A 68632-nucleotide genomic window follows, 5' to 3' on the forward strand; every position below is an offset into this window, starting at 1 on the left:
ACTATTATTTACCCTGATCTTGAAGCCATACTAACCTTACTTTGCAATCAAAATAAGACAAGAGGTAAGACAAATACCTACAAGCTGGAGGACCCAGGAAACCCAAAAGGCTTATGTGGAGGCAGTAGGAATGAATTTTAGAATGTCCAGGAAATAGGATTTCAAGTATAACTATAAATGAATACGCACTGACATTAGTGTCATATTTTGTGGGTAGGACTAAGTGTCAAGGATGTTTAACCAAACATTAAGCTGTGTTATAGGCCTGTGTAAAACTGAACTATAACCCCATATAAAAGACGGTGTTAACTAGACTGGAACCAAAAGTGAGAAAAATAGCCATATTTTGGTTGGCCTAACAGTAGAGTTACCTCATTTTCTGTTTATTTTCACACTTACAACCTGTTTTCTCGAGCGTAATTAGTTCAACAAACCTCCGAGAAAAATCTTGTAGTGTTTTTCCACCCTGAGGGAAATCTATATTACTGGAAATAGCCTGTGTGCATTCCTATTATCTTTAATGGTGAGGCGGTGAATTCCCAGAATGTAGGCTCGGCCAGAGCCGCCCGGGTGGGCGGAGACAAACCCTGCAATTATTCTTGGAAAGCGGATAGGGGGAAGCTGCAGCGCGATTCCTGGGAGCCTCGGTTCAGCGAAGGCAGGAGCAGGGACACGGGCTGGAGATTAGCCTCAACCTGTGCAAAACACTGTCTGAAAACTAACACAGACTGTTTACTACCGACGATTTCTTTGATTAAAACAGACCTTTTCTCACCTGAACCTTTTTTCTCTCCGAGTTGTTATCAGACCGACAACAAGCGGCGGTTGAACAGGAGTCGGTGCGGCTGGTGTGACGTCAGAGCCGCTGGTGTTCTGAAGAGTTCTCAGAATAGAATTCTAGGAAATGGTGAATTTTAAAAGCCAAGCCTTACACTGTGTCCTTCACACATTAGGATCCCATTCTGGAGGCAACACACTCCATACTGCTGCTACATTTTTTCATATTCATAGTGTTGATTTTTTTCCTCCCATTTACTGCTATATCTGTAGGTAATTCAGTATTATTACAATCGAGTAGACCAGACCCTATTTGGGCACGCACCGCACTCTTCGTGTCTTTACACCGCTTATAATATTCAAATTAAACCGATGTAAAGATTTTTTTCTTGTAGCGGTGTTTTCGTTTGATCGCGTATATATTTCATTTGGGATTTTTTTCTTTGCTGGAACAAATAGTAACTGGATTTAACCTACAGGACAACAGCATGATTCTTTGTGTTCAAGGGTGAGTTGACATTCTTTTGTTCCCCCTGTTTTCCCTTTTGTTCAAAACATATTAGGGGTTAAGTATATATGTAAAATTAGTGTATCAAATTAAAGTTATTTTTTAAGTCGTTCAGTGAAGAGCAGGCTATACGGTCTCATAAATGTAAGGCTGAGATCAATAGTCCATACTTTGAGGATCGTCAATTCAAAATGTAGCCTATTATAAATATATATATATGAAAATAAAACATCCTTTAACATAAACTTGTCAATATACTGAATATTAATACGATTTGTCAGGTTTTTGGTTGTGTAGAAGATACGGGTCCCGACACGACAGTGAATTGAATCGAGTGAACTTGAAAATGTTTCCATTATATCTCTATCATGGCCTACTTTTACTGAACCTCTCTTTACACAAGGAGTCAAAAGTTTGGCACCTGTTAATAAGAATCTAAAATAATCCAAATTATGATTATCATTATGAATATATTTAGTAATGCACACCGGACTAAAAACGATACTCGGTGTTGATTCCTTAACTCCATAAGTAAAAAGGTCTTCTACGACCTTTTTTTTTGTTTTTTTTTGTTATTTATCCCAATTAAATCACAACTATCCCCTTATTTCCAGTCCTAGAGCCCTTCTGCCCACTGGCCCATCCACTGAAGCCCCACTGGGCATGCGGGCAGGAACAGTATCTCCACCCCACTGCCTTGAAAGCACCCCTTCGCTATGGGACCCCACAAAGGACCTGCTAGCAATTGCCAGCAACTTCTGCTACCTAGAAAATTCAGGTAAAATATATATATAAGTGTTTTGCATTTACACCTGCTGAGCTGTAATAACAGAGCCGATCAGTCAGTGAACCTAACAAATGAGCAACCTTTCCCTGGCATTGTGTTTGTCATATTTTATTTTCTGCAATAACAGCTTTAATAAAACGACTTAATTGTCAACTGTTAAATACATATTAGAAATTACATATCAAGCAACATATAGTACAATACAGTGAAAAGAACAATATTGAATGTTCAGAGTAAATAATAGTCTGGGATCTGTGTGTGCAGGATGGTACTGGGGAGCTATAACAGCAGCTCAGGCCCACGCTGCTCTTCAAGAGGCGTCCGAAGGGGCTTTCTTGGTGCGGGACAGCAGCCACCCTCTGTACATGCTGACCCTCTCGGTCAGGACGGCGCGAGGTCCCACCAGTATACGGATCCAATACAGCGGCGCCCAATTTCTGCTGGACTCCAGCTCCCCGGCCCGACCCAGCCTCTTGTCTTTCCCCAACGTACCCAGCCTGGTGCAGCACTACATGGGGCCGGGGAGGAAAGTAGAGGAGGGGAAGGTGGAGGAGGCCCCTTCCAAACCCTCTCAGCAGACGGTCCAGGAGACCTCTGTGGTACTAAAACTAAAGAGGGCCGTGTACAAACCGCAAGGCTTCCCTTCCCTACAGCACCTCACTCGCCTCGTCATTAACCGGCACTCTGACTGCCCCGACCAGCTACCACTCCCCAGGCCTCTGCTGCGCTTCTTACAGGACTACCCCTTCAAGGTATGAGATGTCCCCCGCGGCCCGCTAAGTCTCAGCTGACCTGAAGGAAAAAAAACTGTCAAACAGGTCCATGGTGCCCATAAATGACACTGCTGCTCCAGCTGCGAGAGGCCAGTCACAGAGACACTGGACACAAGGTCGTGTTTTTGGTGAACAAGAGATGCACAAAGACTGATGTGTCTGGTTTTGGACTTGATTTGTGAAGGACTGGGTCGTCACACAGCCTCGAAAAAGATGAATTTGCGAGCAAACCTCGGTACTGTAATCTATACTTATTTTATGACGGATGTGGAAATTGTCCACATCTACCTTAGCCTCATCGGTTCTGGATGTACATACTCTATACTGCTCCTGAGCAGTGAATTGTTTTCAGTGAGACGTATTTTCACCATTTTATTTTTGTCACAGTAAGCATCTGACTTTTTTCTACCTTTTAAATCTGTACATTTTTCTATTAAAAGAACCTACTGGAGTCGAATTGCTGTCTTTAATGTCTTTTTGTCTCGTAATGGTTAAAATGCCATTATTACTCACAGGGCAATGAGAAATATCATCATCATCATCATTATTAATATTATTATGATTAAAGAGGACATGACGACCATTCTTGTGACACTTGTTACGAAATATTTGCGCCTGCAATCACCTTTGGAACACAAAGACTTGGCGGCCTTTGAGCTCTAAGTAAGTGAGAAGCAGACAGTGTGACAAAGTGAAAGCCAAATTGTATGTGTTTTTGCTTAACAATGCGCACAGCCTGCGTCTGAGTCAGCGAGTGGATAGGCGGAGGGGAGGACCATTCATCAGCGGATTCGTAGAACTACTGAATGCTTTCTGGGAGGGTGAGATTCTGAGAGGGAGGCTTCTAAGAAAAGCCTCGGTAATTACCTTCAGCCTTGAGAACGCTTTTTTTTTTTTTTTTCTATCTCTCACACATTTATACAATGATACAGGGCACAATCATAAATGTTGCCAGATAAAAAAAAAAATCCACTAGCAACACGAATGTGATGTAAGCTTCTTTGAATTTCGCAGACCAATGAGTGCGAACGTGTGCTTGGCGGCTCGGTGGGGGCAGAGGAGCTGAGGCTGTGGCCACCTGGCCAAAAGCCAGTGTAATAGGATCTCACAGTTTCTCAATCCAGATCCTTCTCGTGTTCCGTGGTTCACTTCTCTGTCCCAAGGATGCAGAATCGCGGCCTGAGAAACAAAGGACAAATCGGTGCGGTGTGCTCAGTGGCATGATTTATTGACCGCTATAGGGCTAGAGTGAAGTGTGTGTGTGTGTGTGTGTGTGTGTGTGTAGAGAGTGAATCTGGACGTGTGACACAAAGAAACCAGCAAGTTTGGCCTGAGCTCAACTGTATGATGTCATCTCTTCATCTCTTGTTTTATCAGTGCAGCCTGTTACTCAAGTGAATGCAAATTGACAGTGATGGACCTAAAAAAAAAATCACACCAGGTCAAATGATGACTCGATGACTAAATGATAAATTAATGATGAATTAATGATAACCTAATGATGAATTAACGATGACTGGGCGGCAGACGTGACACCGACCTGCCAGTGACGTCGTGTTGCGTCTCTACATAATGCAGCTCCTCCACATGCGCCTCCACCCACCGCTGGATGAGTGGGGGGTGTCTGGGGTCAACCTCCAAGTAAACACGACTGTTGGTAACGGGAAGAGAACACACGGAACGGATTAACATCTCATTAATTCATGGATTATCAAAATTACAGTGAGATGGAAGCGGTGGCACATGCCTGGAACTGAATTAACTGGAAGTCCCTCTAGAAGCTTAACTCATTAAACGAGGCAACATGATACATGTGTTTTTTAGCACATGCCTTTCTTGTGACAAGCTGCAGCTTTTAGGAATTAAACCCAGGTGGGGAGTGTGTGTATGTGTATGTGTGTGTGTGTGTGTGGGTGTGGGTGGGGGGGCAGTCCTTTACCCATGGTTTGATAGAATCTGTGGAGCCAGAGTCAAAATCTGTTTGATCACTCTCAGGCCATCCTTGCCTCCGTCTAGTGCAGCGTGGTCTTCAAACCTGCGAGTTCAAAGAGTTCCCATACTCAAATACATCTTTAGTCTCACGTATACATTTACATTTTCAAGGAACTGAGGACCCCTAATGGATTTCCTAGCTGATGCAAATTCATTTTAGAAATTTTATGCATTTGTAAAGGTTTGATTTAGTCTCTGACCATGAAATATTTCCCATGAGTGGGAACACACCAACTGTCAATTACATTAAAACAAACGTAAAAAAAATTGGTACGTACAAAGTTTTGGCAGCACAGTGTCAAGATGATTCAGTTATAATCGACAGGGGATGGATGTGTATTTGTCGAGCAGTTTTTCACCTCAGAATTTCAGGCTCCAGTGATGTCATATCCTCTGAGAACAGGTACGGAGGGTTGCTGACCAGCGTTGAGACTGGGCTGCACAGGCTCACAACAGCATCTGCATCTTAAATGTAAATTGCAAATTATAGTCATCGATGTGTTACAGTGTGTTATTTAATAATATTGCACTGCTATCATTTGCCTTACCTTTAATGACATCTATATGATGAACCTGTAGTCTGTCGTGAAGCCCTAAACTGTAGAGTAAAATCCATCATCACACTGTATGCATACATGCCCCACTTTCCTCTATATCAATTTAGTTCATCTGATGTCTCTCATCACTATAAAACTAATAAACAAAATAAAACTAAGTCAATAAGAGCACTTAGAACTTTTTTCATGCTATATGATTTGATTACCGGAATGCGTTCTCTCTCGTTAGATCCACTGCATCCTGGCTTTGATCCAAGGCAACTGCTTTGAGCTGAGAGAGACAAATATTAGCTGCTGTTTGGCAAAGCTCTGGAAAAGGCCATTTGGACACTTCAGAAGCACAGCTAGCTCGGTATAATATATATATATATATATATATATATATATATATATATGTTATAGTGTTTACAGAATCTGCAAATTTGTAATTGTCCCATACTTGATGTATCTCTGTTCTCCTGTTCTTTATGAAAAAAAAAAAAAAAAAGAGCAATGCCATTAGTCTGTCTTTATTGCTGTTAGCAGGTTTGGGGTCAATTCTTGAATGAACTCAGCAATTCCAACTGAGGAATTGGAATCGGAATTTGAAAAAAAAAAAAAAAACCTACAGGAGACAGAACTGGAATTGAATTGGAATTTCAGGAAGTTGAATTTAATTCAATGAAATTCTGTGAAATTCCATGTTTTAGTTTTAGTTTTAGTTTTTTCTTACCACATATCTGAGATTACACATAGTGTTATCAATACTGAATGTCATAAAATGTTAAAGGTATGTTTCAGATGGGACTTGATGCATAACATGTAATTGTAATACATACATTATGATTGAATGTATTTAATTTGTTTAACTGTCTTTTATTTGATTCATAATGTTTGATTTATAATGTTTAGCAAGTCAAGACAACCTCTCTTAGAAGTGGAATTTCACAGAATTTAATGGAATTCAATTCTTGGCATTCCAATTCAATTCCAATTCTGTTTCCTTAGAGGTGGTTAACATTCCAATTCCAATTGGAATTGGAATTTTACCATGCATTCCCAATTCAATTCATGAATGGCCCCAACCCTGGCTGTTAGCATTACAAAGTTATGAATTCTAACCATTTTACAGTCTGTTGACATTGGAGACAGACAAGTATGATACGATATGAAGAAGTCAACATGGCTAACATTATGACAGGATAACAAAAAAACATGTTTAGCTTTGGTTTACCGGTGAACTACAATGTGTGGGTTTGAATAGTGGGGAGAAAGCTGTATTCCACTGCTATGCTTTGTTTGCTTATCCATGTGTATTTACTGTACACAAGAAACAGAAACCTCACCTGTGGAAGACTCTTCAGCAGACTGAGGGAAATGGCACCAGAGCCGCATCCCACTTCCAAGCAGGTATACTGAGCCTCTGCACCCACTGCAGCCCCGGGCTTCCTCTGGAGATCTGCAAGCACCAGTTCAACCAACTCCTGCGCAAAGTTCAGAGAACACTGCTGCAGTTATGAGATCATTGGGGTTTCACAGTACATTGTATGTGCGGCCTGCTATCCTGCTCTCCGACCTCGGTTTCAGGTCTTGGTATGAACACAGGAGGTCTCATCTTCAGCGTCAGATCTCTGAAGTCCCACTCCTCAATCACATACTGCACAGGCATCCTGAACCAAACACAAATACTGACGTTATGGCACTGAATAGTCCGGCTGAAAACATGTTTACTGCAGTATTACATTGAAACTCCGTACCTGGACAGGCGTCTAGTGCAGAGCTCCCACATCCGCTCTGCTTTTTCATGGCTCAGAAACTCGGTTAACTTCTCCAGCCCAAGACTCTCTATCTGTAAGGGGAAACAGCATGCGAGAGCCTGCATCCATGTGGCTGTCGAGACACTTCAGTGAGTAATTTATAATGCGCTTGGCAGATTTTGCAACTCACAGTTTTAGCCCCAAGCAGGTGAGCAATGATGTGCTGACTGGAGTGCTCGGGCTCTGTCACACCTCTCTCCTCAAAGTGCCTCTTCCACACGGCCACTGCTTGGAGTGCAGTGATGCTGGCTGCAGGAAAGGCTGGAGCACTGTATGTGTGCACTGCATGGGAACCACAAATCCCCTAAAAGCATTGGATTTAAGAGAACATTAAAGTTATTATTATTAAACATATCTGTTTCTACACTGCAAGCCGTGGTTTTCATTTGCCCTTTATGTAAACGAAACACCTCTAAACCAAGTGCAGTTAATTAGCACTGCTACTATTAAACTACCAAAATAATTTATTGAAGATAAAAATACAGTTAGTTACCTTTAGTCCACCACTCCTCGCTCTGCAGCACATCAGTGGTACTCTCCACATGGTAGCACGTGCAGTTCAGCTAGTGTCAAAAGATACCCTAAATTAACATTTCTTTAGTAAGCATGGATATTGTATAGGGACCAGCTATACTGTAGTCGGCCAAACTAGCTTGCTGCCAAACTATTTATTGTCCGACTCGCGTAGTTTCGCTGCATCCCTACGGTCTGTACACTTTCTAGCTTTCTTTTATTGTTCTACATTAAAGCTGATAACGACACTAACTGTCTGTAGCTGATGTGATATCTTAAAACGGGTGATGTTTTCTACACATGGCGCGCCGACCCCCTCGGACTGTCAAGTTCGGGCGGTTGTTGATGTGATCCGGAACAACCCCACATGCGCAGCAGCACACGCAGCACTGACTATGGCGAATGATGCAGCCTTCAGGTGCGGTCGTAATTATGAGTGGAGTTCACGCGAAAGCCTCAACCAAGTGGCGTGGAACTGGAAGAGTGGGTAATACCGAAGTTGCCGAGATTTTATTTGACGTTTAGATGGCGGACAGCATGGACGCCAGTGTCAACGACTGATTAAAACTGATGTATAACTGTTGGTTACTAAAACAATTAAAACCTCCATTAAATACCTGAAACGCATTTTGTCCTCCTCATTATGCCATTATAGGCCAGATTCAGCATAGTCCCCAAAAACTACTTTTGTTACAGGGCCCATGTTATGGCCAAATTATGTTATTAGCCTATTTTGGACCAAAGGCACGAATGGGCGTATTTCTGACTTCCCGTGTTAGAAAAACTAGGTTACGAGGAGTACGTGAAGGCACCAATATTGCTATCCACAATATAATGTGCTTGGATGTTTTGGGTAGGCGAGAGTTGTTTTGCAAATGGACAGAAATTTTGTAAAGTAGGCTGATAACAAATTTGTTAGGGAGTTGTTCAGACACCAAAATTGTAAATTTATTTCACAGGACGGTCGCTTAAGTTAAAGTTAATGCTAAAGCTAAAGCTAAAGCTAGTTGCCGTTAGCTCTCAGTTGTGACAGGGAAGGCAGAAAGAAGAGGAACACATAAAGAGTGGTTATTTACGTTTTAGTCATGTTATCATGACATTATTCTCATACTAGCAGGTCTGGCCAGGTCAGAAATTCACTGGTGTAAGGTTTAGAGAAGTCTAGACAAGAGATTATGATGGGCATGACCAGTCGAATTGAGTGTATATTCTTCAGTGAGTTTCACCCTACTCTGGGCCCAAAGATTACTTACCAGGTAAGCGTACAATACATAAGCCTTTCTTAGCCGTCTGTTTTACATCATGTATTTGGTCCTACAGTGTCCCCTCTGTCCTCCTAACAGGTGCCAGAGGAGTACATTTCCCGTGAGCTCTTTGATACAGTGCAAGTTTACATCATCACCAAGCCAGAACTGCAAAACAAACTCATCACTGTGTATGTGCACCCAAGCCCTCTCTCCTGTTTGCCACAATTCATTGAAATATTATGTTTTGCTGGGGAATGGTACGTTTGTTTCCTGTCACTGTCAAACTTACATCCTCCGTGTTTTTTCTGACTGTTTCAGCACTGCCATGGGGAAGAAGCTAATCGGGTGTCCTGTGTGCATTGAGCATAAGAAGTACAGTCGCAATGCCCTGCTCTTTAACCTTGGCCTTGTGTGTGACGCACAAACCAAAACCTGTGCCCTTGAGCCAATTGTCAAGAAGCTATCTGGGTACCTCACTACTCTGGAGGTGGGGGGAGCATGCATCCTGTCACATGTGATCACTTTAATGTTTGTATTGGTGCCACTATCCAAACTGCCCCCAGACAGGATAAAAGTCTGCCTGCTTTGTTGTATTGCAGCTGGAGAGTGGCTTCATATCCAACGAGGAGAGCAAGCAGAAACTTTTACCCATAATGTCGACCTTGTTGGAGGAGCTGAATGCCACAGGAGCTTGCACTTTACCCATAGGTATTGGTTTTGTCTTACATTATGCATGCCTCCACAGGTTATTAGAGAATGATTTTAAACCTTTCATCATTCTCACTCTCTCTATTTCTGTGTCTCTGTTTCAGATGAGTCGAACACCATCCACCTGAAGCTCATCGAGCAGCGGAAGGACCCCCTGATTGTGCAGGAGTATGATGTGCCTGTCTTCACTCAGTGCAAAGACCATTTTACCAAATCGCAGTGGGATCTCACCACTCAACAGGTAGGTCTTTTGTGGTTGGTGTCACTTTGTAACTGACAGCTTACCCATGTACCAATATAAAGCAGCAGGAGAAGGGTTAGTGGAAAGAACCAGTCAACTGTGCATGAAGTGACATAAACTCCGCCTCTCTCTCATCCATATTTTATGGATGGTGAGGTAGCATTAATATAGAAGTTTGATTGTACATTTAAGTTGCTAATTATTGGTGAAATAATGGTGTAATTACTGTAATACGTTCACCAGAATTACAGGATTTTAATGCAGTGAGTGACATATAGTGCAGCTCATCAATCTGACTGACTACTCAGGTCATAGTGCATCATATAAACTGGTAATGTTAGATATTGTATTGTAGATCCTGGCCTATATTGATGGATTTAGACACATCCAGAAAATCTCTGCAGAGGCGGATGTAGAGCTGAATCTCGTCCGTATTGCTGTGCAGAATCTTCTGTGAGTACATTTTAGTAAATAAATATCTCTACAGTTGTTTTTCCTAATAAAGCCAAAAAGATATTCTGAAAGCTTCCTTCCCTCCCCTCTCCTACAGGTATTACGGTGCTGTAACCTTGGTGTCAATATTTCAGGTACAAAACTAAACTCCACAGCACATTGGGCCTTACTGCACTACATGTGTGCACCCATAGTGTGGTGTTACTGTTTGAGAATACGTTCTGTTTAGTCATGGTTGTTGTTTTGTGCCTTGTTGCCTCCCCCTAGTACTCTAATGTGTACTGCACAACCCCTAAAGTCCAGAGCCTCATAGATGACAAGTCCATCCAGGCGGAGTGCCTCAGCTATGTTACTAAGCAAGGTAAACAAGAGCCATGAGTGGTGAACCCGAGTATTTGTTTTTTGTCACGTCCATTTCACTGTATTTTGACCGTCTGTGTCTGTCAGGTCAGAAGCGGGCCAGTCTGAGAGATGTGTTCCAGCTGTACTGTGGTCTGACTCCAGGAACCACAGTCCGGGACCTTTGTTCTCGCTACTCGCAGCAGCTTCAAAGGGTTGATGAGAGGTCAGCATCTTACCTTATCAGTTCCTGAAAACACAAAGATCAGGTCAGGCTGACTCTTGCTTGCACTGCCACACGTACAGTATGTCTTTTTCTATAAAGTTTACTGTGCGTTATGTCATGTGTTGCCGTTCAGGAGGCTGATCCAGTTTGGCTTAATGAAGTCTCTGATTCGCCGGCTGCAGAAGTATCCTGTGAAGGTGATCCGGGATGAGAGGAGCAGGCCACCTCGCCTCTACACCGGCTGCCATAGTTACGATGAAATCTGCTGCAAAACAGGCAAGTTTTGAAGGTCGCTCTGATTGCTTTGCATAATAACGTCTTGAAAAGACTGGGTCGATGTTGATGTATTAAATAAGTCTGCTTCTAATAAAACTGCCTCTTTGTAAACTAGACAAGCATTTTCCTTGATTTCACAGGAATGAGCTACAAAGAACTGGACGAGCGACTGGAAAATGACCCGAACATCATTGTGTGCTGGAAGTAATGTGAGGCAAACCGATGGCAATTTCAACAGAGACAGTAAAACATAGCACGAGCCATATGGTACGACCATAGCTGACTGTTGTGAAAAGTGAAAGATACAGAATTGCCTCAACCAAAGATGCCTATTGCCCTGTCCACAATGCCCCAAGCCTTCAATGAGAGTAAAGATTTTTGTGGAATAATAGTCAAACATTGAATGAAGTATTTTGTAGATTTTATTGTTAGGTTGGTATTTTCTTTTTTATTATAATTTTATCTGTCTCATCATCTTGAAATGTTGCAATGGTATTACATGTTGAAGTCAAGTGAGAAAGGTCATATTTATTTAATAATATTGTTCAGATTGAAATAATACGTGACTAATAAAAGAGACAGTTCCTCGACCCCATCTATCTAGCTGTATCTCAGTAAATGGTAAAAAAATTCATATGGCCTGGTTATTTTAACAACCCATATTGTTGAGATTGCAGGAATAACACCATTCAATGGCAAACTAATGACCGTTATATATATTATATCCCAAATCCAGACTGCAGGGAATCCCCATCTACTGCCCAATACAACAACCCAGATTAGAGCTGAAAATCAAACACATCATCATTCATTATGCTGTCATATTGTATACAGCCATCCACCTGGACTCGTCCATTCAGAAAAAGCTGATTCATATCCTGAAATTATATATACTTCACTGAATGGCTAAATGCTGTTGCCTTGTCATGTACATCAATATCTTATTGATGTGGGTATTGAATGGGTTGCAATCTTTGTAGCCAAAGCAGTGAATGGATGATCTGATTGATTCTCGGCAGTCTTGGTTGGAGATTTATTGGATTTATTAGTTGGAGCCATTTAATGTTTAAACAGAAATTGTTGCTTTAATCCTGTTTGTTGTGTTTGGCAGTGGATGGGGACTCCCTGCAGTATGGGTAATCTGGATTGGAATATTATTGTATGTGTTATTCCCCCAATTTTAGCAATACAGGTTATTAAAATGGCCAAGCCATGCCAAATCATAAGTGCCAAATGCATGAGCATCTTTTGCAGTCTTCTCTCTCTCTACACCCGGACAGATGGGCTGCTTCGGCCCACATTTACCTGGGCTCCTACCGCCCCCGACTGGTAGCAAAGAGCAAGTGTGCTTTGTCTGCGTTTGGTTTATAGTTTACAGTAACTATGACAACCACGGGAAATCAAGTGTAACTCCTAACGACACTTCAACAATAACTTGGGTTGAATGATAGCCTACTTGATTGATTTTTTACCCTTGCTAGCTTGCTGATCTGTCTCCTAAATGGATACGTCGGTCGTGTTGCCTGTTGAGGCAGAAGGTTTTGTTCAAAGTCTGGAAACTTTCTCCCTCCGGGAGATCGGCTCTCCAAGGTAAGACTGCCGAGCTAGCAGATTAGCAAACTAGCCGGGGTGACATCAGGATTTGGATCAGATCGTCAGGATCAGATTTATTTGATAAAACCTCCACATTGTAAGGTGTGAAAGGCTATTTTTTCCATTGGAGAGAATCAATTAAGCATGCCTTCTAATGGTAACGTCTCCTTTTAGAAATGAATAGCACTGTCGAAACTAAATTGCCTATCAAATACAGTAACGTTAGTTTATGGAAGCCAATTCCATGAAGATAACATAAGATACGATAAACTTTATTGTTCCTGCAGGGGAAACATCAAGGACATTAAAACAAAATGGAAACAGCAACCAACAGCAGCGTAGAATAACTTAACATCATACACACCTCAGTGTGGGGTAAAAACACATCATACAATCAGGCCATTAGATAACTCATCAACATACTTTGCAGGGAAAATGCATCAAACAATCATACAATCAGTATGCACTATGAGACACAGTATGGTCTACCTGATGGAGGAGTTAGTTGTTCAGGATGTGAGTGGGGTCTGCTCTGATTTTCATGGCCTGTCTATCCAAGTATAGGCTGCCAATTCAAAAACTTCCTGGAGATAGGCAGCTCTGGTGTTGGCACCAGTATGTGCTGTGCATGGCAAGTTGCCCTCTGTTAACATAAAGCATGCAGACAAGCAACGAATACACAAAAACAGCATCTAGCCTATGCAAATAATCCAAACATAGTGTTAAGTTAGGTTAACAGTAAGGGTAGAGTGTTTTTTAGTTGCTGTGGCTGTTAAATTTGTCTACTCTAGCAGGTAACCAAGCATCGTTCGGAAGTCCTACTCTCATTATGTACCCTTGACTGGTAAAATAAGTGAGTGGCTGGTGAATTTTGAGATTTTCCAGCCTCCGTGGCCTGTCCTGTAGACACAAGAGTTATTTTTCTGTCATGAATACAAGACATGTCTTGAATTGAAAATGGGGTTGCAAGAGTATTAGTATTCCAAAGACTGTGAGTCATAACTCTGCTTCTTGATTTTGGTCTCTGTGTGTTGACAGGTGGTTCAGACAGCATGAGTATATAGAGAAACTCAACATGCAGGCAATACTGAACGCTTCTGCTACGCACGACGAGTTCATCAAGGAGCTCCTTGTGTCACATGGAAAGGTGATTGCCACCACTATACAGCCCTGTGATGTTAAATGTCAATGGCATTCAGCCCAGCCCTGCAACAGTGTAATAAAAAGCCTATTTAGGGGCTGGTCCTCTTGTTCCTATTGCTTAGAATGATGATAGCACAGTAGAGACATTAAAAACAGGCAATCATTCATCTTGTTCTTTTCCTTTCCCTCTCTAGATCCCCACTTTGGTCCACGAGATGATTCTTGTCGAGCTGTGGAAACAGAAAGTGTTCCCCATTCTTTGCCAGTTGCAGGACTTCAGTCCCAAGAGTACATTTCATCTGTACATGGTGGTGAGTGGGACTAGTTGTAAAACGATGGTCAGTTTGCACTGCAGTGGTCATAACTGCTGCCATTTCCTCTTCTGCTTTTCTGACCCCTTAGATTCACCATGAGGCCACAGTCATAAACCTGCTTGAAACGATAATGTTTCATAAGGTGAGTGTGTACACAAATGCATATCCCTAAGTTATGAGCTATGTGTATTTAACATGGACTATATTAAAACATGGATGTGATCACACAGTGAGTTCATGTACATTCCTGCTTCATTCTTTTAGACAGGTTGTTATTTATTTGTAAATAAGTGCTTTGTGTGTGGTGTAGGATTCATGCGAGGCAGCTGATGACTCTGTTCTTGACTTGGTGGATTACTGCCACCGCAAACTCACCCTGCTGGTCAGTAAAACCTCTAGGGAGGGCGCCCCGACTCAGGACCGACACAGCCTGACAGCAAGAGCAGATGCATCCTCCATACAGGTAAAGAGAGTTTCTTTTTAACATGGATTGGTTTCAGGTGTACTTCAGACTATTGCAGCGTAGTCTTTCTTTAACTAATCAAATCTTTCTCTTGTCCTGGTGAAGGAGTTGCAGATTCAGAGTGCTGCGCTGGAGTTTGAGATCTCCCTCAAGGCTTTGTCTGTGCTGCGCTACATCACTGACCATACTGACAGGTATGAGAACCTCCTGGCCACCAGTGAGGTTTAGGGATTAGAAACTTACATGAAAGAATCTGCAAGAATTCATCCCACATTTTCAGGCATTTACAGTTCACAGTAAAGCACTGCATTGTTTTTTTATAGACTGAGAGAGAAACACAATGCTGCTGGTGAAAATTGAGTGGGTTTTTTTTTGTGTGTGTGTTTTTTTTTTTACAGTATCAGTGTCATCAATCGGATGTTGTGCACCCATAACATGCCTTGCGTATTGGTCCAGCTGATCGACTGCTGCCCTTGGAGTCGCTACAGTTCAGGTATATATCGCATCACATGCATTAAGATTTAACTCAAATATGTCCTCATATTTTCACATCTGTTAAAAATTGCCATTTTTGCCTCACAAGTGATCCTCCATTCAATTGCACTCCTGTCTCCCACTATAGGTGAGGTAGAAAAGTACATAAATGGCAAATGGCAGAAGATCCCACTAGAGGACCAGTTAAAGATGACAAAACTAGACGGCCAGGTCTGGATTGCTCTTTACAACCTGCTACTAAAGGAAGACTGTCAAAGGAAATATGACTTCAACAATTTCAACAAGAATCAGCTTCTGAAGGTATATTATAAATAAAACAGATTTTTCTCAGACACTGCAACGAGAATTTGGGTCCCCAAACTTGTTCCTTACATTTGTGGTTGTGTGCTGTGCCACTGGTATTTTAGTTTGTTAATCAGCGTATATGATATGATAAATCATATCAATCATCGGCTCCTCCTCCATCCAAGTGGCTACTGGATGTTAGCGCCAAACTGAAGCTCAGGAAGTGTGTGAGTGCCAGATCATTGTCTTCCAACATCATATCTGATCTCCTCACTCGTCAGAACACAGATTCAGTTTCCAGGGGTTGTTTTGACTGAGGTGTTTCCTGCTATTATTAGTTTTCTGTCCCTCTTCCTGCTACATTAATTATGTAACACGAGAGCCTTGTGCATCATCCTGTCATCACAATGCTTTTTTTTTTTCTTCTTATACAGTCTTCATAAGACGTTAGATAATTTAGGTCTAAATTATATTGGAAAATGTCCATTATTATTCCTTTTATACTTGTTGTTCTTGTCATTCATGTGCCATAGCTGCGGGGTTTCTTGACAGAGGTTTTGATGGACCAGCTGCCAAACCTGGTGGCACTCCAGCGTTTCCTCGCTCATCTTGCTGTTACAGACCCTGCCCCTCCAAAAAAAGAACTCATTCTGGAACAGGTACACACACACACACACACACACACACACACACACACACACACACACATCTTTATATCTATGTCCCTCTGCATTTACCTTTGACTTATATTTAAAAGCTTTTCTCTACCTATAGCTCCCAGAGATGTGGAACCGCATCATGCATGAGAATTCTGGCAAGTGGAAGGCTGTTGCTAAGTATCAAGTCAAAGAAACTTTCAACCCCTCTGAGAATGACCTGAGGCAACAAGCACAGAGGTAAATACTGGAAGCATGTGACCAGCTGAGCACTGAAGGGACTTAGAAACTGTACTCAAACAGGCACTCTGGTCTCTGTGTAAGCCAAGGTTATTTGTTTCCAACAAGGCTGGCCCAGACGTACAGCTTGGATGTGATGGAGAGTTTAATCCCTGAGAAGCCCAAGTGTGGCTGCTGTGGGAAGGAGGCTGCAAAGAGATGCTCTCGCTGCCAGGGAGAGTGGTACTGTCACAGGTAAGACACAGAATTAACTCTGTTTCTAAATGCAAACATATATCCAAGATGATCAGACAGTACACTTTTCTGTAATGATGTATGTCTTCAATAAGTGTTTTTGTTTTATTGATATATTCTAAATATGTCTGTGTAGATTCATTTCAGTCATCCAGGTAGTAAGATGTCCAAGAAAATAGAAACAAAATCCACTGGACAACTGATGAAGCCTTCTTGGATGAGTGGCGAAACTTCTTCGACTCCAGTCCAGTGGATTTTGTTTCTATTTTCTTGGACATACTCTAAATATTTTACTTGTTTGGATGATATAGATAAGGGTCTAAAGTCTTGTTTGCCTGCCTGTTGTTTGCAGAGAATGCCAGGTGAAGCACTGGCCTAAACACAAGACGGCCTGCCAGCTGATGACAGAGGCTACAGAGAAGATTCAGAGGGATTTGAATATCAAAACCTGAGACAGACTGCTGAGGCAAATACTTGGACTGAGGGCGGATGGAAATCTTGGATTATGAGAGGATGAGAACAGATCTACGTCTATGCATTTAGACTCAGGATTCCTATACATTTCAAGAGATTAGATTTGGGTTTATGAGCAACATTTTTCTAATAATCCTGTTAGTAATGCCAGTGAAGTCAGTCATGTATCAACTGAGGAATTTGATCTATATATATATTTTTTTTTTAGAAAATGAAGCTGTAAACCTATCTGTTGTTGTTGTTGTGTGTTAACTTTTTTGTCATACTGTTTTAACCAAAAGTTCATTTCTTTAATGACCGTGTGGTCTGATCGTTTGAACCTCATGATTAGAGGCTTCCTCCAGCTCCTGTGTGCATGCCTTCTCTGTCAATGAGATTTTACATTCCTTTGATCTTGGATTTGACAGCGGGGAAATGAGTGCACTTCACTGCACCAGAAGCAAATTAAATTGTCTTAATGAGTTCCCTTTGATTTGTCTTTTTGCACATTGGTATTAGCCACCACAGCATTTAGATCTTTTAAAACTACACGTATCTGTGAGAAATCCAAACTTTCTTCTGCATATAGACGGATTAAAAAAAAGTTAGAACATCTCTCATCAATAGTCACTCAGTTAATGGCTAGAAATGTCTGTCCCTCTTCTTGGTTAATATTTCTGCTGGATATGTTCAGACTTTGCCCTCAGTGATTGTTTACTTTAAATACAGTTGGTCTGAGTTGTCACTAAAGACAAGATAAAAAAAGATTAAAAGCAACATCAAATGAGATGATTGTCTTTAGTACTGAGTGTTATAATCATAAGTATTAGGTTTAACAGGTCATTTTAGATAGATTTTCACTGCTGTCCTGAGCGACTGTTTACTTTAAATACAGTTGGTCTGAGTTGTCACTAAAGACAAGATAAAAAAAGATTAAAAGCAACATCAAATGAGATGATTGTCTTTAGTAGTGAGTGTTATAATCATAAGTATTAGGTTTAACGGGTCATTTTAGAAAGATTTTAACTGCTGTCCAGAGTGAAACCCAAATCCATCACACAGTCACTGCATGTCTGGAGAGGTGGGGGCCTGAACACGCCCACTGCTGCGCTCCGGACTCAGAAGCACCCCCTATGTGAAAATATTCCGGATGTCAGTCTCATCTCACTTTCTCTTCTTTTATGATAAGCTGTTTTCCTCCTACAGCACAATAAAGCTGACAAAACTAAAAGATGGGTGCCTCGAGGACCGCTGTTACGGTGTAATAGGCTACTTCTCCGGGGAGCGGGGGCTCCGCGGCTCGCGCCGGTGACAGATAATTTCCAGAGATGAACCCGAGGCTGCTGCTGCACACCTCCGTTACTTGGAAACCGACAAATTCTTGCGGAAACTTTTCGCGTTGGCTGGAAGAAGTTTTGAGACAAAGCGGCTGCCGCGGGGGTGCTGCTTCCCCCTCCCCTGTTTTGGTAAGTTAGACGGAAGATAAAATGAAATTGTTTTGCATCTCTTCATAGTTTTATCAACCAAGCAGACTGTTTGAGTCTGGTCTGAATTTTCATCATCCGAGTTCCCCAAAATGCACCTCTCGTTGTTTTATGGAGGGAGGTATGGTTTATGAAGGCAGGCAGTCAAGTTTACCGCTCAGCTGATTTAATTGAAGTAATATTTGGGTTTTAAATTGGGCTTTTAGTCCCCCGGTACTAAGGGCAAGCCCGACATGTCCCGTTAGAAGATGGCAACATCCAAGGTATTACGCAAGAGCATGTGTAATGACTTGGAAAATGTTTTACGCTTCCACCGAGTTACCAAATTGTTGTTTTGCTTGGTGGTGTATCAACTAGTTTATTGTTATTTGTCCCTGTCAGTGATAATGGAGGCCAGGCTGTGAGTGGCAGCATGTCTTGGGGGGAGTTCATCGAGCTCCGTGACCTGAGGCTGGACACGGAGCAGATAGAGCTGACCGGCACGCAGCTGCCCCGTCTGCCTCCCCGCCTGGAGAGGACCAACGCCTTGAGGATCAGCCCGGGGAAGGTGCCGGAGCTGCTGAGCCGCGTGGGCATCATCAGACTGCTGACTGACACCAACGATCACCGGCTCAGAGAGGAGAAGGGCGAGGGACACAACTTCCAGCCCTGCAGCCATGCTCAGCCCACATGGTGTGACCTGTGCGGAGACTTCATCTGGGGGCTTTACAAGCAGAGCCTGCGGTGTGCCAGTGAGTTATAGGGGTGTGTGGGTGTGTGCATAATGCGTGTGTGCACCGCAGACATGCTTGTTTCTGCGCAGATGCATGATCAGCACTGGGATCAAGAGGAGATGATTTGGTGATTACAGATGTAGATATAACCAGAAGAAACTCCACCAGTGTAGCCACAGACCCAAACCATTCTATAGGCTATACTGTTGTGTATATCATGGCTGCTTACTGCTTTATTTGCCGAGCTATACTGTATAGTTCCAGCTCGTTGTGTTTCAGCAGAAGTAAATGTGTTGTTTGTTAGAGAGGCTTCATTCGAGGACTGCACTGTTCACTGGGCCTCAAAAGGTTTTGATTAGCAGTTTCTATAAAGCCAAACATTACCATTCCCACCAGCATGTCAGTGCCTCACACACATGCAGTAGCCTAGTTTAACTGGTTTTATGTGGTTTGGTCATTACGTAAGGTCTGGATTGGCGGACAACCTGCATGCTTTTCTCACTTTTAAGACTCATCTTCAGAGTTGCAACTTCCTTTTCATCAACTGAAACCTACTGAAACATAGCTGCTGTTTGTGTAAAGCATGTAGCGTGCAATAAAAATGCATTTTCTTTAACAATAATCCGAACTTGAAAAACCAGTCAAATAATTATGAGACAGAGACACTAATGTAGAGCTTATAATAATAATAATAATAATAATAATGAGAATGAGAATAATACATTACATTAGCACTTTTCTCAGTGCTCAAAGACGCTTTACAAACACAGGATAAAACAATTTTAATAGAGATATATATAAAAGATAAAAATAGATGAGAAAAGGAAATATATAAAAAAAAGTATGAGTCATGAGATGAGAGGGAGGTAAGGGGGAGAGGGGAGGATTAGAAGATTAGAGGTCAAAAGCAAGAGTGAATAGGTGGGTTTTGAGGGCTTTTTTGAAAGATGACAGAGTGTTGTCCTTTCGGATGTGGCTGGTGAGGGCTTCCAGAGGGAGGGGGCGGCTTACACTAATGATCCAAGCAACCACTAGCTTTGTGAACACCATGAACACCTAGTAAATTAATTTAGTTTAGCCTCCATTCTACATCTGTATGACTCATGATAGTTTGTCATGACCTCAATATGTCTCTGTTTTCAACTCTATTTCACAGACAGCTGCACTCAACAGATGAAATATTACTGTTTGCGCATGATGCATCTGAAGACAAGTCTACTGTTTTGTTTTTCGAAAGAGAGAGAGAGAGAGAGAGACCATGATAACAGCATGGGATAGCGAACCTAATTGTAATTACCCTAAATGGCCAGTGGAGGACATCACCTATTTACAATTACAAACTGTCTAAAGTCAAATGTGTGGTAAATGTTGCCAAAATTGTTTTTATATGTATTTATATATCCGTCTATATATGTGTCTGTTTAAATTCAATCAATTTCTATCAACTTTGGTGAAAGCACATGATTTGATGCGATCTGTCCTTTCTATCCCCGTCTCATTGTTACTCCCACTCTTGCAGACTGCAGATTCACATGCCACTACCGCTGCCGTGCCCTCATCCAGCTAGACTGCAGCTGGGACCGAGGCTCTACGGTCGACCACACGTGTGTTGTGGAGCACACCATAGAAACGGACACAAATGTGGTAAGGACCTTAGTAGCTGATAAGGAAAATATCTATTTAATTCGTTCATTCGCTCATATGCAGCGGTGCATACAATCAAAAGTGGAAGTGCTCACTGTCACATTTGTGTAGCCTACATGTAACATTTTAACATAAGTAACTTATAATCACAAAATTACTACCATTTTGAGACAGTGGTATAATTACTGTAATCACTGCATGTTATGTTGTGTGCTACCTGGTCATATTTAATGGGAAATCTGACGAATTGCTTTATGCAACAAAACTGGAACCATTTTACATTGCAAAAATAAACTTGATTTCAGTTCCACTATTCTAACTGCATAGCCTCTACCTCACATTACCTCCTCTGAACGCATATTTGCTGTTATCAAGGGCTGTTAAAAGCTCATTCTTCTTCTTCTTGTTCCTCAAAACGCATGCAGAGTGATGCCAGGGAGGGGGGGCAAGCAGCAACATCCTCTTTGTGACAGGAAGCAAAGGGGTTTAGGGAAGTGTCTTCATTTTGAGAAACACAACATGCTACACAACGTCGCACCTGTAACACTGTCCCAAGTTTAAGTTCAAATTATTTGTTCCCATAGTGAAATTCTGTTTGCCGAGTCAGTGAGCATGGTGCTGCACACACACACACACACACACACACACACACACACACACGTGCATACACATACATAAAAACACACACAGTACCAACAAATAAGAAGCATAAAAATCGGATGACATTTCAGTATGACATGTATAGTAAAACACCTTCATTTGAACACTTGTATGGAATAATCAGAATTCGGTGGAGGCATGAACCATCCTGCTGGTCTTTATAAGCAAGGAAGCAGTTTTATGTTTTAGCCCAGTCTTCCCTTGTTTAATCCGGACATGACACAAACGGCACAAATGATTTAATAGTCCTGTTTTTTCCTGTAGGCTGGCGGACTTCATCCCCTTCTGATGGAAAGGGATGAAGTCTGCCAGCCTACCGGAAAAAATGGATATAATGAATTTAATGGGTGGCTAGGGTCAGAGACCGCACACGCTACACAGCATGCAGATGGGATAGGATCATCGTGTTTGTAATCATTGGAAGCTAAAATGTTTTCCCTTTGGTCCAGCCTAGTTGTAAAGCCTGATCTAAACACAGAGTGTTGTATGGAGATATTGATACTTGAGCACAGGAACAGACAGGAGTCGATCTGATCAATTAGTACAGTGGTTCACAACGTGGGGCCCGGGGGACCACCAGGGGTCCTTGAGGGGGTTCCAGGGGGTCCCCAGCAAATTGATGAATTGTTAAACTTTAGCATTATTTAATTTAAAAGAAGTTAACACAATTAGAGAATGTAGAAGACTGACTGTTTTGATCATGGTTTCACTGTTATCTCTCTACCTACAATACAGATAGTCATAGAATTCTGAATAAAATCATATCTGACAATAAAAATATTCTCAGATTTGGGTCGGAGAGAAAAAATATGTCATCAAATGGGGGTCCATGGCCCTAATGTGGACTAATTTAGGGGTCCTTGATATGAAAAAGGTTGAGAATCACTGAATTAGTAGACATAGAAGTTTAATGATGTATGATTGGAGCGGAACACCATGAACAGAGTCAGTGATGTTAAGTCTCTTTGTACTGAGAGAGACCTGTGATCTCTATAGTAGTCAGGGAGAGTAATGACAGATAGTATGTCCTTCAAGTGACAAGATATGGCTTCCACATGTCTCCCCATGTCTGATAGCTGACCTAGACGACTGATGCCCCAAGGCGAACGGCCTTGTAGCAGGAACATCAGGCACACCATGAGACTTACGTCAGCTTGGTCAGTCATATACAATTGGTTCACACAATCTGACTCCTTTGGGGTTGTAACAAATGTAACTACGTTCTGTTTCGGTATCTAAACAAATAATTTATCCTGATTGCAGATGCTTGTGAAAAATTAGGGGATTACTTATGGTAATACTTTGAAAGTGAAATCAAGAATCTCAGAAAGCCATTTAAATAGTGTCAGGCGTTATACTTCTTCACAAAAAGTGGCACAAAACAAAATTTGTTTGTATGAACTTTGTAATTTTTCACCTTTTCTTATCTGTACCATGCCTTTATACCTCAAATATGGTGAAAGCATGAGCTCCTCTAGACCTTTTTCCTTTTTTTAGCTGATGCACTTACACCTTTAAGTTTGTCACTATGCATTTGTGTTAATAAACTGATTATTTTGCTTAGATTTTTGTCCAGCTAATATTTGGCAGTGTGTAGAATATGTCTTTGACCTCATCACCTTTTTTTTTTTTACCTCATCTGAGGTTTGTTCTGTGCACCTGCAACAAAAGTGAGTCATCAGAGCCCATCCCCTTCTACATTTTATTTTACCTCAAATACGGCAAAGTAAAACCGAAAGGCCTACTGAGTTTGTGAATAATCCCCTTGAATTACATTATTACAACTTTGATGGGGTTAACCAGCAACTGTGGTGGGATATGATTGGGATTTTCAGTCCAAAAAGAAATGTTAACTTTGACTGCAACCATAGGCGGCGTAGATTTGAATGGGGACAGAGGGGCAATATCAGGGGAAGGAAGAATCGTTCCGCCTGACTATTTCTGCATATATTTCTGCAAACATATAGGTTACTTGTATTTTTACTCACTCTGTTTTTAGGAGCACAGCTGAGTTTCACTGAAGCACACTTTTTGATTGGCTTTTACCCTGTTACCTTTTACAAAAAAAATGAAGCCCTTCTACTAGTTGTTTGAAACACTTTTTAATGCATGCGTTTAGGCATTTTGACAACAAATTTGACTGCTGTGTTTCATATTTTGAGTAATGTTTGCCCTTGAGTTTAGCATTGTCTTACTGTATTTCACATTGACCAATATGTCTTTGCACTGTATCAGACCTGCAGACTTTTCTTGTGTAAATCTATAAATCTTTTGTTTCAATCTTGCCAATGAAGTGAGGGAAAAAGGAGTTGCATTTAGACCCCTACTATGGAGTAGCCTGTCAGTGTAATTTGCTGCCCAGAATTCATAGTTTGATACAGTGTGTGTCCCCCAAAAGCTGAAATGAATCCTGTGCTGTTTGGCTGGAAGTGTAGGCTGTCTTAATTTGTGCTGGGTGTCTTTTTGTATCTCTCCTCACATGTTGGCCCCTGGCTGAGCGACCCGACTGGCCCCTCACATGATTCCCTAGCATGTCGCTCTCACGCTGCCATTATTGTGTTGACACACAGGAAGAGGGGGGTTAGGAGGGCGGTGATGTCACCAGGGAGTTGGTATTTCCTGTCGGCGTCCAATCGGGACCGGTCGCGCTGGTTTTGTGTATTTTCCAAACTCAAGTCAACGGACCTGGGTGGGGCCACGGCGGGGGGAAGGAAGCGGGGCAGCTAGGGCGGGGGCTGGAGCGCATCCTGTTCACACAGTCGGTACAGTGGAAACGTGGTCGGTTTGAGAAAAGGAAAGTCGAATTAGTTTTTCTAGACTAGACAAGCCTGCCGTTATCAAAGTGCTCGAATAAACAGTTAAGCGCTATCACAGAGATATTTAGCCGCGTGCGAAGTCAGTTGTTTGTTGTCGAGTTATATTTACTGCGACTGTTGGAGACAAGTTCCTCATTCTTGGCAGTCTTTACTCGTCGAAAAGTGGTATATCTTCGTACTTTCTGTCGTCGCAGCTCAGCCCCCCGTTTCTACCACGTTAGTCGTCTCTTCGTGGTTTTAGTGTAGTCAGTATGACAGAAGTGGCTAGCAGCAGCAGCAGCAGCGGCTCGGACAAGACTCCGTCCTTCGAGATGACCTGGGGCAGCTCGGCCAGCAGCGGCTACTGCAGCGAGGATGACTCGGACACAGAGTTTGAGCAGTACTTTACTGCCCGGACATCTTTCATTCGCAAACCCCGCAAAGAGAAGCAGGTGAGAAGGGCGGAATTTATAATGCAGGCTTGAATTAACGATATCAGCATAGCATACTATGATGAGAGCTCAGACAGCTGTGTGATCCGCTTTAGTGAAGGTTTACTTTACCCGTTCATTTCTGGCCCTATTCAGAGTTGATCATGTTAACCTGTCTATTTTTGGCTTAATGTGATGCTGTCGATGCCTGTAGGGAAATCCCCCCCATCCTCCTCCACAGAGGGGTCAGAGGTCAGGGTGAGTTACAGAGCAACACCCCTGGAGCTGGTAGGGATTCCAGTGTTTTGCTCCAGGACACTTAAGCAGAGCAGATGACTGCCAACATGGGGGCTTGAAGCCAATCCTCTGGTTGTAGGCCCGGTCTCTTACTTCCCAGTTTTGGATACACAAACAAGGAAGTTCTTCTTTTCTCTGCCACAACTTTTGATCATGACGGTCTAGTTGTGAGTGAACCTCATGAAAGACATGACATGTATGCTACCTCAACTTCAACAGTTTGCATTAATCAGCAATGTAAAGCAAATATATATAATATTTTTGTATTGTAATACACACACACACACACACACACACACACCCCGAGCCAGCCGAACTCTTACTGAGAACAACCCACACCTTCATGTTTAGTGACACATACTAGTAGCTACTCAAGTTTCCCAACACACACCATTCATTCCCTGTCTTTCATGTCTGCGGTCATTGTACTTTTTTCTCACTAACAGACATTTAAGGTTGGGCAGAATTACTCATGGAGTGTTTTTGATTTGGTCATTGCGTAGGAGATCATGTTTGAGTCTCATGTTCCTCTTGATACCCGCCCACTCACCTATCAGTTTTTATTGAGCAACATGTTATTTCCTGTAAAGTTCGTCACAATGATTGTTGTTTTGTCTCTGTGCTGAAACCATTTTACAGAAGCACATTCAACACAATCATTTTGGTATCACACTACTTTTGTGGACATGCAGAGAACATGCAGTTGGTGCATGTTTTAAGATGCTACTTCCATATACTACCAGGCAGATACTACTATACTTCTCATATGTTGACTTATTGATTACTGAACAACTGCACATTAACTCGGCAGCCCTTCAATCTGCCTAAGGATCACTACTATTGATCTTGTACAGCTTGACATCAATTTATGTGCTACCCGGCTGAATTAATGCTCACAACTGTGGCCAGTTTGTTTTTCATTAGACAATCCAGTGTTCAACTGTAGTTCATCTCATTTTGAAGTGATTGGGAGACTGGATAGTGTTTGAAAGGAATATGCCATACAAATTTTCATAATTGATCCTATCCTTTACTTATGCTTGTTCAACATAACAGACCCATCTGTATCAGTGTCAGTGCTGAAGTTAGTAACATCCAGAGGGATTTATGGATATTGATCCAAGCATTTTACTCATCAGGAAAATACACCCCTGCCCCAATCCTATTTAGTGATCTGAGCAACTGAGGGCTAATTGCTACACAGTAAGGAAAAAATAATCTTGTGCTTGCCAGAGTTTTGTTGTGCTCAGTGAAATGTTCTTTTCATTGAGGAAGTAACAGTTGAACATTAGACACAGGAAGAGCCTTATTGAGGTTGCTGTGTCAACGACTGTGGATGGAATGGACTTGCAGATGCTATAGGCCAAATGTGCATGACTGAAAAATGACTGGGAGTGAATGAATGGGTGATGAGGCAGCTGACTTCACAGGATATGCCTGTAAAACAGAGGAAGGCATTGTCTCTCCCACTTGGTAACGAGGGGGGGGAAGCCTGAAAGCGGAGGCTATTTTTACATGAATACCGAGTTAAGGAATGTAGTGCAAAGCCGTTGTTCGCAGACATGGCAAACAGCTGCAAGTTCCACATGGCTACACCCACCCCACCCCACCTCCCTCCCTCCCCCTCTCCCTCCCGCCCCCTTCCCCATTGCATGATAGGAGGAGTTGCAGAACAGGAAGAGGGTAGAGCTGACATCATCGCTTTTGCCTTTGCTACGTTGACAGGAAGTTTGGAGTCTGATGCAACTGATACTAACTCTGTGAAAGAAAGAGAGTGAAACACAAAGTCCCTATTGAACAAACCTATGATTCCAAAATATTGTTTGTAAATTTTATAAATCTCTTGTAATCTTCTAGACTACAGTAAGCAGTCCTGTTAGAATAATTACGTTATGTTCAAACTAAATCAAACTTTCATCTACACTGTTGTTGCTAACACACAAAAGCTTCACATCTCCTTGTTTGTTTACTCTGTGTCAAGTAGATTTTGTGACCATTTTGGGTCCATGCCATCAAAACACATTTTGCAATTTCAAATAGTACATGGACATCTACTGGATAGTAATAATTATTTTATTAATTACTGAAAAGCTTATTGAACATAGTGTTAGTTTCCCATGTGGAAGCCTGACCAGTCTAAATTCATTTGATGGGCATCTCAGCCACACTTACGTCATTTTTTGGTAATTGGATTAATATTAGGTTATCTCCAAGGTCTGTTGTTTATTATTTTCACTCTGTAATCTATGCTGAATGTGATGTTTTCAAGGAACTCAAACTACAGTATGCTCAGTAAAATGACTGTACCCAGTTCAGTGAAGGCTCAATGCTGACACCTTGTGGTATAACACTGTAACAGTATTGCAAATATAGATAGACATAATGGACATTTATCTTATCACTGTCCTCTCTAGGATGAACAAATTGAATGGGGGAAACAGGAGTTGACAACTGCAGAGATTCAGCAGAAGGTGAAGGAGTACAATGCTCAAATCAACAGCAATCTGTTTATGAACATGGTGAGTACTGATAATGCGCACCCAGCCTATGCATTTTAATTTAAGAAATTTCTTCATTGAGTGCAATGATCTTATTCTCCTCAACAGAGCAAAGATGGTTCCTACACTGGGTTCATCAAGGTACAGTTCAAGCTGGTACGGCCCGTGTCAGTTCCACCCCCAAAGAAAGGAGCTGCAGGACATGATGGTGGAGGGAGGAAGACTGGTGGAGTGAAGCGTCGCACCTCCTTCTACCTGCCTAAGGACGCGTCCAAACATCTGCACATAAGCTCCCGCACTTCTGCCCGAGAGGTCATCGAGGCACTGCTGAAGAAGTTTACCGTGGTGGACAATCCTGGCAAGTTCGCTCTGTTTGAGCGCAGCGAGCGTCATGACCAAGGTAAAGCTCCCGTTGAATTCAATTAACTTGTTTAAAGGTCCCATATTATGCTCTTTTTAGCAGTTTATAACATTTCCCAGTGGTCTTTAAAACAAGGTTACGAATTCGGTTGCAAAAAAACACACAAATCCAGCCTCTGTGGTGCCTCTCAGTTTCTCCCCTGTTAAACTATGCGCTGTTCTGAGTGGGCGGGGATGCTATGATAATGAGGCGCTGCTCTGATTGGCCGCCTGATCGGCTGTGTGAGGGGGGGAGGGTGCAGATGCGGAAAACTCCACCCTGCCATGACCAAATGATTCTTTTTTTTACTTTTTTCATTCATATTTTGTTTGCAGTGATCTAAACTGAGTCTTTTTGTCTCCTCCTCCCTCAGTTTATCTTCGTAAGCTACCTGATGATGAGCGTCCGCTCCACCTGCGTCTGTGTGCTGGGCCCAATGAGAAAGTCCTCAGTTACGTGCTGAAGGAGAATGAAACCGGAGAGGTCAATGTGAGTTTAACATGAATGTAAAGGTGGAAGATCCAAAACACATCTTGGATCATACACAGATGGTTCATTCATTTACTCTGCATACACTAATGCACAATATTTCTCTCTTCACCACCTGCAGTGGCATGCCTTCTCTATGCCCGAGTTGAAGAACTTCCTGCGCATCCTGCAGCGTGAAGAGGAGGAGCATGTCAAGCAGATAGTGCAGCGCTATGCTCTGGCCCGCACTAAGATGCAGGAGGCGTTGGCTGGCTCTACCCCTGGCTGAGACCACTCTGCCCTCGGGGTTATCATGCACCTCTTGGCTGGAAAATCATCTCAAGATGACCAGTCATCATTGCATCCAAAGATCCCAGAGAACACAACTCAACACCTCTATGGTGAAACGAGAGAATGAGAGGGCGCAAGACGGTGAGAGAGAGCTAGCGCGAATGTGCGTGTGAAATGGTGAGAGAGATGAAAAGTGCCTTACACCTGGAGAGTCTGATGTGCCTGAGAGAATGAGAGTTGATAGCATAAACGACTGTGGCTGATTAGACATTGGTTTTATCCAGTAATGTCTTTTCATTATTGGGACGATTTGACTATCCTATGTACCTCAGCTATGTCACTTTAACTTCAAAGAGGATGTCAGTGATGGGTTTGCCATTTTAAGATATCAAAAATCCCTGTGTCACTTATACACTTGATCCAGTGCTGTAATCAAGCACTATAGTATAGTTAAGCAGTTAATTAAATCTCTGGAAGCTGTTCCTATTATTTTGCTAACATGCTAACAATTCAGACCAATTACAGGAGGCAGCCATGGCATGACCCATGACTGACTTTGTCATTTTAGACAAAGTCAAGCAGTTCCTAGAACAAGCAACCATGCAAACCATGCTTTGTACCTCATAAATGATATTTCACTGGCTGTTAACCTGTTGGAAAGTTAAATACATGTTTGTCGCTGAAAGGTATTTGGATTTTCATTTGACCCAGGCCCAAAGTCTGCTAGTTCCTTTCTATGCACCTGTATAGGTGCAACTTTTATTTTTTTTACTGTCCCTTTGTGAGTATGACTGATGTATGGACATTTATATGGAATTATGAATGTCAAAGAGAGCAATGTCAAGGTCACTTTGGTTGACTGTGAAATCTTCAATGAAACTTGTTACAATATGCTTAACTGGAAGCAGATAATCATCATGTTTGTTCTTTGTGTGTTTTTCTGTCCTTTACAAAACGATTCTGTCCTGTTATTCAGTTCACTTGTCTTTGACTTTATCCATATGCACAAGGTTACTTGTTTTGTCAACTTTTAAATGTTGTGACAGATGTGCACTGTGTTCATTAAAAAATTTCCTCAACTTAATCATCAAGAGTTTTTGTATTATTTAAGAGAATTAATGTAATAAATTAATGTATGCGAAAAGCTATTCGGGGACTGAGTATAAAACTGTTAATATTGGGTATAATAAGTGCAATACAAATTATATATATATATATTTTTTCATGTAGCCAATATTTCAATCAACATATGTGTAACATGCTGTCGACTGCTCATAAATCTAATGTTTTCCTTCAAAGTAGCTAGTATCTGTACCACCTGCCTGCCCAGCAGCGGCAGCAGCTGTCAAATCTCTTCCCTCAAAGTCAGCTGACCAATTATCATCGCTGGGATCAAAACGTCGTGGCCAGCTAACGGGACCATCAGCTAGCTGGCTGCTGATTAAAGTTATGTATTTTGAAGCTGGATAGCTAAGGCAAGAAGTGTTAACAGCAAGTGAGGAGATACAACTTGGCGAGAAGACTATTTCGGGAGTACTGTGAGTTTTTTAGGTGGGGGACAAAATGATCCTGTGTGTGTGTTTTACTGACAGACCTTTCTGGCTTCTCTAGCTAGCAGTAGCCATCTAGCTAACGTTAACGCCGCTAACCTGTCTCAGTACCAGAAGCTAACACGCTAGCTAACCTAGTTGTGGAGTGTAGGTACCGTTAGCTAGCGAATAATTACTAGCTAGATTGACAGGATACTTACGGCCGCTTATAATAAACATAGACGGTATATATTAGCTACAAAACAATGGTTCTGTTTTTGAGTAATGTTAGCAAGGTAGCTAACGCTATGATGAACAAGCTTGTTAGTTTGCGGTGTGAAGGTAAACCACTGACTCGCTTGTCGAATGGCCCAGTTGGTTAGCTTCATGTAACTACTGTAAAGCTAACTTGGCGTTAGTAAACATGGACACCTTGACATGGCAAAAGCAACGTCAGGTTAGGGTTAGCGAATTACATTAGTGACAGCCATTTAATGTACATTTAAGGTTGACAAGCTTGACGTTAGCTACTTAATAGCGCTTGTTTTTATCATTTAGCGTGAATGGATTGGATCTATTCCCCATACAGTTATGTTTCTTGGAGACAGTTGCGATGCATTGGATACGTCCTTCTTTTGAAAGGATAAAAGTGCCTTTCCTCCGATGGGCTACCAGTATGTTAGGCTGAAATGTCACACAAGTTTGCACTCAAGTGCCCACTACCAAGCAGCAAAAGGCTGGCTGATAATGTGTCCTTTATTTTGTACACTTTCATTTTTCAGATCCTGGCTTTGTTAAAGAATTGGGAGTGTCTGGCCACTTTACCGATTTAAAGCTTAAACTGGAGACTATGCCCCATCTGTGAGGATGGGAGGAAGTGGATCCAAAGCCAAAGGTGTCTGGCCTTTTTCAGGCACTGGAGCTGCAGGTGATTCAGCCGGGGAGGGGAATGAACAGTCTTTGGCTCGTCTCAAAGGCTCCAGAAACGCAACACCATTTGTTTTCACCAGGAGGAGGTAAATGACACATGCTTAGTAAGAGGTTACTAATTTCATCTTTTAAATTAAATCTGATCTGGTGTGATTTGTAGTGCATTTTCAGACTAACCTGTAGTTTTGTGTTCATAGTTCTTTGTACTATGACGAGGATGGGGATCTTGCGCATGAATTCTACGAAGAGACAGTGGTGACAAAAAATGGCAGGAAGAAGTCCAAGCTGAAGAGGATCCAGAAGAATCTGATTCCACAGGTGAGATGATGGAACCACGTTGAAATTCCTGTGTGTCCTGGGGTTGGGGTGTGTTTTCAATAAATTGTCATCTCCATTGAATATGGCTGTTGTTCTTTTCAGGGAATTGTGAAGCTCGACCACCCCTGTATTCATGTAGATTTCCCCATCATCCTCTGTGAGGTGTGAAGAGTCGCACTGGACTTGTCTACCGTGAAGTACAGCCACAGGTCTGCCAGTCATCTTAGGTTCCTCTCTGAATGCTTGTACTCTTCTGAGAAAATAGAGATGGAGTAAGGTCTTGTTCCAATCTGAAGCATTTTGGTCAAGACTGGACCTTGGGCTGGAGAGAAAATGAGAAAGAAACTGGACGTGTGAAGTTGATATTCTGGATTAAATGTTAAGAGCAAATGTTTCACACCAGTGCAATGTGAATATAAATTGCATAAAGATGAATACATTTGAATACAACGATGGTCAGAAGATGTCCCGTTGACTAAAATCCATATTTTGAATTTCACAAAAATAGAGATGGTTCAGGTTTTTCTTCCAACTACCCAACAGTTTCGCAGCCAGTGTGTAAGCAGTCATAGAGAATACATCAAGTGGAGTTGTATTTCCTCTTGTGAGTTTTTTGCAGGAAAAAAAAAACATCCTTGATGTGAAAAGGCTTTAACAGTTCTGCCTTGTGTGAAATGTAAAGAGTGTTAGCATCTGTGTGTGTCTGTGTATGTGTACATGTGTGCACTTAGGTTTGTTTGAGAGAATGTGTGTGAGAGAGATGGAAGATGTAGTAGCTCTAGAATAATGAAGGATTGTGAAACTCATTGTATATATGGTCATGTTCCTGTAATATATTGTCATGTCTAAGTCTGTCTCTGTCATTGGAGCTCAGACCTGCACTAGTGAACATGATGTAAATAATTTCAGATTTCTTAGTTGGAAATACTTGAATAAATGTGTTACTGAGCTAAATATCTTGAGTCCAAAAATGTCTAATTCACATATAACTTATTGCTTTTTGATAGCCTTTCTACTACATCTGGATTATGGTCCTAACAGTATCTGCGCACACCTACAGCATTTGGACAGTGACATTTTGGTTCCATGTTCTTGTTACTTTGGATGTGAACTGATGCAGTGTCTATCACATTAAAGTGCCAATTGCCAGCTTTAATTTGAGGGGGTTTCCATCCAGAAAGACAACAGTTTCAAAACTAAAACCTTTTGTGTACATGGTGCCACCATTTTAGGCTACGATAAGTAATTGGACAGGTTAATATTATATTCAGTCAAGTGGTTATTATATGTAGTTTCATGGCAGCTGAAAGTATAACCCCAACATCACCAAATGATGCTTCTCTTTCAGTGTATCTTGGTGAGCTTCAAGACTGGTGTACAACGGAAGCATGTTTTTTTCCCCCTCCCCACTAATTTCCCTACTGAGCTTTATGCAAGTAGTAGGGAGGGAATCTGCAGCCATTATTTTGAATGAAATCCAGAGAAACACACTACCACGTTGTTTAAGGTATAACAGCTCTACTCTAGGTGGCAGCAGCAATCTGTACTTGTACCAAGTTCATAAGTGAGCTTTGGATGGCCTCTTATTTCCAGTTTGTTCTGTACTGTTCGCTGTTTGGCAGTCATGTATGTTTACTCAATCACTTCTAATGATGATCCTATGCAAGGAGGCTGTTTTCAGAAAAGAAATACTGTGTTTGCGGTGAAAACTGTAACTTAAGTATATGCTGGTGTTGCCAATTGGTATAGTATCTAATTTTTCAGGGCAATGTAAGTCTGTTTCAATGTATAATTGACAAAAGCCACATAAGAAATGGGTAGGGCTTCAGTTTGCAGGCATCCTCTGGTCTCTGTAATCGTGTGGAATGCGGTTGGGTGTGTTTGGGGCAAGAGGTCAGTCGCTTTGATGTATTTCCTCTCCATTGGTCTTTGATGTTTTGTTAAGAATCCTGTCTGCTTTAAAAGGAAGCTTCTAGTAAAACCACACAAATTTATGAACTTCATAAATATAACATTGTGCAGAACAGTTAAGATTTGTGTTTATGAAGTCAAAGTGTATCTGTTGTCCAGTGTTGTGCATTGTTTTCTCAGGATACATCTAACATAACTGTTTTAAGTGAAACAGAAGTAGTTATTGTGGCCTATTTTATACAAATGCACCTTTTTAAAGAATTTTTTTTTTAGATTATGGCACTTTTTTGTGTGGCATAGTGTGAGCATACACAGTGTACATGGTTCACCAAGACCAAAAAATGACTCTCTGCGAGAACAAAATAATGTTAAACTATCACAACTGCTAAGAAAAAAACACTTTTGGGGGAAATTAGAGTGAGGCACTAGTGTGGAAAATGCTTAAGTAGAACCTGAAACCATGCGACCTGAAACCACATTTAGATATATTTAGGTGCTAAAAGCTGCAGTGAAAGAGGTATACCAGCCAGTGTAAGACACAGTATCTGTGTCTGTTTTTTGTTTTTGGCATTTTTGGGGCCTCATGGGACATTCAGGTATTCTTCACACACTTGTTAATTTACCACATAACTTGTATATTCAAGTTAACAGCGTTTTGGTACTTGTTTTGCTAAGGGTAAATGAGATCCAAGGTAGCAAGCTGAGCTGTATTACACAACATATTTAAAGAATCACTGTAGCATCAATAAACTGATTCATGGTGTTTTGTTTTTTGCGATCTTGCCACCCAATAAAGAAGGTGAAAGGTCAGTTACACATCCCAAGCTGTTAAATGCAGTTAAGACTTGGCTGTTCAAGTATGGAATACTAAATAATTCAAAAAGGTGTACTTAGGTTTGTGCTTGTAAACTTAGTTTTGCAAGTTTAAGCTCGCAACCACGGACCTGAAGGTACAACATTGCAAAACTAAGTTTACAAGCACAAACCTAAGTGTACAAGTACACGTTTATGAATGATTTAGTATTCCATATTCAAGTGACATTTCCCAGTTTGTGTCAAGGTAAAACTCAGTTGTTAACGATTAAATTCCCAGCATCCCGGTTTACAAGATAACCTGAATGCATTGCAATTCTTGAAGGGTGTGTTTCCAGTTCCCTGCCATTGTTTTCGCTTCCTGATTACCGCCTGACTACTGCTGATGTAATGTTCAGGAGCCAGAGGTCAAAGGGAAGCAGAGGCTAGAGGGAAACCGGCCATTCCTTTGTTCCCTTCCCTCCCCCCTCATTCACACTGGTAATTCACTCCCTACATTTTCCTAAAACACTCAGAGAGACAGAGAGAGCGAGAGAGAGTGAGAAACCGATGACATGGGCAGGTGAGTCAGCAGAGCTTGGAGAACAAACAGCGGAACAGACTTTGACACAGGAAAACATCTCACTTCCAGACCCCCACTTCACCCCCCCCCCCATCACGCGCTCCGACATCCTTCACCTCACATGTATCTGTAAAGGAAAAGTCCAGCTAATTTTTTTAGAGCAACACCACTCTTTACAAAACTCCTCCACACACTGTAGCCAGAAGCCACAGCCCCAGCTTTGTTTTACAAGCGATGACAGAGCGACACTTTTTTGTTAACAGTGGGGTTTCCTGCTTCTCCAAAGCATCTCCAAAACACATTCTTAAATTTTGTGAATGTCAGTGCATGACCTCTCCTGTTTCTACTCGTGGCATGCCCATGTCATGATTATTCCTCATGCCTCAAGCCCACTCTGCACTGTTCTATCTGCTGTACTTGGCAGCGGGACAGCATGTGGTACTTGGTTACTTCACTGAGCCATTGCCAATGGCTGTCATCACATGCCCCAAGCAGTGACATCTGCATGCCAGATGCCTGTGCCCAGTGTCCGAAGCGTGCTGAGAGTCTGCTGCTGCTGCTGCTGCTGCCTCTGATCCAGTGAACTAACATAATGTAGCTTTTGTGGAATTAGTGCATGCTGCATAAGCAAAGAGTTGGATTTGTATCGTCCACAAGGAGTCTTGGGACCAAGCGGCTGAAGGAGTTGGAGGAGGAATGATGTTATATTTGCAAAGTGAACTCATTTCTACACGTCATTTCTTTCACATATCAGATTGCAGTCTATCGGAAAGGTCACCGTAACAGTGGTCATTTGTGGGCATGATCTTATTTTTAGGGATGTGGCATACTAGCCTCCTATGACCTCCCATGAATCTTGACATTGCCCTACTGTATCTGTTTCAGTGGTAAACTTCTTGGACTGATTCATTCCGTGCTGTAACTGTACATGTGACGTGAAAGTCTCGAAAGTACAACTGAAACCGACCAAAAGATCTAAGTGGAGTCACAAAACTGATACCTGAAGTTTTTTACATAAGTTTGAGGTGAAGATACATGTCGCTGAAACACATTAGACACGCCTACGGCTAGTGAAGTCGCTCATTTTTTATTTCGCCACTCCCCCCTTTCCCCTCTGAATGGAACATCCTGAAATGGTTTGGCACTCGGAGTGTAGGCGAGTTGCAACTGACAACATCGCAGGGGGTAACTTTACAGACCGCAGGGAAGCCAAATGTGGAAGTTGTAAGATAGTGATCAACTATACGCATGTCGTTGTGCTCTTTCTCCGTCGTCCGTTTCTTACTCCTAAAAACTATGTTCATTTTGAATTTTTCCTGTTTGTTTTGAGGAAACACAAAACGTGGCTTGAACTATCAGGCTTCTGTTTTTTTTGGGAATGCTTCCTCAGTCTGCCAATAAAGGTAAGTTTCTCTAACTACACACGGAGTGATGCGAAGTAACTTGTTGCTACTCATTGTTTTGTTGTTTCATTCCTAAACTAAGACATATGTGCTAAAAAACAAACAAACATGTTAAGTGAATTTATTTTATGTTAACACACGGACATGTTTAGGTGTTAAATTCCCACTGGGGTGACCCATAGATCACTGCACATATAGTAGTGTTAGACGGTTTTGATAAAAGTGTCCACCAATTAGATTTTTGTGTAAGTATATCACTGTTATTATTAATCTGCCCTCCAAACCCCTTAGTCTATGTCAGTATAAATAGGCTGAAGGCCCCAGATTTGTTTACTGACCTCTCTCTATTGCTCATTAGTGAATATCTTGTATACTATATGTAGTCATTTCTAAGTTAAAATGACCTTTTGAAATGTTTATATTAGTAATTAATATTCTTGTGACTGCCAGTTATTATGGGGCCAAACTAAATTCCAATCTCCCCCTTGAATTGTATCAGGAGAGCAGAGAGTGACTGTCCTTTCTGTGAATTCACATCCGGAGACATGGTGTACTGGACTCATTGTGACTGGAAAGTACTGCTGCTGATTATACTGCTGTGGGACTGCCTCTGTGCACTCGAATTGAAACCCACGAGATGGCCACTTTACTCTCAAAAGCCTCTGCTCCTCGCCTGGAATGCCCCGACCGAGGACTGTTACCCACGTCATAGTATTCGTTTTCAGCTGGACCAGTTCCAGATTGTGGCCTCACCCAATGAGGGCTTTGTTAAACAGAACCTCACCATCTTCTATAAGGACCGCTTGGGCTTGTACCCCCACTATGAGCCAGACGGCACGGTGGTGAATGGTGGGCTGCCACAGGCGGCCAGCCTCTCCCAGCACCTGGAGAAGATGCCGGAAGGTGTGCAGAGGTATATACGTGAACCAGGGGCCAAGGGTCTGGCTGTCATTGACTGGGAGGAGTGGCGCCCACTCTGGATACGCAACTGGGACACCAAGGATGTGTACCGCAGCCGGTCTCGCCAGTTGGTGAGCCAAAAGAACCCAACTTGGCCCCCGGAGCGGGTGGGAAAAGTGGCCCAGCAGGAGTTTGAGATGTCCGCTCGCAAGTTCATGCTGGAGACGCTGAAGCATGCCAAAAACCTGAGGCCCAACCAGCTGTGGGGGTTCTACCTGTTCCCAGACTGCTACAACCACGACTACAGGCGCACTCTGGAGAACTACACAGGCCGCTGTCCCGATGTGGAGGTGGCCCGCAATGAGCAGCTGAAGTGGCTGTGGACTGAGAGCACGGCCCTTTTCCCCTCGGTCTACATGGGCACCGTGCTGCGCTCCTCAGCCTCCGGACGCCAGTTTGTCCGGAACCGCGTGAAGGAGGGGATGCGTCTGGCATCGTCCGGAGATGGGTTGGCACGTCCTGTCTTTGTGTACACCCGGCCCACCTACGCCAACTCCCTGGAAGTGCTGACAGAGGTGACTTTCCAGTACATACTGTCTGTCATGAGTTTAGTGACTCTTCTTTTACCTTTTCATATTGCATTTTTAACATTCTGTGAACTATAAAATGAGTAGTGTGTTCCAAACAATCTGAAAAAACTTGCTGCACAGTGTCAGCCGTGTTTAATACTAAGAATTCCACCGGGGAAGCACAGGATATGCATTTTTTAGATTCACTCCCAATCACGGTGTGGCTCAACTCCCACTCACCTCTTTCTCTCTCTGTTCAGTGCGTGTTGCATGGAGGCCCGGCTCTCTGCTTTTCCTTATCTGCAACCACACTCCTTTCCTGTCCGACTGGCAGACAGAGACCCCAATACCACTCATTTGTGTGGAGTGGGCAGGATGGGTGTTGGTCAACTTACAGATCTCGCTAACACCCTATAGAGTATTTCCTTATGGGAGAATGAACAGATAAGAGCTGCTAACTTCACATGGCACTAACTTTTTGACCATCTATAAACAACATTCACAGTGACTTTAAGTGCATGTGCACCTGGTTTGACCTGCACTGTTTGGAATCTGAAAGGCTAAAGTATTGTGTCATCTATTTACAGATTGACCTAGTCTCCACCATCGGGGAGAGTGTGGCTTTGGGTGCAGCTGGAATTATCCTATGGGGAGAAGCGGCTTATGCAAGCAGCAATGTAAGTATCTACACACTGTAATTATGAAACTAATACTGTATATTAAGCAGTCATTCAAACCTCACAAATGGTTGACAGTTTATCACCTCATGTGAGTTTTTGACCTGCTGCTGTTGTCAGTCACATGATCATTAACACTCATTCCTTAAGGCTCCAATTCACAGTTAGTAGACTTAAGCCACGTGTGAGTTCTTCAGATAAGCCAGGAAATATGCATTGGAAGGTATTCATATTAATAATTGGGCTGCGGACGTACTTAACTTTTATTTTGGGCGGTGCATCCAAAATCTTGAAATCAGCCATCTGCAGTGCCTGTCTGCTGTCATGCCAAGTTTTTGGGGGTGGTAGTTTCAATACATTCCTTTTGAAACAAACAAACAAACAAGAAAATGGCTTTGACAGATTTACTCTTGCCTGAAGGAAATGGCCTAGACTTTAGGCTTCATATGCCTAGACTACCATTGGAGTATGAATACTGTGAGAATATGTTTTATTTTAATTTATCACCGTGGTCTTTGGCAGAAATAGATGTGTTTTCTGCACTGCTTCTAGCCAGTTAAGAGAAATTCAACTTCACAACTTAGCCTATAGGGACTTTAGCTATGTGATGTAGGCCTACGTATTGACCCACATGGCTTGTTACATGTTTTCATACAGTTCGTGCTGAATCAACACAGTAAATTACGGTGTTTAATAGACTAGGTGTGTGTGTGTGTGTCATTTGGAAATCATAAGAATGAAAGGAATTCACTGAGATTTTGATTATTATGAAGAAACTAAATTCATATCTAAAATTGATATCCACAACTTGTTCTAGATTAGGGCCTACATAGAAAACTATTGTGCTTTCCTCCAAAATACTGCTGAACAAGTCACAAGTTTGAACCTCATGACCGCAGCTACCCGAGACAAAGACTAAATACAGTCTAAATACAAACATGAGTAGTTTTGGTATTTAATCTCTGCCTTGACTTCGCAACCTGGGTGAGTAATGACTTGTGTATTTGGGGTTTTCTCCCTCCAGGCCAGCTGCTCCCAACTGAATGAGTATCTGCGGGGTCCGCTGGGTAAATACCTGCTGAACGTCTCCACGGCAGCGGAGCTATGCAGCCAGACTTTGTGTGGTTCTCACGGCCGCTGTCTGCGCAGGAATCCTGACAGCGATGTTTACTTACATCTGAGCCCCCTCACCCACAGTATCATCAGTCAGAGTGACAAGTTGACAGTCACCGGTGAGCTTGGCGAAGCAGAGAAGATGGGTTTTCAAATGGAGTTTCAATGCCAGTGCTACAGTGGGTACCTGGGAGAGGGCTGCAATCAGAGAGACCACCTGCAGCAAAGGGGCATAGCACCTCAAGCCGTGGCATCAGCAGTGCAATGTGCAATTTTATTGATTATCTCTGTCCTCATCTGTTAATGTACTATGCATAGACATGGCAGCATTTTGTATGTCACAATATAGGAGCATAAGAGATTACAGGTTGGGATTTTTTGGGGAGGGTTGGCCTTTTTTTGTTCTTTTGATTGCTGTAAAGTTTGGCGAGTCTATGGATGACAACAAGTGAAATTCTAGGAGAAACACTGTGGAAATTGCAGAGTTACAGTTGCTCATGCGTTTTCATTTTTTCATACAATGGAGGGCTTGCTGGAAATAACTTTGTTTACATTTTGCTCTCTGTTTCCTCTCCCTCCTACCATCAGTCACTGTTTCTAAAGGTGTCATATTCCCATGTTTCACATAGGGGGAATGTTTCATGGAAATGTGTTGGTGATGTGGACACATACTATGACTGCGCGTATGATGAATGAGTCGATGTATGTCAGTAGCTGTGTTGAAAATGGAATTGATGCACTTAAATCTGGTAATAGCACAATATAGTTGTAGTGCCTGGCCTCCTCACCATGACCTCTGTCTGACATCTGATGTTTTTAATGGAGGCAATTACAGTATTACTATTTATTTGAATGTACTTTTACACGTTTTCTATATTTTCTTAATTGTATGTCCAAAACATGACTACTACTACTCTCAAAAGGTTTTAATACCCTGCTCCATTTATGATTAAAAAATATATATAAATGTGTCTCATATTTCAGCAGCACTTTGACTGTAGATGCAAAAGCATTTCAATCTTGGTATCTTCCAACTGTAAAACAAATTGCTGACACTTTTTGTGTCCCATGATTAGCTTTCACTTTTATTATGACCTCTCTGTGTAAGGAATGAAAGTAAATAAACACAATTTCATTTGGTCTGCTTATGTAAATTTTGTAGATATATTGTTGCTTTACTGAACACTACAAAGTCGGTAGGAACCAAGGGAGATGGGAGGAGGACAATTCTGTGATGGACATGAGCCAACAGCAGGTAACGGGATGTTGGGAAGTGTTTTTCAGAGACTAAGTAAATATAAAAGCTAAAGTGCTGCTGTTTGCAGCCAAGAGAAAGTTTCTCTTCAATCTCACTTTGGGAAAAACATGTTACCATTGTCACTAAGAGGAGGTAGAGCCAGCTGGTCCTCAGGGAGGGACACATTTTGCTTGCTGCAGCCCCATACCCCCTCCCCATGTAATTGTAGGGTGCCGTTAAGCCAAGAGTTATTTTTTACTACTTTTAAGACTTGAGCAAGGCATACATTTAAATTTGGAGGAGGAAGATTCATTATGGCTTGCCTGACAGCTGCTTAGACTAGTATAGGCTACATTAAGAACACACTTTCCAGGATAACTAAATATTTTTTCTTTCTTCAAAATTATTTGAAAACTACTCCTGTTTTAAAAAAGATGGATGGGACGTTACAAACTGCCTGTACCTTTAAATCTGACTGCTCCTAAAAGTATCCGCCTTGCCTGTTTTGATTGGTCCTTAGGAATCCTGTCCGCACTTCTGTTTTCCATTGCTTCCTTCCCTTTTCGAGGCTTTCGAGGCAGTCAGATCATGAGACTGTTGTTAGTCTTTCTCAGCGCGCTCAGGTAAAAGTACCCAAACCAAAGTTGTCATCCGCTTCCAATAGTAAAATAGGTAAGTTAGTCATGCTTATTATTGCCATTTCGACTAAATTATATTATATACCAGTACTTGTTTAGATGATCAGGGAAATCATGGAAGCTATTCATACAAAAAAGTCCAATCAAGAAAACATCCCTTTTTGTCCAAAAACGAAAATCGTTTACATCATTACTCATTATAGCCTACCCTACAGATTCTGAAAAACTTTCTAACCTTTGAATTTGGATTTGCTAGATGGCAATTTCCTCATAACTTCAAAAAAAAGGTATAGAGCTTTGTGAAAAAGTTGAGCACAGTCTAGCATTATGTCCTCTCAAAAGTGCATTGGCAGTGGTGTCCTTTCCTTTTCTGCAGGTATGAGTTCCCCTGTTCACCCTGTGGTTCTGCTGTGCCTAAATGTGATCCGTCTTGTTTCCGGGCTGCAGTATGAAACATCCTCCTTCTCCCAGGTGCCTTTCCTCACCGCGTGGAACGCCCCCACTTCCAATTGCCTCGCTCTGTACGGTGTGGACCTGGACCTGGGGGTGTTCAGCATTGTCCAGAACCAGAACCAAAGCTTCATGGGTGAAAACATAACCATCTTTTACTCAGATAAAATCGGCCTGTATCCCAGGTACTCCGACCAAGGGGAGCCTGTTAACGGCGGGGTGCCGCAGAACGCCAGTCTTGATCAGCACCTCAGAGCTGCTGCTGAAAACATCCGCACCGGGATCCCAGACAGGGATTTCCAGGGCCTGGCTGTGGTGGACTGGGAAAGCTGGAGACCAGTATGGGAGAGAAACTGGGACAGTAAGCAGGTGTACCGGGAGGCGTCCAGGGCACTAGTGAAGTCCAGGCATTCAGGCTGGAGCCCGGCCCAGATAGATGCGGCTGCCCGCCAGGAGTTTGAGGAAGCCGGGAGGGAATTCATGGAGCAGACATTGAGATTGGGGCAGGAGGAGAGACCAGAGGGGCTGTGGGGTTACTACGGTTTCCCCAACTGCTACAATTACTACAGTGAAAAAAGTGTCAACTACACGGGGGAGTGTCCGCCCGTGGAGAGGAAGAGGAACGACGAGCTGTTCTGGCTGTGGAACGTCTCCTCCGCTCTGTATCCTGACATCTACCTCAGCCTGGACTTGCGTGGGCTCGGCAGCCAAGTCCTCCTGTACACTCGTCACCGCATCCTGGAGGCCGCGAGAGCAGCGGCGCAGGTGGCTCACTCCAACCCCCCCGTGTTCCCATATGCTCGCATCGTCTACACCTACACGCTAGATTTTCTCTCTCAGGCAAGTAGCTGCCGTTGAAGTGGCGTGCAGTGCGAGGGCGTGGGATTGTTATGAGTTTGGCTGAATCATCCTGCCCTCCTCTTGTTTTGCCTCTTACAGGAGCACCTGGTCTACACCATAGGAGAGAGTGCTGCTTTAGGATCTGCAGGTGTAGTACTCTGGGGGGACCATGCCTTCACCAAATCTAAGGTACAATAAACAACCTTTTCAATTACTTCTCCATCATGTGTAACAATTTGCATAAAAACATGCTTATTTTAATTGGTTTACCATCTACTGTGTGTTTTCTGCTATTACTTAGGCTACTTGTGTTGCCATCAAAGCCTACATCGATGAGACTCTGGGCCATTACCTGGTGAATGTAACATCAGCAGCCACTCTTTGTAGCCAGACGGTGTGTTCCTCCAAGGGAAGATGCCAGAGGAGAAATCCTAACTCGCGGGCGTACCTCCACCTTGACCCTGCTGTCTGGAAAGTGACGTCTGAGAAGAAGGCGGGAGGAGGGCAGGACTACAGGGTGCTGGGACAGATGAGGCCACATCAGGTGATGCACATGAAGTCTGAGTTTCAGTGCAAGTGTTACCCTGGGTGGGGTGGAGAGAGCTGCTCCGAACCACTGCAGGGATGAAGTCCGTCTCATGAGGAGGGGCAAAAGGTCCACAAAAAAAAAGAGGTCACAATTTTTCAGCAATCCAAAGACAGTGTTGGTCAAAGAGGTAGCAGTAAAATCTGTGATTCAGTGTTAAATTGAACCTTCAGAGCTAGATTTTTACACTAGTTTGGCCCAGAGCTAGTTATCTGCAGGAGTGCCTAAGGTTTGTTTTTTTGTTACCATGTGGTGATTTTCTGTGTCTGGAGTTTTACAATAGTCTGACTAAAGTGTATGTGAGTATGTCTCGATTTGAATTTATGTGTTCCCCGTTTTTATTGAGAGTTAATGTTGCTTGTTTCAGTGAATAATACATTTAAATCCCCAGTCTACAGTATTTGCAGATATTAATTTCTAATTATTATGAATGTATTGTAATAAATAAAGAATGTATTGTTTAATGAAATGGTGCAACAATGATGCACTGTGACTCAAAAACTTTAACCCTTTGTTTTTTGCCATTTCTGCCACCAGAAAGCAACTCAAAACTACCTAAAGTACCTACAGTAGCATAATGTTGTAATAACATAATTTGGGGATTTTTTAATTTTCAAATAAAAACTGCTTACTGGTCATTTGTTATAAATATAGTTTCACGCTTTGGCCGAGACATCCAGACATTAAACATGTGTTTGTTGTGTGTTTCTGACCACCAGATGGTAATGTGGGATAGCTAACCAGAGGAAAGGCACCAAGGTCACAGCACCTCAGAGCTTCGGCGTGGGGGGTTAGCAGTCAGAAGATGAGTCAAATAAATAAATATAGAGCGAAAAGAATACTACGGCTGAATAAGTCACATTCTGATCATTTTACACCCCAATTTTCTATCAGCTGGATTGTGATGATGACTTAAACCAGCTAACAGAACCAAAGAGAGTAAGGGAACATGAGGTGACCTTGATTGATTTACGAGTGGCGTGTACAACGCCGTCTTATCTGATACCCACTGCTGCTCCAAACTGGTGTAGTTGATAGTAATTTCCCTCCTCTCTCCCCTGAGGATGGGCGGACTGGAAGAACAGACTCCCAGAAGGCCTGCTGTTTCCTGCTTCCCTCTTTATCATTACTTGCTGGATTGTGAGGAAATGAGGAAGAGATAGGAGCTTTTTTGAAAGCTGTGAAGAGATATCTAAAGTCTTGTTGTTTTGTAGGTTGTTTTTTTTAAACATAATTTTGTTCTGTGTAGACTGTGCAATTTTCTGAACCAGACAAACTGTCCAAGTGGTTTTCAAACACCAATGGCAAAATTCAATGCCAATGTTGAAGGCACTATTTTTGCCTCTAAGATATGTAATTACTTCATGATGGCAGGAAGACGAAAAACAACACGGTTAAAACTAGTCTGGCCTCTAATCATTTGAAACTATATTTCAGACTAATGGCTGCTTTTCATACAGATTGACATTCAACATCGCTTGTCACTGTGTTCATTGGATTGTTATTTTCTTTACCCCAGCAGCGTAAAATCATCAATTCCCTCTGTCCAAAACAAAGAGAAGGGATGTATTTATGCGTTGTTTTTAAAATAACAAACACAAAATAGGGTGGGATTGAGAGGACAGAAAGATAATAGCAAGAAGTTCAGAAAATGAGGCTGCAATGATTCAGATGAAATAGGAAGGATATTAGCTAAGGCACTGTTGCTGATGTTGAAATATCAGTGTCCCTGTTAAAACAACAATACTGCCAATCGATTTCAAATAACTTCCCTTGTGTTAAACAATCTTATATCCTATAAGACTATCAATACAAGTGTTAAAGATCATTTCTGCTCTCAAGTCTTCCTCTACATGTGCTTATTCTGCCATTCTGTCCTGCTGACCTTCACAGATAGATAAGTCTTAAAAAGAGGCCGGTTCTGATCTGTTTATCTGGCGCCCGGTGAAAACAGCCAACTCCCAAAGCTAGCGGGCTGCTCTTTTCCTCTAACCCCTGTCAGGTCCAGCAGCCCCTCTATTTCTCTATCCTCTCATCTCCACGTTTCTTCATTTTGGCGTCTCGCTCTGTCACCCTCCATGGTCACGTCTCCCCTTTCCCTGCTGCTCGGTCTAGAGATCGTCTCGCTCGCTCTTGGTTTAATAACTGTTTTGTCACGCTCTCTGTCTGTGTCCTTCAAAAGAGTCAACTCTCTGATCAGGTTTCATAGAGATCTGATGCACTTGTATACATGATTTATGTATATGTTACTGAAGCTGTGGTGGTGTTCATTGATTAGGCGGTTTCATGTAGGATCCTTCCCATGCATTTAGCCTGACATCCAGCTGGCAATCCATTTGTGTATTACTTTTTGTCATGAGATTTTAAAAGTATGAAAATAAGCGCTATATGATCGTTGATACTGTATGTATTTGGCGAAAGTTAAACAGCAGTTGCTTCTTTGTGTGTTGGAGTTGCATAGTATTTTAACAGCAACCGATTGTGTGTGAAGTGGCTGTGAAAACTGTCATGCAAAGTGGTCTTTGACACTCCTTTTATCACGTCTGCATGAAATGTAAGTAAATGAAATCAGTGCCAGGAGGCAGGGAGTGAAAGTGAAAAGGAAAAAGGCGGGGTGTGAGAGAGGTCACAGCGTCCTATTTCTTTGGAGATGGAGCTCTGATTGCACTCTCTACTTAGAGGCTGTTTCTCAACTGGCAGAGCCACTGTGAGTGGCAGACAGACCGCATCCTGCAGGAGTGCATGTCATATCAGCACCATGGCTGGATGCAGGCGGGTTGACAATATTCAATGTATTTGCACATAAATGAGTGCCACCTTTGTGCAAAATCTTAGGGGTGCAGTGTGAAAGCTGCCGATCACCTTGTGTTTGTACATGCTTGTGCGCGTGTGTGTTTTGTGTCCGCGTGTATGGAGGTTTATGTGCGTGTGTTGCTGTTGAGGATTTGCTTTCTCTGCTGTATGCATCCTGATGAGAGGTGACCTGACAGACTGTCACATGTGACTTATCCTGCGATGGGCAGCACTGCACTCAACCTCCACCCCCACCCCGCCAGACCCCATCAGAGCTCACAGAATACCATTTTACAGCAAAGGCAACTGAGACGCACACTCACATGCTCACACACACACACACACACACACACACGTACACAAAGGTGGCTTCTACCAAAGTCACACAATAACGGTGTGTGTCTGGTAGCCATTCAGGTGGAAAATTACACTGCCCAATCAATTGCTAAAAGAAAGTCTTTCCTCTAGTAGTGGCCAATCAAATGCTCACAATGTAGCATCTCCTCTAAGCGACGGCCAATCAATTGCTCACAATGGTTCTCGCTGTCACGTTGATCCTGATAAAATATAATTATTCTCTGTTTTCATGGACATATATTGATGACATTGGGCGGTAATGGATGATGAGAATAAACAAATGCAAAGGAATAAGAAAATAACTAAGGAAATAGAAGGAGACTAAGAATTTTTTCAACCCCCATGCCCCTTCATTTTGTAATTAATTCAAACATGATTTCTCTTTGCGAGCAAATAATCCATTTCAGCATTTTTCTCATTTGTTTTACTGGATTTGATCTAGGCTCATTTGAATAAACATTTTCTCCATATTAGTCTGGGTAATGAAGTGGATCTCAGAAGAAAAATGCTTTTGTTATGAGAGTGGAGACTCGGTGGCACAAAGGAGGAGCGGAGTGACACACTGGTCACCTCAGCAGGGTAAATACTGATTGGATACCAGATTAAATTTAACGCAGAATACCAATGGTGATTTGTAATTTTTTGAAAAAGTTTGAACGTCAGGAGTGATGAGCGTAGATGCGGTTGGGAGTGAGAGGGGTCTTATCTGCCTCATACTCTCTACACTGTAGATTCCAATCTCCATGTAGGCCTGTAATGCAGAAGCCTTGTCGTTGTGTGCCATCTCTGATTGTATCAACAGCAGAGTTTGTCTAGTGGATGTTGAGCTTGACTGTTTCTATTAAGGTTATTAAACTACGTGTTTAGGTGATAGCTGTCATGGTCAACAGGCAGCTAGAAGATGACTGTCACATATCGCAGTGTTTGTTTTGTTTGCCCTTGTTAAACAGTTCCTGAATATTAATGTCAAGCAAACAGGTAATGAGGTCAGTGGCATTTAGAGTGAAAATGATTGTAAATGTTTGAGAGCTGGGTTAGGGTTAGGGTTAGGGTTAGGGTTAGGGTTAGGGCTAGATCTTTAAAAAGAGGTTTGTGGTTTGAACTAAATCCTGACACTTGTTTCCAAAGGAATAGACTCACATGTTTATAAGAACACACACACAGACACACACACACACACACACACACACACACACACACACACACACACACACACACGTATGTACACACAAAAGTAGAATAGAGACATGGAGGAGATATTTGTTGTTTTGATATTTCCGTGTGAGAGAAATTAGTTTAAGATGATAGAACTCAGCTGAAATTGGGAAGAAGAACAAACTGATCTTAGCTTACTAGACACCAAAGGGAAATTTGGAGAGTTGGATGTGTTTTTTGTTTTTTTTTTCCAAATCTATAATGCACTGAAACGGTTGCCTTCTTATCATTTCTGATTTCATTGTGGAAGATCCAGCATGCCTTGCATTTTTATTAACACTCAGCTCCTCCAAACATGACTCTCAGGGAAAATTGTCTTTAAAGGAGCAATGAATAAACTTGTCTCTGTAATGGAAAGGAGCACAGATGTTACTTTCATGGACTATTCCACTTCCATATAGTATGTTTATAAATAAGAGCAGTAAAAAAATTGAATAGCCTACCAATAGTCATTTGCTGCCCCTAGAAAGAGTTCTGGTCTATGATCATCCCAATGCAGCCATTTGAACCTAAAATTCATAAAGGCAGAATGTGCTATAATGGGATTCATGGTTCCTATTTCACTATCTTAATCGACTGTCCATTCCTCCTCTTTTGATTTACCACTCTTTCTCTTTATTCCATAACCTTTTATTATGAACTGCTGAGTGTGAGGCCTATATACACACACACACACACACACACACACAAACCCAACCACGCGCATGCACAAATGCACACGCAGGCAAACACACACACACACACACACACACACACACACACACACACTGTAACACACACTTACATGAATTCAAGATTACTCCAGGAATCATGGATTGCTTGGTCTCAACAGAAATGTCATGGTGAGTCGTAACCTTTACTGGAGCACGTTATCTGCTCTGATAGCGTGGCCGGGCTGGGACGGGGACCAAGGCGATGCGATTGGATTTGAAAGGTCCCCATCCAAGTCATGCCCACCGGCTATCTTGCCTCCACAGTTCAGCAACACCAGCACTACGGCATGCCGTCCGCACACCACTCTGCAAAGTTTCAGGGATCTGATCTGTCCCGCTGTATCTGCATCTCCCTGCCCCCAATTAATCAACTGTGGCTGGAGAATAGGAGCCGGGTCACTCCGCGTTTGGGAGCGGAGGAATGAGGATGTGAAGAAACGTGGCACAGAAAAGAGTTGCAATCTTTCTAGAAACCCTTCTGTATGTGAGATGTTTCAGCAGCTTTTATATGCTTTTTGAGCTGTGGTGTGTGTGTGTGGTATGAGAGTAGGATATGAGAGAGATGGTGGAAGAAAAGAAGGATGAGGTAGGCGGTATTAGAGGCAGAACTGTTTGTGGAAGTGCTGACATGGGTATCTGTCACTGTGGGTTATGAGTTATGAAACTGACAATGCCAGCTCCTTACTTAAACCACAGAGATCAGAGGGTATCCTTGATGTCAGCTTAGATAGACAAATGGAGATCCATGTTACATAAACCATGCTGCATTTCAAAAAATGACTCTAGGGACTTTTTCTTCCATCTTAGCCATTTTTCTGGGCATATGGATGATAACAACAGTTGGGTACCGTTAAGTAGAGAAACAGGCACGACATGGCAAAAACAAAGCGTTTAGAGTGTGTTATGTGATGCTGTCACAGTCTGTGACATACAGATTATCTTCCAAAAATGTACAAGTACCAGCCATTACTAGGTCAAGAAGTTCTGAGGATTGTGACGGCGCCCTGGTTAGCATTTATTTGCACAGCAGGGGGCAGTAGTGATTGGTGTTATCTACTGAGCAAGACTGTGAATACTGGCAAAGTCTACAAAGGTGCATGTTTCCTGTCAGAATTTCTGGGCGAGGTCAGAAGTCTGCATTTTTCCCCCAATTATTCCTTAAACCGATGAATGCTGCGTCTTCAGACTGCATGGTAATAAAATTGAAATTTGATGTTGATGGACTGAACCCAGAGCGGGCTTACATACTGTATGGGTTATACTAAGCTCTAAAATACAAACCAGTGTAAGCCAATGTTGCCGGTGTGAACACATTAAAGATAAATGCAAGTTCTGTGCCAGAATTTCACAATCTCAAACTGATTGCAAAGAATTAAACATTAATTGTACTGTATCATCATTGTAGTTTACTCATACATTTTTTTTAATATTCCAAGATATTAGTGAGTAAAGAAATAAAATCAACTGTGGGAATACTTTGCCACTCAAACACTCTGAACTATGGTCCATTTTCAAAGAACCATTCAATTTACACTGTTATGTGAGTTATTTGGGTTAGTAGTAATAGTTATTTTTCCTCAATTATACTGAAGATGAAGAATATCACAGAGCATCATATTGGGTGGTCTATTTGTTGTTTGTTTTTCATGGTCCTCTAACACCCAGTCTGCTTAAATTGCAGCTTTCAGTGCTTCAGTGGAGCAGCGTGGCTCCGGAGGGTGACATTCTCTCGGCATGCTGTTGTTCTTGGGCGTTGCTAAATGGTGGCTCCCAGGTTGCTCAGCCACCATCCAAATCCCCCATTTCTGCACCTGTTTCCAAGACAACTGACATTTAAAGGGGCGGCTCTGGTTATTGACTGTTTGCCCTTGACCACAGCTACACTTGCACTTGAAGCAGTTTGGTTCAACCTATGAGTGTGTTTTTTGTAGCTCAGTGGAAACTCAGCATCCCTTGATATCAGTGGGTTGATAGCAGACGGTGTAAAACAGCTCTTGACTACTGATAGCCAGCAAACTGTATTTAGATTCTCCCTTTTGGGTGGAGCAACAGGGCAGGAATAATTAAACAGGAGGCACTCTAGCTGGTAACCCATATGCCTTGTTCTGCACATATTTAGTCAGGGGAAGATTTCCATTGAGGATGAGTTTTAGTCATTGTCCATGCTTAATGTGGAAAACTGGGCTAGATGGGGACTGTGGTTGGAATGAACGCACTCTTACCAGTTGGCAGTATGGCGCTTGTGTGGGTGTAGCTGTAGGTACAGTTAAGTAAATGAATAACTCATTTATATAGGCATTGGCACCCTACAGTGTAACCACCACACCACCAAATTAAGATTAAACCCTCTAAAATGAATGTAGTGGAGAATTTTCACCCCTCCTCCTCCTTTTCTATCCTCCAGTGGAGTCCTCTTTGAATTCTCTCTTATGTTATCAACACAGAGCCTGATGTCTCAATCTGGCAACCCATCTTTTATTTCCTACTGATGATTATGGTGAAATTATTCCCTAACAGGTGAACTCAGTCAAGCAAAAATAATGGGATTTCTCACCTCAGAATTGCGACATAGCTTTTCTGTCTGGAGAAACCTGATATCTTACAATAAGAATGGCACATAAAAGACAGAGAGGTTGAAAAGAAAAAAGGGGGATGTACTTAGACTGTAAAATATCAGTTTATAATCACAGGTAATCCAGATGCACTGGGTATTTTAAGGGCTAAAAACCTAAACTTTAGGACTTAAATATTTAATTCCAATGCCATAAGACAGTAAAATGTACTGATCCTAAAACTGTTGGAATCAATAAAGTTTGTTCTGCCCCTTCGTTATGTTTCACATTTGTCATGTCAATGATTTGTAGCCTCAGTAATAAATAAGTAAACAAGGTCAAACAAACATTATATTAGGCCTCCCAGTCAATATCTATGGAGTTGCCCTTGACTGTACATCTTGACAACACCACCACCTGTGTGTGTTTTGGTTCTAAGGTTGTTGACTTGTTGGGTTAGTAGACCTGTTGCCTTTCTTGTATTGTGCTTGTGTGTGCTGTATCATGATTGTTACTGCTGTGTCTTTGCATCTTTACCATATTGCTTGTTGTGATGCTTCTTAGTAAAGCACGCCTTTGCCTTATAGACCATATGGGAACTCTTAAAAATTTTGTGGTATTCCTCTATAAATCAAGCCAGTAACAAATCTTCCATATAGTATGTGCCAGTTTGCCTGGTCAACATTTTCACCAATATTTCATTGTTTTCAGTGTGATTTATATTTTCTGTCTCACTAAATGAATGCGAGCAGACATAACTGACATTGCTGTGATTGGAGTGAACATCTGTAATTTATTTACCACGGATAAATTCTACAACTGACCACTGTAAATTGATATTATGTAATTGCTAGAAAAATGTATGATGAAGCTTTTACAATGTGCATAAGAAGTTCTTATTATTTTGACAGTTTACAATAGCCTCATTTGTTGTGGGCTATACATCAATTTAATTGTAGCTTTGGGAAGCTCTTTCTCACAATATTCAATGAGAAAGTCTCAGTCAATGAGTAGCATTGAGTGGCCCGTGGAAAGCAAATTAATAGAGTGCACTGGGTTAGCATAGAGATAATATTCCTCTTTATTGGCTGGACCACAACAGCGTGGCCAGCCCTATAAACGTGACTGACTGAGTGATGAAGTTACACTATTGGTCGGCCGTGGCACGTGGCACATCATAGGATAACAGAGCCAGAAATTTAAATTTCGTTTTCTCCGCCATCTTGTTTCTCCGCTGAGATTGGGAGCCCGTTTCTCCCACACAGTAAGCAGGCTGACCAATATCATGCATGTAAGCTGAAGCTAACTGAAGCTAACTGAAACTAAAGTAGAATCTATACAATTATATCATATCGCCATTTATTTCGATGCATATGCGCAAGCTCAGTCCACCTGACAGTCCTCTGTTCTGTTGGCAGAGAGAGAGACACAGACAAGCATGGAGGTTTCAGCGCGCCAAAGGCTTACTGCCAACGCTTCCTGGAGTTTCCCGGGGCCACGGTTCCGGCCGGTGCCGATAGCTGGGTGCCGATTTTTCCGTTGAGATTTCGGCGGGGTCCTGACACCGATGCATCACCGGGTGTCTAGCGAACGGTGTTTTCGGCAGCGATGGGTACCAGAGCGACCAGGGCTTGGATCGGGAGGATCAATGCAGGCCGTGGGCATGGTGGAGAGGACAGCGGTGGAGAGAGGAGACGGGACGCGCTGAAAAGGAGATCAGTATGGATGTATGGACTATAATTCTGTATATTCAGTCTACAGCGGAGTTAGTTACACCATTGGTCGGCTGTGGCACATATGGCACACCCATACACGGTCCAGCCATATACTAGGTTTTGACCTCTTGTTACTATGCTGATGATGCACAGTTCTATTAACCTGTGAAGTAATAAAGATCTAAACGAATACAATTTGGAATGCACGAATATTGCGTCTTAAACAGATACGGACGTCATCCGAATGTGAGGCACATCAAGAGGCATCTTCAGGTCAGGCAGGCAGACAGTCAACGGTTTGTCAGATGGCCTTTAGAGGGCGTCTGTGGCTAAGAGATGCAGCGTTTCCTACAATGGCTCATCTGTGGCGTCTCCCGAGGTAAAAACAAAAGTGAAACTTCAAACTCCAAACTCGTAAATGGTAACTTGATAACACGTCTTCTGCTGCCCTGTAGACTTTAACTTTTGCATTGAGTTGAACTGAATTCAACACGCGCTGTGGGCCTGTACAGGATCTGTGTTTGTTTAGCCTACACACCCATCTGTACAATAACAATATGTCACAGGACTGTCTCTTCGTATCTCTCTAAAATTGGACTAACATTAAAGTTAACATTACTGCAAGATCATCGAGAACTTCACCGAAGAGTCCACCGGTGGTGAGTCAACATTATTTAACGTTAGCTTAACTTCACTTGGTTGATTCAGCAGGCTAACATGGTGATGTTGGTAGCCTGTGATTTTTGGCTTTGAGAAAACATTGATTGGTGGACGGCAGTTTCATAATTTGATGTTGGTGCTGTTGTGATGTTGACATAGTACATGAAATAGTAGATTAGTAGTAGTAGTGGTTTTAATAGTTTTGATTTCGGTTTTTGGCTTTGGGAAAGTGAAAATTAGTGTGCAGCATTTTTTTCATTTGATATTAAGAAATATGACGATGTTGATGTGATGTGTTAGCAACCGTGAAATAGTTGATAGAAAGGGTTTTGTTCTTTGGCTGTGGTGGTAACGTTAAAGTGTGGATGGACCATTTCATTGCCTGGCCTAGTTAGTCACTTGAGCTAGCTTGCTGCCCTAATCGCTGTCAAGCATAGCAGGATTCATCTCCAAAATCATACAAACTGGGCTGAAATTCACAAGTCTATAGCCTGCAAAGAAATGTTACATTGCATAGTAGTCTTATGCATACTTTCAGCCTTAATCTGTTTGGCCAAATTAATAACATTATGTCAAATTTATAAATACTTCATTTAACCTACATTTATTTTTCATTTAATCTCATTTTGAGTATTGACATTTTCCTCAGTCTAAAATAATTTTCTCAACTGAATCAAATGCAGCAGCTGTCACAAGAACAAAGAGACCATTTCATTTTAATTTTAGCTCTTTCCAATGGCTAATTGAACTCAGAACTGATTTTAATGATATTTTAATGTTTTTAATAACTCTTTAGGCAACAAATGGATTGGCCCCATTTATATGTCTGAGATTTTAACTCCCTATGAACAGAAACAAAATATTCTGTCTGCAGGTGCTCTTAGGAATGCTCCAAAACTGATCTGGTTAACCCTGTAGACCATGATGCCTCACAGTAATTCAGAGTAATATAGACTTCCAGTATATCTCTAACAGTTAGATATCAAGGGCTGCAGAGTCAGAAGTCCTTACATATTAAAGTTTCTTAACTAGATACGGAAAATTACTACTTTATCAAAAAATTACAATAATGTAATGTGTGCAAACCTTTGGCCTCCAGAAATAGTGAGCCATGTACATAAAAATGGCTGTAGTTCTTATTTTTTTCATTTTATCCTGACAGAAATACTATATATACCAAAATTGAAGGTGATGGTTTTTACTTTGTCCTCATTCATTGTGTAATTTCACATCCAAAAGTAATAACAGCACACAGCCAGAACATAAAACAATGCACTGCTGTCCAGATACTTATGGTGCTCACTGTAAAACACCCCAAAGACACAGCAAGCGCCAATTTATTGAGTCTTTTTTTTAGTTGTTACAACACTCATTTACAAATTTCCAATTACAGCAAGCACATGTTAATTAGACTGAAGACTTAAAGCTGTAAGAAAATTAGTCCCGCAGTCATCACAAACAGACATTATAGGTTTAGTCAGCTAATACTGTCTCAAGTCATATCGGTCTGTGAATTGTTGAGTTTAGTGGATGCTTTGTGAGTTGTTCCAACTAATGAGGCAGTTACAATGTCAAAACTCGGAATAGCGAGATCAAACAAATAAATAAAGATGACAGAACTAGATCACATAAGCTGCTTTGCTGCATCTTTTTTACATTGTTATTGGTTTGTGTCTGAAAAGGAGTTTTTTGTTTGGCTATTTTGTTCTTGATGTGCGTCGACACAGCTCCATGTCTAAGAGGTATCTGGTGGCCTTTTGACTTTCTGCTTGTCATTTGTACTGGTGGAGCAAAATTTTCCAAAAGTTTCCTTGGCTTTCAGATAGCTCCCCCATCTTCGAGATTTGCCCATTCAAAGAGGTGCACTTGAAACCTTACAAACTGTCATGTGCAGTTAGACTGTCCAACTCTGCTTTTGGATGCCATGTGACGTGCCGTTAAAGGTCATGTGCACAACATATTGTCATCTAGAGAAAGACATGCGAGGTTAGGGAAAGAGACAGCCGATAGAGACTCAGACAGACAGAATGAGAGACAGGCGGATGGAGAGACAGACAGATGGAGCAAAGTGAGGACATTCAATGCATATTCTCCCCTCCTCTCTTTGAAAACAAGAGCTCTCAAGGTCACTAAGATGAAACAGCTAAGCCAGAATCTTCAAGTCCCACTTTTCCCTCTCCCTGACTCACCGCACCCCCCTCATCTCTTTGTTTTTTTTCTCTTTCTGTCTCTTTCACTCTCCTCTCCCTCCGTCGTCTCCCTGATCGGGTGGCAGACAGCGTGTAAGTGCTCTAACCCAGAGAAGTCTCTAGGAGCTCTTGTGATTGGCTGTGCTCTGCAGCACTGTTCACAATCGATTAAGGCACGGTGAGCTCCCGTTAACAGCTTTTCTCTGCTGCTCCTGTGGCTTTGATACTGTCACATAGACTCCAACTTCGCCCTTAACCCTTCAACCACTGTCCCCTCTCTCTCTCTTTCCCCCCTCTCTCGCTCTCCCTCTCCCTCTCTCACCTTCCACTTTTCCTTTCCTTTTCAAAGCTCCCAACTCCCTCGCTCTATCGCCACTCAAAGACGTTTTTTTTTTTTTTTTACATCTCTCTGCTCACTCCCTGCTTTTTTACTCTCTCTTCCTCTATTTTTTTCTTGCAATTCTTACTCTTAAAGTCGCTTAGAACCTCTTCTCCCCCTTACTCACCTTGTCCAGTCACCCTAAATTTCGGTCGTTTTTTTTTTTGTCCTCAAAGAAAGAGAGAGAGAGAGAGAGAGAGAGAGAGAGAGAGAGAGAGAGAGAGAGAGAGAGAGAGAGGCAGACAGACAGACAGACAGACAGACAGACAGACAGAGAGAGAGAGAGAGGGACACTGAGAAAGAGAGGAAATTTGAGAAATGTGTCTTTTTACCAGTCATTAAAGAAGTTACAAATTGGATCATTATATATGCATGTATGGGCTTGTTTATGTGTGTGTGTGTGTGTGTGTGTGTGTGTGTGTATGTGTGTGGTGGGGGGGACGTACCTATGTATGTCCCCTCACGTAGCACCCACATTTTTGGTTTAATATTGTGTGACAAAAGATAAATATAAGAAAATAAATGCTCTGCCTTTGCTTTTTATCCTTACGTGCCATTAGCAGCCATTAAATCATTACTCAGTCACTGCCTTTCCATTCTACCATGTCACCTCCGCCTCCTCGGGATGAAAGAAAAGAATAAGTGTATTTATGTGCAAACAACCGAGAAGAAATGCCAAAAGGAGGCGAACACGATGCAGCTTTATTCATACAAAAGTTCTACCAAAATGCACAATTGTGAATTCCAAGGTTTTTGTAAGTCTGTCCATGTAGAGGTCAGTGTAGAAGGATTGCCTGAAGAAAATTATGTTTTTTTTTCTCTCTATGGTTTTTATTATCAAAAGGCAGTGAACCATTCTCTCAGAAACACAAAGACGTGCAGCGAGAGAGGCCAACGGCTCGATCTGCCCAGACAGAGTGTTCTTTTCTTCTCCTTTTTTTCTATTTTCTCTATTGTGGCTCACAGAAAAGCTTTAAGTGCCGTTTAACTTGCCTCTGACATGGCCTGCAGCAGCTAAACTGTGCTATTGACTCTGTATGTATATGAGAACATACCTGTATCCCATGCATTTTTCTATTCTATTCTGTTCTATTCTATTCTATTTCTAATATCTGTAGATGATTGCAGGTGCGGGCTATAAAGCCTGCATGCTCTTTGTGCATTGCAGCCACTTTGTGTTATGTATGATCATGGTAAATCTGTGTTCCTTTTTGGTGTCTGCTCTCTATTTGTGGATTTCATTTATGTGTGTGTATATTTTTTTGTGTGTCTCTATCTTATATGTGTTATACTTTGAATGCCTAAAAGTGAGAAGTGTAGAGATTGAGTGCTGCTCCTCTCTTTCACCCTTCCTCTCCTCTGTTATCATCTGCTCATTGCCAAGATTAGACGGCTCTATTCACTCTCCTGCTCTGTCTCCATGACTTATATTTAATGAAATCATCAACTGGCTTCCCAAAAGATGCAGAACAGAAGATCTGAGGGGATTAGTGAATATAGCTGTGGTATGAAGCAAAGGTGACAACTGATGGAAATCCCCAACACAGAATAATGCAAGAGATCAAACTGTCAGCATCTCATATGTGCCCAAAGCCCTCTGGGTAGTGTAGTTTCCCCCCATTGGTATCCGATGTAACTGCTCTTGATGGCAGGTGCCACATTAAATGGAGGGACAAGGATGTGTCGCTCTGAGAGCAGACGTGACCTCCAGGCCCCCGGCTCATCATGTTTGTTTGGAGAGGGATCTTCTCAGGAGCTTGTCGGTGTATGGTGTCCCCTGCCTAGCTCTCCTCTCCTTAGAGCTGTAATCACAGCAGACTGCATGTCACAGCGCCCTGCTCTAATTGGCCTGTCACTCTCCATGCGCTGGGGGGGGAGGGGCTGGCCTTTGTGGGGCTGCCATGGCGACTGGGCCATTTAATGAGAACGAGCACGCTGTGACTAATGACATCCCTGAGCCCATCGGATATACAGCAAATGGACAATTTGCTGCATCACTCACACTTGCACAACAATACACAAACACAAAGGCACACACCTCACCATGGTCGAACCTTATTGAATGGAAAGAGTTTTTTTCTTTGTGTTTTTCACCGTGACTCAATATATGGCAGGTAGATATCAGAATTAATGCTAATGCTATCGTCTGTTATCATACAGTTTCAAGCTGCAGTAGTATTATCTGATAAGCCCACTGCAAATGCTGTTAAGGAGACATTAACTACAGTAGAAGATACACGTCCATTAACTATTAGGTGGATCATTGCTCACATGAACTTAATGGGGAACATCTATAAGGGAAATCATCCATAATAGGGATATGGAATTGAAGTGAGGCGTGATAACGCCATCGACCATGTTAGCAGGAGAGAGAGAGAGAAAGAGAGAGAGTGAGAGAGAGAGAGAGAGAGAGAGAGACATTCACTCGATCATTCTCCATCTCCCCATCACGACGTTTATTGGTCCATTAGTGACCAAGTGACAGTGTGGAAGGTGTGGATATCTATCAAGTATATCACATTCTGAGCTGGACAGCAAGCTGCCATGTTTTTTGATCTCTCAAAAGGTAATGATGTGTCTAAAACAATACCCATTCACACAGGTTAAGGTCATGATGCAGTCGACTTTATGAGGCTAATACAATTCAGGGAGCTGTGTTGGCTCATACAGGAGGTAGCATACGCTGGTCTGGACATTCGTGCTGGGATGACGGAAGGGAGGCACACTGCTGTTATCTCACTCTGCACAATTAGGCTCATTACCATTATTAATGCCTTGGTGAGGCACCGTATCAAGAGTTAAACATGCTTGCAAAATCAAACCATGAATCAGAACGCCAGGGAAAATCTGGGTCTCACTGCGATCCCCAGTTCATCAGCAGTGATAATGTTTTGCTAAACCATCATCTCATCTGTGAATATTAATGAGGACTCCAAGGGATCCCAGCGCTCATGTCACCTCCCTTCCCCACTGTGCATGTGATACGCGAGTGCTCCTGATGCCTATCTGAAACACAGCCAAACCAGGGGGACAGACCGGCAAACCACTCAGCTTTCACTTTCGCTTTTTCACTGTCTTTATTTTCCTTGGTTGCTCTTGAGTTTGAGAGGAGTATGTGACTGTGTTTCAGTATTAGCTGAGAGGTTTGTCAACAAACCGCCATTTTGCATGTAACACCCACACACACCCACACACACAAACACAGATACAGACAGAGAGACAGAAACACACACACACATAAAAACAAGAAGATGATGTGCATAAGATTAGAAAGTGTAGCACTCTGCATAGCGAGGCCTTTTCTTCCAGGCACTGGAGCGTCCCAGGATGATTAGGAGTAATATCTCTGAAGGGCATCAGGAACGTTTACAGCCCATGTAGCCTTTGAGAATCGATAATGACATGAAGACCCTGGGCAGGTTAATGGTGTGTGAAGAGATTGTTATGTATAAAATCCAGATTGTTACTTCTGGAAATGGTGCATGCATCACATCAGAGTATTGAAGTCTGACTGCTGTGGCTGATCTAAGGCTGGCCTGTGACCCTTGTCGAGATGCACATCAAATAAGCAGAATCAATCACAGACAGTGTTCAGCCATTACAGACCAAATGAGATGGCCGGCCCAGTCGGCCCTGTGGGTTAGCTTTGATTTAACAACATATTATAAACACATTGATGACAGTGGCTGATGAGTGTGGATGTGTCCGCAAAGCGCCGTCCCAGGTTCCACAAATCTAAGCAATCAAAACGCTAAAGCATAATGGAGAAAGGGTAAAAGTAGCCTGATATCAGCACCAAGGGGCATCTGGGGGCAATTGCAACCCACTCCTTGGCTAACCAACTGTGGTTTGGTTTGGTTTGGTTACCGGCAGGGGCATTCCCGGCTGATGGGACATGCAACCCCTTGGAGGTGAAATTTATTGGTATGGATTTTGTGCTGCTACTGGTGCATTGAATTAGTGTGACCAAGCAGGCGGGCAGAGGGAAATGGGACTGTTCTGAGAGTGAATTATACGCAGTCACACACTCAATTTACCCCTGCAAACCTAGTTAGGGAGGGAACAGACATGGAGGCGTACACATGCTGTGGTGTAGCATGCATGTACTGTGACATGCACACCTCCAGATACACATGCACTCTCCATTAGTTAACAGGATTAAGGACATTAAATCAAGAAAAAAAAGCATTTTTAAAATCCAATTTCTCATGTGTATAATAGATGGAAATTATATTTCAGGACATGAAATCACTATTTTGAAGGGCAAACATGAATGTTAAAAAAAAAAATCCTTGACTCATTTAATGAAACATAAAGAGGAGGGCTCCGGCCTGCAAATGAATCCAGCCATCACTGATTGAAATATAGGTATCTATTAGTTTGTGTCATTAATTTCCAGTAGGAACAAGTATTCCATATGCATATTAGATCACAGCTCAATGCCAGCCCACCGTATAATTGACCCTATTAGAGCAGCAGCCTCACAGACAGGCAGTAGAGAACTAGGTTGCTAGGCTGTTGTGTTTGCTCTGGATGACTGTGTTGAAGCCTCTTAATGCCAGTTCATATGAAATATTCATCTTCATTTCACAGGCCATGAATCATCAAGGTGTTTCTGCCCCTCCACCCCCATTCCTGTCCTGTGGCGGAGCAGACAGCTGTTTGAAATTAGACACCAGATTGTGTTACCGCTAGCAGGAGTGATGCTGATCGCTCCCTAACCCAATGAGCAATCTGTTAGCATACTGAATCATGGGAATGTGATCATAGGTGTGCTCATGTAGTATTTAACGTCTGGCCTCCCTCCTAAGCTATGCTAAGAACCACTTGGTAACCTACATACAGTGACATTATTATACTGTAAAGTCTATAACAGGAGATTTGACAATATCTTGCAGATGTTGTAGCAAGTTGTTTTGGAACCAGTACAGTTAGCTACCGGAGGCTGTTGATTGGTTCTTTTAGGGAATGGAATGAACACAATAATTAATTAAGCAGATAAAAATCAAAATGATTATTCATGCTTACAAACTGTTTTTAATTGTTTAAACCAGTTGTAGCTGTTTAGTGCCTCTTGTACCAAAAAACAATCTTATCTGTTACATTCTGTCTCAGCTGTGTCTGAAATTGATCCTTTAAGTACATTGCTCTTCCTTGAGTACTTCCACATTGATCAACTACTCTGAATTTGCTTCACTGATTGCACTGACCACTGAGGAATTGTCACCCATTCCTTCAATACTTACTTTGACAATAGATTAGCATTAGCCAATATTGTGCAAGTACACACAGGATATGATGCCAAATGACAATCCCCAGCAGCTGCCTTGTAAAATCAATCAGAACATAATTTTTGAAGCTCAGAGAGTAGTTCTGAGATGACTAGTGATTCATACTGTAGCCTAGTGTGGAGGATGAGCGAAGGCTTTGATAGATGGCCATATTCTTTAAAGCAGGCAGGCAACAGATTGTGATTAATTCTCTAACAGAGTGGTTTGCCGGAAGTTGTAGAAAAAAAAAAAACACTGCAGTTTTTTCCCCCTTTCTTCTTGTTAATGGTGTGTGTACGCGACTATGCGCCTTAATGCATCTTTTCATTTTCTGCACACAGAGCTGAGCAGTTGTAATGCAAATTACAAAGCCAGTCACTCTGGCGTTCTTATCGTTTTGGTGATCCTCTCATAATGACGTTTAAAAAGAAAATGAATAACTCTGCCATACTGACACCCAGTTTTCCAACCATTTATTCACAGTAGATGAAATGGATCGAAATGACACGAGCTAATCGAAAAATGGATATTAACTATTGAATTGAAGCAGACCTTTCTCAATCTCAACAGTCAATTCTTATAAAGCTCTGTTGGGTTACATGACTCACGTTCAAATCAATCGTCAGCTCTGTTTCTCTTCTCAACATTAACCTCTTACCCTTATTGTCAAAGTACCTGCAAGCTGTGTTTTACATCTCAATATGTGTTTGCAAAACAGACAGCATTTTGGTATTGGTGAATGTGGTTTGTTTATCCTTCAAAAGAAACCATTAGTCAAACAAACAAAGAGCGGTATGTGAGCAGACGTTACTGGCAGAAGCATTAAAATCCACTGCAACTCTCTGCCAGGTTAGTAATTGCTCTTTTTATGGTGGTAATTATTTCCTCTAAGGTGCGCACTGTTGCACATTGCAATTATACATGTGCTGCTATCTCGGTGTGGAAGGGAATGTGGGTGGAGAGATGTGGGGAATATTCTGAAAATTTGTATGTGTGTGTGTGTGTGTGTGTAGTTGGGGGGGGGGAGGGGGGGTACAATGAATAAGAGAAATGGAAGCTGCTGAGATCAGAATTGATGCATTGTTTTTAACAAGCATTATGAAAACAATTGTGTGATGCAGCGCTGAGTGTTTGATTGGCTCATATGTTAAGTATCAGAAAGGTAGTGTAGGCCAGGTGTTTGATATTAAACCCTGAATCCATAAATAAGAAAGAAATACCTGCACACTGGAACGATACTTCCTTGGCGTTTAATTGCAGCAGCAACATTTTGACCTCTGACAAAGCGGGTATTTCTTTCTTTTTTTTATGGATTCATATGTATGCCTATCTTCCGTTATGTGCCAATAATACAACCCTGCTAAAAAGGCATTGGACAGGAAAGGCAGCATGTAAGGCACAAGGGGCATGATAAGACCTTAAACGTACTGTTCTTAACTCTGTTTTCTTTGTCCTCCTGTCCTCTCTCAGTCTATTCCTCCTGTTGTTGTTGTTTCTCTCTGTTTGCTCCAGACAGAGTGACCTGCAGGAACTTTGGGCCAAGCCGGCGAACGCCATTACACGAACACCTCTCACAGATAAGGTCTCCACTGGGACACGGTGCAGACAGTGTCTCCTGATGTCTCCCAGACGCTGTGAGGACATGGGAGCCTCAGAGCAGGGGAACAGAGGGCAGAAATTCATATGGATGATTCTGTAAAATTGCTGCAACAGCAGCACTCGGTGGTTTCAGCTGATCTAAGGAGAAGAACTGCCATTTGCATATTTTTCATTGAAATGTCTATCTGCCCCTCTCTCCCAACCACTATGGTTGTGTGTGCGCGCACGTGTGTGTGCGTGTGACTGTCCAAGCGGTTTCCTATTTTTTCCTTTTTAACGATGAATGACCATATCAAATCTCAGGGACAACAGTTAGAGCAGTCAGGAGCTCGTCTTATCAGTCACTGAGTCCCGTTGGACTGGGAGAGATGTGATAATTGGCCCTTCGTCTATCTGATACGGTATCATAACCTAATTCTGAGAGATACCATCTCCAGGGAAGATCCTTCCTGTCTTCACAGTGCTCCATATTTCCATTCAGCTGAGCTGGAAGCTATATTTATCCTATTTTTCCTGTTAACATTTGGAGAATTTGTAATCATAATTCAACCTGAGATTTGCTGAGCAGCTCCCAATTAACCTGACTCCCCTCTCTCTTTGACCTCATCAGTAATGCCATTAAACTCACACGGTCACCAGGGCCCTGTGCCGTATCACAAGCTGTATGGCAGAGAGACACAGAGAGAGAGAGACAGAGAGAGAGAGACTAAGAAAACATGGTGGATTTGCCTCACTGTTCACATGAGTATACATTTGTGTGTGTGTGTGTGCACATGCAAATGCTTGTGGGTATTCTTTGTGTGAGGCAATGCAATTGAGTTGAGCAAGGTCTCCAAGGCAATTCAGCCCTCACTTGACATTATTCCTTATTGTTTTCTATAGCTAAATTCTGTCCAACCTCTGTCTACCTCTCAGTAGCGACCTCTGTCTCTGTGATCTGTTGCATCTCATTACTGCTTGTGTGTGAGTGAGTGCACATATGTGTGTGCGTGTGTATATTGAGTGCACCCTCGCATGCATGTATGCACGCATGCATGTGTGTCTGTGTATTGGAATGCATTAGCCCACTCCTCCCAGCGGACTGCCAGTCTAAACTAAACAGCATGATGATGTGCTCTCAGTGTGCTGACACAACCCATTTGGCCAGGAGGAGCTGATCTACACCAGCCCCGCTCATTTACAGTTTAGAGGGGAGAGGGGCTGTCTGTGTCCGCCTTGTCCTCTTGTCCTTGTCTGGGTGTGTGTAGCACTGGTGTGTGTGTGAGTGACAGAGAGAGAGAGAGGGAGAGAGAGAGAGAGAGAGAGAGAGAGAGAGAGGTCACAACTCCAGTGTCATCTGTTGAACATAAGTACACACGTGACGATTCTGCAGCATATGGATTGCTCTTGTATAGGGATTTTCTATCAGACACGTCCCATTTTATGCAAATATTCAACCTGAACTAAGGTTATTTTATTCATCTTTGATATAAATCTTTTGATCACGACAGATAAATAAATACTGTGTTTAGAGGACAAGGAGCAGGACTGAATCTCTTTAAGAGAAATTTGTTATTGTTACAACACATCAGCAACACAACAGTTGTTCATCTGAAAAGCGGCAATGATTGTTAAAGCTGGCACCATAAACTAACTGTGTTTATTTGTGTAATGAGTCATATAAAACACCCAACCAAGCAAACTACAATCTTAATGAGGCAATATCACTTAGGAATCAAGATAAGTGGCCCCAGAACCAAGTTGTGTGCTATTGCGGCATCCTTCCCTCCATATCCCTCCTTTGTGTTAAATGAGCAAGATAAAGCGAGAGATGTAGAGAGATTGAGGGGGAGGGGGGGGGTGAAAGAGAGGGTGTGTGGCTGGCCACTGTTCAATTAGGGAGGAAGCTTATTGTCAGCTTTGGCAAGATAAGATCCAGGTGGAGGAGGCTGTGGCTGTGGGTTTCATCTGTGCGGGGAACTAGCCAGCAAACTCCTTCCCAACACTGCAGCTCAGGGCACTGTGGCATGTTTGTTCCTATATTTTACTATTTAAATCATTTTGAATCAGGAAGGTAGATACACGGAGGGATGAGACAAAAAGGGACTCATATCATTCATGTCATGAATAGCAATACAATTCGTAAGCAACCAGACTTATAAAACAACTTGTGCATATTGAGTAATTTGTTGAGAAACACAAAATTCTATCAAAATCCCCCCCAAATATGACAGATTGATTCACATGTTTACAATGGCACCATATGTGCATCAGGTTATTTTTCCAACCTGTAGCTCTGTGCCCATATTTCGCTGCATGTTTTCATAGCCTGGATTCGATGTTCCACTAAATTCCCACAGTAGCCATCTTTACTTGGGCTGTGAATGGCACAGGCATCTTTAAAGGCACAGCTGAACAGCCCCCACTTGAGTGCAAATGACCAAATCACCACATGACTGCTGCTTCATTGTGTTCGTAATTGTAATCCCTTGGACCGATGAAAGGGCGAACTATGTTGGTTAATTAAAACTGCAATCAAATTTACCCCTTAAACTGGTTGCAAAAAGGGACTCCATTCAATTAAATCATGCATCACTTTCCTTTCAATAACATGCAAACAAACAAGTGAGGGGGATGAAATTGTGTAAATCCACATGCTTGTTGATTGCCTTTTACAGCTGGGATTTTTAATTTGGTAAACAGTGGCTGAGGTGGTGCTTGAGGTGCTGGGGAGGGGAGTCCAGGGAGCAAAGGGGATTAAACACCCTTTTACTGGCCTTCTATTGGCACTTGTCATGCACTTAATTTGATGCTGTAATTAACTTTTGAAATCTCAAGGCATTTCCAGCATGTGTACATGGGATTCTTTGCAGATAATGCAGAGTGGAGGCTGATAGGACTAAGGAGCTGACTGCTGTGGAAAGCATTTCCTGTTTATCTCTTCCCACTACAAGAAAGGGCATGATCCCCGGGCCCTCTGCAGGCCTAATGTTATACATCCCCATTGTGTGTGTGTGTGGTGTGTGTGTGTGTGTGTGTGTGTGTGTGTGTGGTAAGTAATTATATTGATTGAACACCTTGTGTTTCCTCTGTTTCCTTTCATTTGGAGTGTGACTTTGCACAAGAGATGTTGTCTACCTGCTACTTGGTATCTGCCTGCTTGACTGAGAGAATATAAAACAGTCTAAGGACTAAAGATGCACATGTTGTATATGCAATCAAGCATAGTACTTTCGTACACACACACACACACACACACGAACACATGCATGGAGCAATGCGTGTATACACACACACACACACACGCACACATATACACATACACACATATATACACACACACACACGCACACACACACACACAAAGGTAAATCAATTCATGCAGAATCCACAAGGATTTAACAGAATGGAGAGCAAGCGACTTTTTCATGAGGGCCAGTCAATCACATGATAATTGCTTTGAAATTAAGTACCTTTTGTACTTGAATACTAATTAACTGATGAAAGAAGATACTCAATAAGTCATTAGCATAAACTTAAAAGAAAATGTTGACCAAATTACTCTTTTGAAAAATGTTAAGTTCTTGTTAATTTCAAAGTGCCAACTACTGAGAGATTGATTGTTTAAATGAAAGTAATCACTTACCATTGACCTTGATTCACAATCATCGTATTTAAATCAAATATTGCCATGTTGCTTATTTAGCTAATTGTAGATGAGATTTGGCTTGGAATCCCCTTAAAGATATTAATGTTGTTCTTCACAGTAACAAAAAATTCAACTTAAAATTAGACAATATAAAGTATTTAAACACATCTGGCTTGAATCTGTATATTTGAAAAAAAGATAAGATAAGATAAAATAAAAAAAAGTTTTGGCTTATTATTAGAGTTCCCTTTAATGTTGCAAAAGTACAGTATCTGTGTGGTTCGTTTTACATTCAAACCCCCTTCCCCTCTGTCCGTCAGCCCTTTGCTCTGTTGCTGGGCTCGCTGGGTCATGGAAAAGTTCCCGTGTCAGGCTTTCCTCTTTTTGCAGCCCTGTGATAAGAATACTGTGTGTTCGCTAGACACCCTGCCTCTCTCCCCCTAAGACGCATCGCTTAGAAAAAACATTTAATATCATTTGAATATCAAAATGACTCTGTAAATCCATGGGAGGGACTCTGTTGAGCTGCTGAGAGATGAGCAAGGGCACAGAGGCAGGAAAACAGTGAGATAATGGGTCTTTGATTGTGTGCTTGTGTGTGTGAGGGAGAGAGAGAGATAGAGTCCTGCACAAACCTTGTAGTATATGCAAAAAGGTTTTGAAAGAGAAAATTAATTCTTTAATATATAAAGCTGCTCACTGTGTGTGTGGGTGTGTGTGTGCGTGCTTGCGTGCATGTGAGTGTGTGTGGTTATGCCTTTTATATGACTGTTATGTCCCCTCCTGACATTCTTTGGCCCAGTCATTAACCTGGGATTAGCCTGGCAGAGATGGGGGTCGAGGGTCAGGGAGTAAGTGACTCCCTGCTGCACAGCCTCTTATTTCCAAGCCTGGAATTGAAACTTAATGGTTCCCTCTTATCTTTTTGACATAAAAATCTCCCTCCAGCTGAAGGGTATTGTGTAAATGTGCGTTTCTAGCACAGTATGTGCATCAATATGTATTAGAGATTTGCATGAGAGGGTAGTAGATATGTGTTAAAGTTGATTAGCTCATTTTTTAATTTTTGACATTTATTACTGTTGATGCTCGTATAGAGTCCAGGTGTTTGAGCATGGGCTAGAGAGTTGCACAATGAGCTCAAACTGTAGAGAGAGTTGCGGACATTAGCGGCTGTGTGGAGATATGAGAGTGGGGGAAAGAGTTTGGCTGAAGCTTCTGAAGGGGGCAGAATTTGTTTTATGAGGGTAATTGATGCTGTGCTGCAGGAGAAGAGGGCAAAGCAGGCATGAAATTGCGCAGGGGATCAGATCCGTATCGGAGCATACGGGAGAGCTGAGGGAGAACAACGGAGCCTGGCAGCCTAGGGGTGGCTGGATTAGGGCGCCGCTCAGCACTGAGGTACAGTTAAGAGCCAATTTTATTCTCTAGCAACCCAATCAATGGAAAAGCCCTGTATCCTATTAGAGTCAAGTTTAGGGAGAAGAAGCAGAGCTGCAGGAGAACGGCCATGAAGACATTCATATAGCCGTCAGTGCAGACAGGGTGGTGACAGGGAGGAAGAGTGGGAATGGCGAGAACGCTGGAATAAAATGGGAAAATACAGAACACAATGAGTTAAAGTGAAAAGTAAATTCAGAATATGATTTCTTGAAACCATAACAGATAGAGAAAGTGATAACTGGGAATTGGTTGCCAGCCTTCAGGTGATATCCAGCATTAGAGGGTAAGAAAAGTAACATCAGAACAGGGGGTTGGATGGCCATTTTACACTTGAATGACCAACAGATCTCTCATTGTACTGAGGTTTATACCGTGTGAGCTCTGAGCGGGGTCATTGGTCCAATTCCCTCTGTGTATTCTTGTAGCGGTGCGATGTTATTGTGTTTGCAGGGAGCACGGAGCTCTGCTTCGACGAATGCATAGAGGGCAGAGCTCATCAGGATTCCTCCGCTGTCTGTCTCTGAATAAGGAGGGGGAATTGGCTGTCAATCCCTAATTAATAAACTCTGCTCCTCTCCCCCCGCTCTGAACGGGGGTGTCTGATCAATAACTATTGTGCACTGCCTCAGATGGAAGCCATTCAGATTTATCTGCTAATATCCTGGGTGATAGCCAGTGCTAGACTGGAGATGACAGTAGGCTCAAAGCCCATTACCTCCTTATTTACTGTTTTAAATTCTGCTATAGTCACAGCCAGTTGCTGTCTGTAGAGTAACAAATAGGGGAAAATCTCTTCTCTCTTCCTGGGACAAGTCAAGGACGAAACAGAAGGAAAATGTATGAATGTTTCTTCAATCGAGCTCATTTTCTGGGCGAGAATTTGTTTGCAAAAG

At 42.2% G+C, this 68632-nt stretch overlaps 8 protein-coding genes across 15 annotated transcripts; 7 read left to right on the forward strand and 1 right to left on the reverse strand.

Moving 5' to 3' along the window:
- The first annotated feature begins 675 nt into the window (after positions 1-675).
- LOC139653704 (cytokine-inducible SH2-containing protein-like) lies at positions 676-3732 on the forward strand. The gene is made up of 3 exons (XM_071530643.1): positions 676-1285; positions 1900-2063; positions 2337-3732. The coding sequence occupies exons 1-3, from the start codon at positions 1266-1268 to the stop codon at positions 2828-2830; spliced, it is 678 nt and encodes a 225-aa protein (XP_071386744.1). The 5' UTR covers positions 676-1265; the 3' UTR covers positions 2831-3732.
- A 4-nt stretch (positions 3733-3736) lies between these two features.
- Positions 3737-7734, reverse strand: hemk1 (HemK methyltransferase family member 1). Its single transcript, XM_071530620.1, has 11 exons — positions 7726-7734; positions 7321-7494; positions 7131-7222; positions 6950-7043; positions 6720-6857; positions 5601-5665; positions 5386-5435; positions 5197-5302; positions 4785-4880; positions 4386-4496; positions 3737-4024 (listed from the first exon to the last, which is right to left on the reverse strand). The coding sequence occupies exons 1-11, from the start codon at positions 7732-7734 to the stop codon at positions 3991-3993; spliced, it is 969 nt and encodes a 322-aa protein (XP_071386721.1). The 3' UTR covers positions 3737-3990.
- A 776-nt stretch (positions 7735-8510) lies between these two features.
- On the forward strand, positions 8511-11766 carry nprl2 (NPR2 like, GATOR1 complex subunit). 2 transcript variants are annotated; one of them, XR_011696008.1, is made up of 11 exons: positions 8511-8959; positions 9047-9138; positions 9269-9437; positions 9550-9658; positions 9763-9899; positions 10255-10352; positions 10450-10486; positions 10620-10713; positions 10800-10917; positions 11100-11193; positions 11334-11766. XR_011696008.1 is itself a non-coding variant. In XM_071530758.1 (11 exons), exons 1-11 carry the CDS (start codon positions 8879-8881, stop codon positions 11399-11401), a joined length of 1146 nt encoding a protein of 381 aa, XP_071386859.1. In that variant the 5' UTR covers positions 8511-8878; the 3' UTR covers positions 11402-11766. The 2 variants fall into 2 exon arrangements, 1 of the variants encoding a protein (XP_071386859.1); XM_071530758.1 differs by having other exon boundaries at positions 11051-11193.
- Positions 11767-12694: 928 nt separating this feature from the next.
- zmynd10 (zinc finger, MYND-type containing 10) lies at positions 12695-17068 on the forward strand. 2 transcript variants are annotated; one of them, XM_071530666.1, is made up of 12 exons: positions 12695-12783; positions 13825-13933; positions 14124-14240; positions 14332-14385; positions 14554-14706; positions 14812-14900; positions 15105-15199; positions 15329-15501; positions 16020-16145; positions 16261-16382; positions 16491-16616; positions 16969-17068. In XM_071530666.1, the coding sequence occupies exons 1-12, from the start codon at positions 12695-12697 to the stop codon at positions 17066-17068; spliced, it is 1353 nt and encodes a 450-aa protein (XP_071386767.1). The 2 variants fall into 2 exon arrangements, with proteins under 2 accessions (XP_071386767.1, XP_071386775.1); XM_071530674.1 differs by having other exon boundaries at positions 15338-15501.
- Positions 17069-18251: 1183 nt separating this feature from the next.
- On the forward strand, positions 18252-29824 carry LOC139653736 (ras association domain-containing protein 1-like). 3 transcript variants are annotated; one of them, XM_071530685.1, is made up of 7 exons: positions 18252-18535; positions 18935-19284; positions 20786-20910; positions 27508-27612; positions 27700-27991; positions 28365-28480; positions 28602-29824. In XM_071530685.1, the coding sequence occupies exons 2-7, from the start codon at positions 18966-18968 to the stop codon at positions 28746-28748; spliced, it is 1104 nt and encodes a 367-aa protein (XP_071386786.1). In that variant the 5' UTR covers positions 18252-18535; positions 18935-18965; the 3' UTR covers positions 28749-29824. The 3 variants fall into 3 exon arrangements, with proteins under 3 accessions (XP_071386786.1, XP_071386805.1, XP_071386795.1); XM_071530704.1 differs by lacking the exons at positions 18252-18535; positions 18935-19284; positions 20786-20910 and adding exons at positions 22582-22595; positions 24667-24817; XM_071530694.1 differs by lacking the exons at positions 18252-18535; positions 18935-19284; positions 20786-20910 and adding an exon at positions 24326-24817.
- Positions 29825-30150: 326 nt separating this feature from the next.
- tusc2a (tumor suppressor 2, mitochondrial calcium regulator a) lies at positions 30151-32552 on the forward strand. 2 transcript variants are annotated; one of them, XM_071530772.1, is made up of 4 exons: positions 30151-30301; positions 31062-31295; positions 31407-31527; positions 31630-32552. In XM_071530772.1, the coding sequence occupies exons 2-4, from the start codon at positions 31147-31149 to the stop codon at positions 31693-31695; spliced, it is 336 nt and encodes a 111-aa protein (XP_071386873.1). In that variant the 5' UTR covers positions 30151-30301; positions 31062-31146; the 3' UTR covers positions 31696-32552. The 2 variants fall into 2 exon arrangements, with proteins under 2 accessions (XP_071386873.1, XP_071386882.1); XM_071530781.1 differs by having other exon boundaries at positions 30151-30288.
- Positions 32553-35971: 3419 nt separating this feature from the next.
- On the forward strand, positions 35972-40586 carry hyal2a (hyaluronidase 2a). The gene is made up of 4 exons (XM_071530655.1): positions 35972-36216; positions 36716-37691; positions 38273-38362; positions 39387-40586. Exons 2-4 carry the CDS (start codon positions 36762-36764, stop codon positions 39777-39779), a joined length of 1413 nt encoding a protein of 470 aa, XP_071386756.1. The 5' UTR covers positions 35972-36216; positions 36716-36761; the 3' UTR covers positions 39780-40586.
- A 692-nt stretch (positions 40587-41278) lies between these two features.
- Positions 41279-43857, forward strand: hyal1 (hyaluronidase 1). Of its 3 annotated transcripts, none has more exons than XM_071530744.1 (4): positions 41279-41384; positions 41798-42640; positions 42740-42829; positions 42942-43857. In XM_071530744.1, the coding sequence occupies exons 2-4, from the start codon at positions 41933-41935 to the stop codon at positions 43266-43268; spliced, it is 1125 nt and encodes a 374-aa protein (XP_071386845.1). In that variant the 5' UTR covers positions 41279-41384; positions 41798-41932; the 3' UTR covers positions 43269-43857. The 3 variants fall into 3 exon arrangements, with proteins under 3 accessions (XP_071386845.1, XP_071386837.1, XP_071386828.1); XM_071530736.1 differs by having other exon boundaries at positions 41285-41384; positions 41727-42640; XM_071530727.1 differs by lacking the exon at positions 41279-41384 and having other exon boundaries at positions 41605-42640.
- Positions 43858-68632: the final 24775 nt, after the last annotated feature.

This window comes from Centroberyx affinis, unplaced genomic scaffold (genome assembly GCF_046629955.1).
Source record: "Centroberyx affinis isolate AG114_WGS23_722 - 3 ecotype Tasmania unplaced genomic scaffold, CSIRO-AGI_Caff_v1 ptg000136l_1, whole genome shotgun sequence".
NCBI lineage: Eukaryota > Metazoa > Chordata > Actinopteri > Beryciformes > Berycidae > Centroberyx > Centroberyx affinis.

Coding starts and splice junctions, on each gene's coding strand:
- LOC139653736 (XM_071530685.1), top strand. CDS start 18,966: ATGTCTTGGGGGGAGTTCATCGAGCTCCGTGACCTGAGGCTGGACACG. Junction 19,285..20,785: donor GCAGAGCCTGCGGTGTGCCA/GTGAGTTATAGG, acceptor CCACTCTTGCAG/ACTGCAGATTCACATGCCAC. Junction 27,992..28,364: donor CAGCGAGCGTCATGACCAAG/GTAAAGCTCCCG, acceptor CTCCTCCCTCAG/TTTATCTTCGTAAGCTACCT.
- hyal2a (XM_071530655.1), top strand. CDS start 36,762: ATGGTGTACTGGACTCATTGTGACTGGAAAGTACTGCTGCTGATTATA. Junction 37,692..38,272: donor CCCTGGAAGTGCTGACAGAG/GTGACTTTCCAG, acceptor ATCTATTTACAG/ATTGACCTAGTCTCCACCAT. Junction 38,363..39,386: donor CGGCTTATGCAAGCAGCAAT/GTAAGTATCTAC, acceptor TTCTCCCTCCAG/GCCAGCTGCTCCCAACTGAA.
- LOC139653704 (XM_071530643.1), top strand. CDS start 1,266: ATGATTCTTTGTGTTCAAGG. Junction 1,286..1,899: donor ATGATTCTTTGTGTTCAAGG/GTGAGTTGACAT, acceptor CCTTATTTCCAG/TCCTAGAGCCCTTCTGCCCA. Junction 2,064..2,336: donor CTGCTACCTAGAAAATTCAG/GTAAAATATATA, acceptor CTGTGTGTGCAG/GATGGTACTGGGGAGCTATA.
- hyal1 (XM_071530727.1), top strand. CDS start 41,678: ATGTCCTCTCAAAAGTGCATTGGCAGTGGTGTCCTTTCCTTTTCTGCA. Junction 42,641..42,739: donor CGCTAGATTTTCTCTCTCAG/GCAAGTAGCTGC, acceptor TGCCTCTTACAG/GAGCACCTGGTCTACACCAT. Junction 42,830..42,941: donor ATGCCTTCACCAAATCTAAG/GTACAATAAACA, acceptor GCTATTACTTAG/GCTACTTGTGTTGCCATCAA.
- tusc2a (XM_071530772.1), top strand. CDS start 31,147: ATGGGAGGAAGTGGATCCAAAGCCAAAGGTGTCTGGCCTTTTTCAGGC. Junction 31,296..31,406: donor TTTGTTTTCACCAGGAGGAG/GTAAATGACACA, acceptor TTGTGTTCATAG/TTCTTTGTACTATGACGAGG. Junction 31,528..31,629: donor AGAAGAATCTGATTCCACAG/GTGAGATGATGG, acceptor TGTTCTTTTCAG/GGAATTGTGAAGCTCGACCA.
- nprl2 (XM_071530758.1), top strand. CDS start 8,879: ATGATGGGCATGACCAGTCGAATTGAGTGTATATTCTTCAGTGAGTTT. Junction 10,918..11,050: donor CTTCAAAGGGTTGATGAGAG/GTCAGCATCTTA, acceptor GTTGCCGTTCAG/GAGGCTGATCCAGTTTGGCT. Junction 11,194..11,333: donor TGAAATCTGCTGCAAAACAG/GCAAGTTTTGAA, acceptor TTGATTTCACAG/GAATGAGCTACAAAGAACTG.
- hemk1 (XM_071530620.1), bottom strand. Junction 5,436..5,600: donor ACGAGAGAGAACGCATTCCG/GTAATCAAATCA, acceptor TTTACTCTACAG/TTTAGGGCTTCACGACAGAC. Junction 5,303..5,385: donor TCATATAGATGTCATTAAAG/GTAAGGCAAATG, acceptor TTTACATTTAAG/ATGCAGATGCTGTTGTGAGC.
- zmynd10 (XM_071530666.1), top strand. CDS start 12,695: ATGGATACGTCGGTCGTGTTGCCTGTTGAGGCAGAAGGTTTTGTTCAA. Junction 12,784..13,824: donor CGGGAGATCGGCTCTCCAAG/GTAAGACTGCCG, acceptor GTGTGTTGACAG/GTGGTTCAGACAGCATGAGT. Junction 15,502..16,019: donor ACAAGAATCAGCTTCTGAAG/GTATATTATAAA, acceptor CATGTGCCATAG/CTGCGGGGTTTCTTGACAGA.